Genomic DNA, 69061 nt, shown 5'->3' on the forward strand with positions numbered 1-69061 from the left:
TATTGGTCATTTCAGGGGTCTTCTGCTGTAAATTACCTGAATGTCCACTGTCCATTTTCTAGTGTATTGTTTGTCTTTTTCTTACTGAGTTGTAGACATCTTTTATATGTCCTAGAGTCTAGATGCTAGTTCTTTGTCATACACATCAAAAGACTACATGGAAACAATCAAGTCTGTGAAGCTCAGGGTCACCCATAGTGAGGATCTTCCAGTTTAAATGCCAGGTCTTGCAACTAAGGGAAATATTTCTGGCATATGCTGTGGGTCATTGTTGACTCTACTTGCGTATGTTTGAAAACTGAGGGAAAAATTAAAATGGTAATTCATAGAATGTAGTCCGTATTCTGCTGTTAAGGAAAGAAAATAATGTTTGTGCATCTGGACTATTATATAATAATAATAATTATTATTATTATTAATTATTATTAATATTATTAATATATATTAATAAATATATAATATAATATTATTATTATATATTTAATGAATAATTAACTGTTAAATATTTTCACTTGTAATACATGAGTATCAATCTTATGAGTTAAAACTCTAACTTTATGCTAACATTTTTTAATGTTTATTTTTTGAGGGAGAGAGAGAGAGAGAGCAGGGAACAGGCAGAGAGAGAAAGGAGACACAGAATCTGACGCAGGCTCCAGGCTCTGAGCTGTCAGCACAGAGCCCGCTGGGAGGATCGAACTCACAAACCCTGAGATCATGACCTGAGCTGAAGTTGGACGCTTAACCTAACCGACTGAGCCACCCTGGCACCCATATGTTAACACTTTTTAAAGAGACGAGGCATACATTTCTCTTCAACTGCCATTGGTATTTCCAAGCAAAGAAGTGGTAATCCCACTCTTTTGTTCAACAGAAAGTGACATTGAAGCCCAGTGAGTGGGCATGACTTGCCCAGATCATATTGGCAGGTATTAATCTGATTAGATCCTGTATTCCTAAGCTCCTCGGGTCATGGTGGGGTGCAGCTTGGGGTGCAGCTTGACCTGGGCTTTCTTCTTCCTTCCAACTCATGCTAAATATGCAGTATGTACCCAATAAATGCCCCTTTGTAAAGCCCTTCGTCAGCCTAAGGATAAGGACAGAGGGGAGTGTCTCGACGCTGTAGGGTAAGGGCTGTAGACAGCAGGTGCTGCATAAGTCCTCAGTGTTGGTACAGATAGAACCCAATGCCAATCATTGTTGGGGGCACTGTAAGTGCTTTTTTTTTTTAACGTTTATTTATTTTTGAGACAGAGAGAGATAGAGCATGAACGGGGGAGGGTCAGAGAGAGAGGGAGACACAGAATCTGAAACAGGCTCCAGGCTCTGAGCTGTCAGCACAGAGCCCGACGCTGGGCTTGAACTCACACACCGTAAGATCACGACCTGAGCTGAAGTCGGACGCTTAACCGACTGAGCCACCCAGGCGCCCCTGTAAGTGCTTTTTAAACATGCTCCCAGTGGATGCTCTGTTCTAGCCTCCCAGTTGACAGGGAACACTAACTAGTTGCTGGGTTCTCCCTCAAGGCAGATGTGAGCCCAGTAGGGAATTAAGCAGGCAAATCAGTTCTCAAAGACAAGCTAAGTGCTGACAAGGAATCCCCAGGGGAAGCACAGGCGCCTAATTCGTGCCCCTAGGTGACACAGTAATTATAAACGCTTCTGGCCCGTCTCTGGGGGTGGGTAGGGTTGAAGATTCCTTTAGTTCCCTCACCGGAGGGGGAAGGAGAGATCTCGATTTATTTTCCCATCTGTGAAATGGACTGTGAAGCCGGACTTGCGCTGGTGGGCAGTTTGGCCGGCTCGCGGGAGCAGGCTTTCCTTCTCCCTCCCCCATCTTTCCCATCTCAGCTTCCAAGGGTTAGGAATTTGACGATTTGAAAGTTGGTTCTCGGATCGTCAGAAGACCTCCCGAAGCGAACCTTCAAGGGGCTGCATCAGCACCAAGAGGCCGGAAAGGTGCTGGCGCCAACGTTCCGCGCGCCGACGTCCTCCCGCTCCCGGCCCCTCTCAACCTCCTGCTCCCGGCTCCTCTCAACCTCCCGCTCCTCCTTCCTTCCATCCTCCGGCTCCCCTCCTCCTCCGTCCCCGCCCCTCTCCTGCCCTCTCATTGGCCGAGCTGGCCGGCCAGGCCTCCCCGGATTTAAAGGGCCCGCTCTCCGCGCCGCCCTGGGAACCGCAGCTGGTCCCGGCCTTGCGGCCTGCGGGGGAGGCTGCCCGGAGGAGGCGGCGACGGTGGCGGCGGCGGTGCGTCCCTGGCCCCCAGGACCGCGGCTTCCTTCCTGCCAGGTAAGTCGCCAGCAGGGCGCGTGCGGCTGCCGGGCTCGCATCCTGAGCCGGCCTCCCCGCGCGGGTCTGCAGCGCACGTCCTGGGGCCCCTCTCCATCACCTTTCCCACTCCTCCAATTGCTACATCCCCTACTACCAACTCCACCTCCCTGCAGTCCCCCGGGCCTGGGCAGAGCTTTGTTGGTGGCTGCAAGAGGCCAGGTGGGGGTGAGATGGGGCACGCGGGGGATACAGGACACCCCCCACATCCGTACAAGAAGAGATGCACACGGCTCCCAAGTGTCACAGGATCTCCCTCTCTGCCCTCCACACAGAATGACTCTACCTTAGAAACCAGGGAGCCCCCTGCCCCCATTTGCTATGTGGGCCTAGAATGTACACCATTTAATTACCATCGGACCTGGACTGTTCACAGCAATGGAGAAACACATTCACCACAGGTCATGGGTTGTGTGTGTACACCCAGGGCACGCACGCACACACACACACACACACACACACACACACATTTGGTGGCACAGTCTGATGTACCCGACATTCACACCCTCCCCCAGTCCCCCGGTACCATGTCTCTCCGTGAAGGGCCCCAGACTGAAATCTGAATGTTCAAGTCCATCTTGAACATGATACATCCTGGCTCCTTCTATGTCCCCACTTTGACAGGTCTATCCATCTGTCCATCCATCCGTGGGGGTCAGCAATGGCCACCTTCAGCCGCCAGGAATTTTTCCAGCAGCTGCTGCAGGGCTGTCTCCTGCCCACTGCCCAGCAGGGCCTTGACCAGATCTGGCTGCTCCTTGCCATCTGCCTCGCCTGCCGCCTCCTCTGGAGGCTTGGTAAGTGCTTGCCACACCATGTGCCACCATGCCAGGCCATATCACACATATCCCATTCATCCATACCAAGCCACATCTTACCCTGCTACATCTTTGCCACACCAAGCCATACTCCAACATGTCTAGCCCCTTGCATCCCACCAGCCCAAGTACCATTCCGCCACACCACGTCCTTAATGCTCAGCCACCCCATGCCACACCATGCCAAGCCACATCCTGCCATGGCAAGCCAGGTTTTTCAGTACGCCTGGGTTCTGGGATTCTGGAAAGCTAAGGTTCTTGAGTCTTGGGATCCTGAAATGTCTACATCCCAAGGTTATTAGATTCTGGAATGCTGATGTCACAGAGTTATTGAGTCCCAAAGTATCATGTTGCAGGGCTTGGGCATTCTGACAAACTGAAATTCTCACATTTCAAGGCATCCAAAATGCTGGCATTCTGGATTTCTAAAATCAGGGCATGATGAGATTTCTGGATTGTAGGATTCTGGAATTGTTTCCACAATGATGGCAAGCCTATATCCAAATGATGAGGTTCCAAGTTCCCAGGGTTCCTCTTGGATGCTGAGAATTTTAGAAATCTGAGATTCAGAGATTGTATAATTTCTTTTCTTTATTTTAAGTTTATTTATTTATTTTTTTAGTAATCTCTACACCCAACATAGGGCTCAAACTCATGACCCCGAGATCAAGAGTTGCATGCTTTATTGGCCAAGCCAGCCAGGCACTCCTACTCTGCTTTCTTTCTTGTATTAAAAAATTTTTTTAATGTTTATTTATCTTTGAGAGACAGAGTGCAAGTGGATGAGGGGCAGAGAGAGAGGGAGAAACAGAACTTGAAGCAGGCTCCAGGCTCTGAGCCATCAGCACAGAGCCCAATGTGGGCTCAAACTCACAAGCCGTGAGATTGTGACCTGAGCTGAAGCTGGATGCTTAACCGACTGAGCCACCCAGGCACTCCTTCTTTTTTCTTTTATTTTAAATGGATGTTTTGTTTTTTCCCAGGTTCATCATTTTGAAATATTTCAAAGTTACCGAAAAGTTAAGGTGAAAGAATGTCATGGGCAACCATAATATGCATTTCCAGATTCTCCAAACGTCAACATCTTGACACATTAGCTCTATCTGCCTATCTATCTATCTACCTATGATCTTCCTGAATCATATGAAGAACGTGCTGACACTACACCCAAATCCTTCAATGTGTGTCCCCCAAGAACATCTTCCCCCAACAACTGCACCCTCACCCATCATCTCTCAAGAAATTTAATCTGGATGCAGTAATAGTATCCGACATAAATTGATATTCAAATTTTTCAGAGTTCCCAAAATGTCCTTTATAGATGTTTCTTTTCTTTAGTTTCTTAAACATTAAAAAAATTAATGTTTATTTTATTTTTGAGAGCAGGGGAGGGGCAGAGAGAGAGGGGTGGGGAGACACAGAATCCTAAACAGGCTCCAGGCTCTGAGCTGTCAGCACAGAGCCTGACACAGGGCTCAAACTCATGAACTGCAAGATCATGACCTGAGCTGAAGTCAGCACTTAACCGACTGAGCCACCCTAAACTTTTTTAACAGAGAGAGTGCATGCGCATGAGCTGGGGAAGGGCAGAGGGAGAGGGAGAGAGAGAATCTTAAGCAGGCTCCACACCTAGTGTGGAGCCTGATGTGGGGCTTTATCTCACGAGTTGCAAGATCATGACCTGAGCTGAAATCAAGAATCAGACGCTTAACCAATTGAGCCACCCAGGCACCCCTGTTTCTTTTCTTTAAACCCAGGCCCTACCACCTATCCAGCTCCCCAACACCCAACACCAGCTCTGGGCCTCCTGCAATCTCACCCCATTCCAACCTCTAGGCCTTTGCCCATGCTGTTCCCTCTGCCTGGGTTGCCCTCCCTTCCCTACCAGGCCATTTAACTTCCCTTTTTTTTTTTTAACTTTATTTATATATTTTAAGAGAGACAGACAGACAGCGTGAACAGGGCAGGGGCAGGGGCAGACAGAGAGCGAGAGAGAGAATCCCAAGTCAGCTCTGCACTGTCAGTGCAGAGCCCAATGTGGGGCTCGAACTGATGAAGCGTAAGATCATGACCTGAGCCGAAACCAAGAGTCGGACACTTAACCAACTGAGCCACCCAGGCAGCCCCCAACTTCCCTTTCTTGTTCTCTTTCTCTCTCTCTCACACCTGAAGGGTTGCCATCCTACCTGAAGCATGCAAGCACCGTGGCAGGTGGCTTCTTCAGCCTCTACCACTTCTTCCAGCTGCACATGGTTTGGGTCGTGCTGCTCAGCCTCCTGTGCTACCTCGTGCTGTTCCTCTGCCGACATTCCTCCCATCGTGGCGTCTTCCTCTCCGTCACCATCCTCATCTACCTACTCATGGGGTACGGGTGCGAGTCCTCATCCCCACACCATTGGCAAAAGGGCCAGTGGGGCCCCCCAGGTCACCCCTCGTGAGGTTGATCAGGACGGGGAGGGCATGGGGGTATTCCCGGATGGGGGAGGGGGAATCTGGGAGACGTGTTCTTTCTAAAGGCTGTGCGGGACAGGCTGGGCTTGGGCTCTCCCCACTGGAGGATTATTCCTCCAGGAGATTCTGCAGGCTCGGGGAAGATAAAACCCTCTCCTTTGTGGTCTCCAAGACCATGGGAGTCATGGGCCAAGACCACCTTCTTTCCTCAGTGAGATGCACATGGTGGACACCGTGACATGGCACAAGATGCGAGGTAGGCAGCCCTGGCCCTCTCACCTGCCCCAGCCCTCCTGCTCCACTCCACATCTCCTAATTCCCCAACCCTGTCTTTCCTTCCCCACTTTTCTCCCTCATCCGCCCACCCCAGTGGACACGCAGGCCTCTGATGCCCCTCACATCTGTGTCTCTCTCTCTCCACCATGACTTCCCCCTCCCGTCTGTCTGTCCTATCTCATGTCCATGCCTGACACGTGAGGAAGGGTGTCTGCTGGTCCTGGGCCCACCTGCTCACCTGCCTCTTTGACACTGTGCCCACCTGTCCACACTTGTCCTCCTCTTTTCCTACCACCTCTCACCTGGTGCCCCCCGCCCCATCTCCCCACGCGGACCTGCTCTCTGCCTGCCCACTTGACCACGGGCGCCACACATAGGGGCCCAGATGATCGTGGCCATGAAGGCGGTGTCTCTGGGCTTCGACCTGGACCGGGGCGAGGTGGGTGCAGTGCCCTCGCCCGTGGAGTTCATGGGCTACCTCTACTTCGTGGGCACCATCGTCTTTGGGCCCTGGATATCCTTCCACAGCTACCTACAGGCTGTCCAAGGCCGCCCACTGGTGAGGTCCTGGGTAGACAGGTGGGCAGGGACTGTGGGAGCCACCACGGGGCAGTGTTCATGGAGCCTTGATCCCTACAGAGCCGCCGATGGCTGCAGAAGGTGGCCCGGAGCCTGGCGCTGGCCCTGCTGTGCCTTGTGCTGTCCACCTGTGTGGGCCCCTACCTCTTCCCATACTTCATCCCCCTTGATGGTGACCGCCTCCTTCGCAAGTGAGCACAGCCTTTGAGGCCTCTGCCCCACAGTGAGGGGGTTGGGTAGGGGCCTGGGGTCTCCCCAGCTCTGAGCCTGTCTCTTAATGCTTCTATCTGTCTTCTGTTACTACAGCAAGAAACGCAAAGCCAGGTAAATGAGGGCAGGTGCTGAGGGCGAGCGGGGCTGACCGGGGGGTGGGGGCACAGTCTGTGACCGCTTTGTTCTTTAATCTGAGGCTATCTGACCATCTATCCCGTGACTAGACCTAGACTGAATGCCTGTAGCTCTTGTGTGACCAAGATTGGCTCTGTGACTTTGTATGACTGACATCGTACCACATAACTGGGTCTGGCTATCCATCTGTTCCACTGTTAGGAGCAAGTTATGCAACCACAATGGGGAGCGACAAGTATGTGTTGGTGGGTGATGCTGACCTGTCTGTGACTCTAGCTAGGGGCGTATATGGGTTGTTTGCCTATCAGCCGCTCACTCACTGTGTGAGACTGGTGTTCTGGCTGTCTAGCTGTGCCATTGTCAATGATGAGCTGTGTGCCTGTCTTTGGAGAAGATAAAGCTGGGTTGACTGGAACTCTGGCTGGGGATGGGTCTGGCTGTAGCATGCTGTTTGCCTGTCTGTGATGGATTCCACTGGTGAGTCAGCCTTCTCTGGCTGCCTGGTGTCGTCTAGCTGAGGGATTGTGACTGACCGTGCGCCTGTGCCTGGCTGCAGGACCGTCCATCCACCTGTGGTGTGACTGTAGGATTTAATCCAACTGTTTGATTGTATGACCCTGTCTCCCACTCACTCGCTGCTGATGGTGTCTGATGCTGGCTGAGGCTCCCAAATGTGGAGTGCCTTGCCCAGTGTCACCTAGCTAAGCCGCCAGGCATCATGCGCAGGAATGATTCCAGACCCTACGCTTTTTCCAGGATGCTGTCTGTTTCTCACCGTGTCTGACTGTACAACGGATGGGATGACTGTCTTGAGTGTAGTATCATGTACATGTGCACAGCAGGGTGCTTGGTGGTGTCTGTGCCTAAATAAAGGACTTCGGTGTATCTTATGGTGACTGAGTCAGACTAGGGAGCTATGAGGCTGGGAGTCTGATGGTATTTGTGTCTGGCCACATGGCTGTGTCAGTGTGTAGCGTGGTGAGGTCAAGTCTCCGACAGTGGCTGGGTCTAGATGTCTGGCCTTGTGAGACTGTAGGGCTGTGTCCTATTATAGGGCAGCTCACACATCTGTTTGAGGCACGTGAAACGAACTGACGGTGTGCAGATGCGTGTGACTGTCACAGTGCCCCTCTTCTGCCACCATGTTTCTGTCTTGTCTTGTCTTGTCTGCAAACAACTCAGGCCAGCCTCCAGGGCCTCTCTGACTCTCTTTCCTTTCTTCTCTGCTGCCTTCCTGACCCCTGGGGGCCCTAGGGGCACCATGGTAAGGTGAGTCTACAGAGTGGGGCTGGGGATGCTGACACATGGCGGGGTATCATGCTGGTGCCTAGGAATGATCCCTCTCTCCCCTGCCCCTTTCTCCCCAGGTGGCTGCGAGCCTACGAGAGTGCTGTCTCCTTCCACTTCAGCAACTATTTTGTGGGCTTTCTGTCCGAGGCCACGGCCACGTTGGCAGGGGCTGGCTTCACCGAGGAGAAGGATCACCTGGAATGGTGGGGAGGGCTGGGGGGGGCCCCCTCTCCCACAGGGTGCTGCCTAGAGGAGCCGCAGGGAGGGGGAGGGTGCTCCCAGGGGAGGGAACAGCCAAGACAGAGGTGTGGAGGTCAACTGGCGTGAGACACCACATGAATTTGCATGTCTCTTTTGCCCACAGGGACCTGACGGTGTCCAAGCCACTGAACGTGGAGCTGCCCCGGTCCATGGTGGAAGTTGTTACAAGCTGGAACTTGCCAATGTCTTATTGGCTAAATAACTGTGAGTCACCAAGTCACCACTCCAAGAGTTGAGAGTCCCCAACCCAGGCCCTTCCCCACATTCATATAACAAACATTTACTGAGAACCTATTGTGTGCTAGGCACTGAAGATACTGCAGGGACCAGGGGGGAGAAAAACCAAAATCTCTGCCCCTGTGGCGGTGGCAGTTTTGTGTGGGGAGAGCAGACAGCAAGAGAAAAAAATACATATTTCAAGTGGTGACAAGTACTATGGTAAAAAAAAAATGAAGCAAGTAAAGATAATCTGGGAGTGTTGGCACGAGTGTGTGTGTGTGTGTGTATGTGTGTGTGTGTGTGTGTTGGAGGGGGTTTTGCAATTTTAAATAAATTAGCCAGAGCAAGCCCCCCTGAGGAGGTGACATTTGAGCAAACACCTGAGCAAGGTGAGAGAACAAGCGATGCAAATGTGTGAGGGAGGAGTGTAACAGATGGAAAGCGCAGCCAGTGCAAAGGCCCTGAGGTAGGAGCATACTTGGCACTTGGAGGAACAGGGAGGAAACCTGTGCAGCAGGAGCAGAGTGAGTGAGGGAACCAGTGGAAGGAGGTGAGGTTAGAGAGGTGATAGGGGCCTGGTCCCCTAGGGCTTCACTGACCACAGGAAGGATTTTGGCTTTTTCTCTGAGAAGTGGAGCCAAAGCAGGGGTCTGAGCAGAGGATGGCTGAGGGCTGACTTGGGTCATAACAGGACCCTCTGGCTGCTATGAGAGCAGGTGGGAAGGGGGCAAGGGTGGGAGCAGTAAAGAGGCCATGGCAGCAGCACAAGTGAGCAATGGCGGTAGTGGCAGTGGCCATGGAGAGGAGAGGTCAGATTCTGGAAAAATTCTGAGGGTAAGTCTGACAGGATTTGCTGAGAGTTTAGTTGTGGGAATAGGGGGAGAGCAGAGCAAGGGTGATCCTAGGCTTTTACCCTGAGGAACTAAAAGAGTAGAGTTGACATCAGCTGAACTTGGGGATACCGTGGGAGGAGCAGGTTGGGAGGGAAGATCAGGCGCTAAGTTTGAGGCCATTATAAAGATTTTATCCCGGGAGCTCCAGCAGGTCATGGGTTCCTCACCTTGCCCTACGGCCCCCCCAGGAAGGGCAGAGGGTATCCCAGGAGCCTCTTGACCCGCATCTCCCCCTTGCAGATGTTTTCAAGAATGCTCTTCGTCTGGGGACCTTTTCTGCTGTGCTGGTCACCTATGCAGCCAGTGCCCTCCTGCACGTGAGCAGGGCAGAGCGGGATATTGAGTGGGGGGAGCTGGGCAAGGGTGGCAGCACCTCCTCACTCACTTCATCACCCCCGGGGCCCCCTAGGGTTTCAGCTTCCATTTGGCTGCGGTGCTGCTGTCCCTGGCATTTATCACTTACGTGGAACATGGTAAGCACAGAGCCCAGCCCAGCAGATGGGATGGAAGGTGGGACAGGGCTGGACCACTGTCCCCTGAGGCTAACCTGACCCCCTTATCTCCTGACATCCACCCCAGTCCTCCGGAAGCGCCTGGCTCGGATCCTCAGTGCCTGCGTCTTGTCGAAACGGTGTCCACCAAACTGTTCGCACCAGCATCGCTTGGTGAGGGTTCAGCCCAACACTCCCCCTCAAAATCGTTACAGCTGTCTCCATCTTCTTTCTGTCTCAGGATGCCCAGCTTCCTCTTCTGGCACCTGAGCCATCCCCAGAACCTTGCTTTTATTCACTAGCATCCATTTCTATAACAAACATTTATCAAGCACCTGCTCTATACACACCTGGCATTTGTCCCCTCACTGAACATTTATTGAGTACCTACTGGTATCAGGCACTATTCTAGGCACTGGAGACACAGTGGTGAACAAAACAGACTGAAGTGCCAGCCCTATGGGACAAATATTTTAACAGATGAGACAGTAAATTTTTTAAAAGTCAGTAGAGAATAATAGTTTCTTAGATTGTGATTCATGCCAAGGAGAAAATACATAAGAGAAACGGGAGGGGAAGTATCGAGGAGCATGAGTGGTTTTAATTTTAGATAGGGAGGTGACTTTCGAGCTCTTTAACTGAAGGAGATGAGGAAGAGAAGCATTCCAGGCAAAGTAAACAACCCGTGTAAAGGTTCTGAGATGGGAGAGAGCCTGGAATATTTGAGGAACAACAAGGAGGCTAGTGTGGCTTGAGCAGAGCGAGTGAGGTGGGGAGAGTGGTGGATCTTGTAGGTCATGGTGAGGATTTGTTTTTGTTTTTCATTTGCTTGCAATGAGAAATATGGACAACCTCAGATTTGTGTCTCACCCAGCAACTGACGTTTATCACCCTAAGCCCCCCAACTCAAGTCTCTCCATTCTTCCTCTTCTGCCTGAATATCTCCCCCTGGATGCCTTCAGGCTAAAGTACCCTCATCCTTGGATGAGCTCCCATGGGAAGATCTGAACCATCTTTTTCCTACCCCAGGGCATCCCTGTGCACTAGACATCCTCATTCCCGGGACCCACTGTGCCTTGCATCTCCCTGGGTTCCCCTGCCCAGGTGGGGCTGGGAGACAGCGAGTAGATCCAGCTGCCAAACATATCCATCTGTCCCCCACAGGGCCTGGGGGTGCGAGCCTTAAACCTGCTCTTTGGGGCCCTGGCCATCTTCCATCTGGCCTACCTGGGCTCCCTGTTTGATGTCGATGTGGATGACACCACAGAGGAGCAGGTGAGGTGGGGCCCTGGGCTGGAGGTTACTTAGGGTTGTGCTACCTGCTCATGGGAACCACGAGGACAAAGGTGAAGAGGCCGAGGCATGAGGACCTTGTGTCGTGCATCTCTAGCCTGTGAAGCTTGCGCTCCTCAGTCGCTCTTTCCCAGTGTCCTTCTGGTTGATTCGTATTGTTGGGGCTCTCATTAGGGCGAAGTGTGCAAACTATTTTCCTTATAGAATTGATTTCACAGAGATAAGAGTGCAAAATCCAAGTTTAACTTGTCAAAGAATTAATTATTTCATCATATTTTTGTTTAGGTAGAATTCGCATGGTTTCCTTCTTATTTAATTAAAAAAGTATTTTTACTCAGGTTGAGTGTGCAAAGTCTGGATTCTGCTTTAAGAATGTACATTAAAATGTATATACTATTTTCATTTATGTGGAGTATGCACATTCCAGATTTTACTCCTTTTTAAATGAAAAGCAATTTTAAAAAGACTGTTTCTTCCTATGGCTCTTGCAGGATTCAGGTGTTGCTTCTCTTTTAAATTTTTTATTTTTAATTGAAAATAAAACTTTATTTTATACTTTATTTTATTACTTTATTTTATGCTTTCTGTCATTAAAAGCAAATTTTATTTTTTTATTTTTTTAATATTTATTTATTTTGGGGGCGCCTGGGTGGCTCAGTCGGTTGAGCGTCTGACTTCAGCTCAGCTCATGATCTCATGGCTTGTGAGTTCGAGCTCCGCGTCGGGCTCTGTGCTGACAGCTCGGAGCCTGGAGCCTGCTTCTGATTCTGTGTCTCCCTCTCTCTCTGCCCCAACCCACTCGCATTCTGCCTCTGTCTCTCTCAAAAATAAATAAACATTAAAAAAAACTTTTTTAATGTTTATTTATTTATTTTTGAGAGAGCACAAGCAGGAGAGGCACAGAGAGAGGGGGACAGAGGATCCAAAGTGGGCTCTGCGCTGACAGGCTGACAGGCTGACAGGCTGATAGGCTGACAGCAGCAAACCTGATATGGGGCTCAAACTCATGAACCTCAAGATCATGACCTGAGCCAAAGTCAGATGCTCAACCAACTGAGCCACCCAGTCGCCCCTAAAAACAATTTTTAATTTTTATTAACGTTGGGTGCAAAATCTAGGTTTTGTTCTATTTTTATTTTTTCTTGTTTTATTTTTTAAAGTTTTTAAATTATTTAAGTAATCTCTACACCCAATGTGGGCCTCCAACTCCCAACCCCAATATCAAGAATCGCGTGCTCTTCCAACTGGGCCAGCTAGGCGCCCCTCTTGTTTTATTTTTATTAAAACATTTAAAAATAGTTCATACATATATCACAAGGTTCAAAAACCAAACAGTATTCAAGATAGTCAAGGAAAAGTCTTGCTCCTACTGTCTACCCCCTGCCCTCTTACAAGTAACTACTTTTAGTGGTTTTATTAAAATATCCTTCTAAAATGTAGGCACAAATATAAAAATATATTTTAATTCCCTTTCCCACCCCAAGTTTTGCCCTAAAGTAACTCGTGAATGATACCGTTCTGCGTGTTGCTGTTTTCACATAATTCTTGAAAATCTTCCACAAAAGTACATGGAATGTCCTCATTCATTTGTTTTCCACTGTGAGGATAGGACCCAGTGTAATTTGCCCCTTATCAGTGAACACCCAGGTGATTTCCAGCCCTTTTCCTATTGCAAGTGGTGCTGCAGTAAGTAATACCCTCGTCCCCATGTGGATTCACAGGTATAGACAGAACTATAGGATCTAGCCTTCATAGTTACAATGGAGAAGTTACCTTTTTGCCCTCCCACCAGCATTGTGTGACCATATCTGTCGCCCTGCCAACAGGGTGCCTCTCACACTTCCTGGATATGTTTGCCAGTTTAAGAGGAGGAAGATTATGAGTGAAGCAGAGTATCTTTTCATTTGGTTAAGAGCCATTGGTTTTTTTCCTTAGTGAGAATGACATACTCCTTTGCCAGTTTTTTTTTTCTTTTTGAAAGATTGATTTCTAGGAGCTCCTTGTATATTAAGGAGAGTACAGGTCAGAGAGTGGGACTGCCTTGTCTTGTTCTTAAAATAATTTTTAAAGAAGAAGAAAACATGAAAGAAAAAAAAAACCCTCTTTCATATGTACCCAGTCTCTTCTCTGGGGCCTCACCTAGGGTTACCATGGAGTCACAGAAATGTCCTTGAGCAAAGGATGAGTTTTTTGGAGATCTTTTTTATTCTTGCCGAGTGGGATTGTCACCTCTTTCTCTCCCACAGGGCTACGGCATGGCATACACTGTCCACAAGTGGTCAGAGCTCAGCTGGGCCAGTCACTGGGTCACTTTTGGATGTTGGATCTTCTACCGTCTCATAGGCTGAGGCACATCTGTGGATCCTCAAAGCTCCCTCAAGACCCCTCCTCAGGATGGGGGATGAGGGAAGGCCCTATCTCTAATTCTTGATCCCTCTCCATCCTTAACCCCCCCAACACTCCTACACACACACGCAGACACACACACACACACACACACACGCTCATGTGTGCACACACATACACACACACACACAATTTCCATGCCTGTCTATCCCCACCCCACCACAAGGCGGGAAGGGGGTGGTCCCTGCTGGGGCCTAGGGGTGGAGGATGCTTGGGGAATCAGAGAGGGGGAGATCCAGGGCCTCCCCGCCTTCCTTCTCCCTTTTTATATACAGTTTGTTATTGTCAAATAAAAGTAGGAAAGATACAAAAGGCTCTTTCTTCACTGACCAGTGGGGAATAGAGGTGAGTGAGAAATGGGCACAGCATGGATAAAGGTTTGGAAGCTGGAAATCATGAAGAGGGAGTACATTGTGACTGGTTCGTGGTTAATTTATTATTGTTCACGATTGGATGATGAGCCTGAGGACCGCATAGCTTGATTTGAGTGGGGCCAGGACAGATTGGATAGTTGGATGTGGGCGAGTCCTGATACTTAACTGGCTGGAAAACTGAGGGATCCCTATTCTGATTGGTTGCTCTGACAAGGACAGAGAGGGGGAAAGCAAGACAGATGAAGAGTTCCTGCTTATTGGTCCTTAGGACCGAAGCTTGTGGGTTCCAATTGGAAAGGAAGGTCTGGGTTCTGATTGATTGCGCGGTCTGGGGTGCCTGCTGGCTTACAGTTAGGAAATTCGGATTGGCTCTTCAGAGTTGGCACAGGGAGATTGAGGGTCTCCATTGCAATTGGTCAGCAAGGCTGAGGAGCTTGGGCTTTCACTGCTTCTTCTGACTTGAAGTCGGGAGAGGTAAGAATGACCGCTGAGGAGTTCTGAGCGCTGAGGTAGAGGGCAGAGGCGCAGTGTACAAATGTGATCTGCCTGTCGTATTAAGCGTCCTTGCCGGTTCGGGCGTGAGGATTGAAGATTGCTCCGGGAACCGGTTGCTCTGCCTAAAAAACGAGGGCAAAGGTAAGAGAACACAAAGCAATGCTGATTCAACAGCAGATGAGGAAGATAAACACCAGGTTTCTGATATGATTGATAATGGGATAGGGAAATCGGAGCCAAGACTCACTGCAGACAGGCTTCAGCCCGAAAACGCCCACCAACCTTGGCGAGTCCCACCTTTTCACCCAACTCCTGACTCGGTCTCAACCAACAGCGAAAATGGCACCACGCATGGGGGCAGGGCCGGCGGCACACAGAGAGCTCCTATTGGTTAGGAGCGGCACTGGTCGCCTTCCCAGCCCCTCCATTGGTTAGCTCCGTAAGGCGAGGACGTGTGAGAGGATGGGTCTGAACCAGGGACTTTACTCCGCCAGCGAGCTAGCCTGGAGCCTGAGGGAGACCACTGCGACTGCGACTGCGACTGCGACCGCGTCGCTGGGTGAGTGTCCTCCCCCCCAGTCGGCCACTCCATCCCCTAGCTCCCAACTGCTAAACCGCTGGCCCTCAGCGCCTGCGAGAGACCCTCCCCTTTACACACACTCCCACCGCCCACCAAACGCGCCTGCGCGCGACCCTCTGCTACAGCGCGGTTGTTGGGACAACAGAAGATCTGCTTTCTCATTGGGCAGCTGGCCTACAGGCTTCAAGTTCTAATTGGTGGTCTCTGTATTTGATCCTTTTTTTAATGTTTAGCACCGCGCCCAAGACCCCCGCCTTCCGCTTTCCTCTTTCTTGCAGGTTGGTACCCTTATGCGCGATTTCAAGAGGAGTCTGCCTTTCCATACACTGAACCTGAGGATTGTAGTGCTGATTAGTTTTCTCTCTTCTGTCCTGCAGTTTCCAGGACTACGGGGAGGGAATAGTTTTCTGCTGAACGATGCTAGACCCTGACCCCTGCAATGGGATTCAACCTGATCGCTGGGTCTCCCCAGCCGACTGTGACTCCTGAGGGCGAGGACCACGCCTGGCCCCTGTATCTCCCTTATCAGAGCAAGACCAATGAGAGCTGGAACCTAATCTGGTTCTTGTGTCTGCCCACCAGACTGTGACCAATGAGGGCAGGGGCTAAGCCTGGTTTCTATATCTTCTCTAGCTGACTGTGACCCCCGAGGTCCAGGATCTGACCTGGTTACTGTACCTCCCACATCTTATGGCTCCAGGAGGGCATATAGATTATTTTTAATCCAGTCTTACAGTATATTAACTGATAATTTTAATCCATTTACATTTCTGGTGATAATAAATATTTGAATTTGATTTTATGGTCTCATGCTGTGCTTTCTATTCAAGTTTTTGTCTTTTTTTCTCCTTTATGCTTACAGACATCAACCTACAAAGACATGACCACCAATGCCAGCCCTTTGCACCCATACTGGCCTCGGCACCTGAGGCTGGACAACTTTGTGCCCAATGACTGCCCCACTTGGCATCTCCTGGCTGGCCTCTTCTCTGTCTCTGGAGTCTTGGTTGTGACCACGTGGCTGTTGTCAGGTCGTGCTGCAGTTGTCCCCCTGGGGACTTGGCGGCGACTGTCCCTGTGCTGGTTTGCAGTATGTGGGTTCATTCACCTGGTGATTGAGGGCTGGTTCAGCCTCTACCACGAAGATCTTCTTGAAGACCAAGCTTTCTTGTCCCAACTCTGTGAGTCCTGAGTTCTTTGATGTGCTGTGGGAGGGAATTTTCTGGGCAGGGATTGGCTTAGATATTTATCCAACCACCAAGTCTAACATTATTTTAAAAATTTGTTTACCTTTTTTGTTGGGGATATACTCATATGGGTCAAAAAAAAAAAACATTTAAAGAGGTATGCAATGAAAATCTACCTTCTGTCCACCAAGTGTCCCCAATTATTAACTAATATTTATAATTGAATATGTTTTTTCCAGGGTTTATTTACAAAAAAATTACACACATAAGCCTCAGTTTACCATTTGCAAAAGAGGGATAACAGTAATATCCAAATATATGTAAGTTGCTTAGAACAGTGTTGGCAGACAGTAGATGCCATAACTATCATCATCATCATCGTTTTTTTCCTTTTGTGTAAACAAATGGTAATATACTATAGACACCTCTGACCTTTGCTTTTTTTAACATTTTTAAAAATATTTATTTTTGAGACAGAGAGAGAGAGAGAAGGGGGAGGTGCAGAGAGAGAGGGAGACACAGAAACCAAAGCAGGCTCCAGGCTCTGAGCTGTCAGCACAGAACCTAAAACAGGGCTTGAACTCACAAACCATGAGATCATGACCTGAGCCAAAGTTAGATGCTTACCCGACTGAGCCACCCAGGCGCCCCTGAACTTTGCTTTTTTTTAATGGGGTTACTCCTCATTGGTTCATGAAGAACTTTCAAAGCATAGATGTTACAGAATTATTTGACTTGTCCAAGTCTTTTGCTGTTATAGATAATACTCCTTTTTGGCCTCATGAATAAAACTACTATTCTTCCATAACACTTTGATCTAGCATACACAAGATTGTGTGGAGATCTGTTTTCATTTGTCTTGTAAATATGGCGGAGAAGAATGGTAGATGTGTGTTTAACTTTATGAAAAACTGCCAAACTGTTTTTAAAAATGGCTGCACCATTTTATTTTCCCACCAGCAGTATATGGGAGTTCTATTTCCTCCACGTCCTCGCCAACACTTGGTATGGTCAGGCGTTTCTTCAATTTTAGTCCTAGTGGATGCGAGTGGTATCTCATTACTTTTCCTTAATGACTAATGAAAGTTTGGGCACCTTTCATATATTTATTGACCATTTGGGAATCCGCTTTTGTGAAGAAACTATTATTGTCTCTTGCCTATTTTTATACTGGGTGGTCTGTCTTTTTCTTACTAATTCTCCTCCCACTCTTTTATTCATTAATCTGTTCACCTCTATGCTTGCATGCTCGCTTGCTTGTGTGCTCTCTCTCTCTCTCTCACTCACTCACTCACTCTTACTCACTCATTGGCTACTTTACTCACTCCATCACCTACACTTAACTCCTTTCATTCCACATTTATTGAATACTAGACAATCACAGCATTACTTACTGTTCTATGTCAGGTGTGCATAAATTATCATTATATGTATGTTAACTCTAGAATCCAGACAGCTACCCCATTTCACAAATGAGGAAACTGAGGCATAGAGAGGTTATAAAGCCCAGCTTACATGGGCCCTCATCTCTCACAAGTCTGAGTTCCTTTTCTTGCCTTTATTCTTCATGTATGCCTCTTATTTTCTTCAGGGAAAGAGTATGCCAAGGGAGACAGCCGATATATCCTGTAAGTGTTTGCCTCCATCAAGGGAAACCTGCATTGGTTTGGGGTGGTGATGAGTCAAGGAGCACTAATGGGGTGCCCTGTGGGTAGAGCACAGTGATGCCAGCGTTCTCCAATCCTTTCTCCCACAGGAGTGACAACTTCACGATATGCATGGAAACCATCACAGCTTGCCTATGGGGACCACTCAGCCTGTGGGTTGTGATCGCCTTTCTCCGCCAGCAGCCCCTCCGCTTTGTCTTACAGCTCGTGGTCTCTGTAGGTGAGGAGAGGGCCCACACTGAGTGCTGGAGGGGTTGATGGGGGATCTCCAGACACAGAGGCATTCCTGCAGAGAGGGTCTCTCAACCGTGCCCATCTAGGGCTGAGTCAGACTGACTGACATATTCCTGAGGTTATCGAACAGCCATGACGCCCTCAGTCTGTATTCTCAAGTAGGGAGGGTTCATTTCTCCTCCTCCTTCATCACAAAGTCTCTTGTGAAGGATACATGAGGTGGCCCACCATGGTGGGAAGCCCCTGGATCCTCCAGGATCAGGATTCTGAGCTCCCTTCATCTGACATTCAGTCCTCTTGGGTTCTTACATGGCTAGATTTCTTTAGTTCTGGAATCCTGATCTGTCTTGAATGAAAGCACTTTGAGCTTCCTTAAATTCTGGTGATAATGTACTCTCCTGAGTTCAGAAATGCTCAGCGTCGGATTTCTAGAATTCTCACTTTTGTAATTCCTCAAATTTTTCAGCCATATGATTTCAGAATTCTTAGCTCTCTAGATTTGGGAATCCTGAGCTCTGAGACCTTGAATGATGACTTATAAAATGCCTCAGAATAGCTTTTCCTCTTCACTTTGGTTTCCCTTTCCTCTTCTGCCCCCCACAGGTCAGATCTACGGGGATGTGCTCTATTTCCTGACAGAGCACCGGGACGGATTCCAGCACGGGGAGCTGGGCCATCCACTCTACTTCTGGTTTTACTTTGTCTTCATGAATGCTCTGTGGCTGGTGCTACCTGGAATCCTCGTGCTTGATTCTGTAAAGCAGCTCGCTCATGCCCAGAGCATGCTGGATGCCAAAGCCACAAAAGGCAAGAGCAAGCAGAACTAATATAAGCCAAGCTCAAACACTGGCTGATGAGGAACCCTCCACCAGTCAGAAGAGTCCAGTCCTTACTCCCACAGGTTGGAGGCACAAAATGAATTGATCTGGCAAATGCCTGCTGATGGGTAAGCACCAGAAGGGCCAGAGGCAGAGGCAAGAAAGGAGGTGTGTGGAGCTACTGCCAGGAAGCACTGGGACAAAGGTACAGAGGAACCTAGGCAGTCCATGATGATGGCAGTTTTTAGAATCAGGAAATAAAAGATATGGACCCTAACACTGAGAGATCTTTAATTATTAACCCCAGAGATGCCCTGTGACTGACCCCACAAACCCTTCCATCGCTCATTCATTTCACAGATAACCGTTCTCTCAGCCATAGACCCCCATCATCATCACAGAGACCTCTAATTTATAACCTCACAAACCCCCTATCACTGACCCCACAGCGTCCCTTGATGGCTAATTAGATCCACGAGACACCCATTATCTCTTTGAAGAAGTAATCGTCCACTTACACCCTTGGTATTCTCTCCAGAACACACTTTCTCATCCTTTGCAATATGGACAGGCTGAGAACTTTCCAAATCTCTAAGTTCTTCAATTTATTCAACCTCTTGTCTCCTGATCAGGTACCCTACAGACACCCCATCAATAACTCCACAGATCTTTCCTCACTCACCTCAAACAATCCCCATTACTCACTCCAAAGACCCCACCATCATTCACCCCACAGACTCACCTATTTCTACCCTAAAGATCTCCATCACTCACCCCAGAGACCCCACAAAACTCACACAAGACCCATCACTCACTTCACATAACTTACCCCAACAGACCTCCAGTCGTGCACCCTACAACCCCATGACTGACCCCACAGACCCTCTCACTCTTCCCACAAATTCCCTATCATTTACCCTATAGGGTGTCATTACTTACCCTACAAAGCCCCGTAACTCACCTTGCAGAATTTATCACCTCATACCCCACAGATCCCCAATTACCCCACAGATCTTCCATCACTCACCCCACATCCTGTCATCCTACAAACCACCTATGACGTACCCACAGATACCCCTCTCCCTACAGATCTGCCCCCATCACTTCTCCCACAATTTCTCTCATTAACCTCATAGACCTTGAGTCATAAAACAAACAGGTACTTGAGGAATTTGGGGGAGATGACAAAGGATGAAAAAACTACAAATATCCGTAGACTGGCTCCTGGTGACCTGTGCAGAGCAGGACTTCGGATCAATTCCTGGTTCTACTCAAGCCTACAGTGTAGCTTTTGACAAATGCCTCAACGCTAAAGCCAGACACAGCCCACCTTTTGTCCATTGCACTTACCCTCTGTGCCACTTACTATCCCTTTGACCTTGAGCATGATTCTCCCTGACCTTCAGTGCTCTCATCTGTAAAATTCTAATAATAGTACCTCCCTCATAAGGTTTTTATGCAGATTAAATCAATTACTACATGTAGACTATCTGGAATACACTTTGTATTTGTTGAATGGAAGGATAAATAAACAGATGAAACAGAAAGTTCTCCCCAGGACTATGACAAGGAATTTTTTTTTAATTTTTTTTTAACGTTTATTTATTTTTGAGACAGAGAGAGACAGAGCGTGAACGGGGGAGGGTCAGAGAGAGGGAGACACAGAATCTGAAACAGGCTCCAGGCTCTGAGCTGTCAGCACAGAGCCCAATGTGGGGCTGGAACTCACGGACCGTGAGATCATGACCTGAGCCGAAGTTGGCCACTTAACCGACTGAGCCACCCAGGCGCCCCTGACAAGGAATTTTTTTATCTCCTTGTTTCCAGCAGTATCTTTCCATCCAAGGCCCCCTCCACAACCAAGACAGACATCTGACCACATTATACCCCATTTAAAACCTGTGCATCAGTGCCCTCAGGATTAAACTCCAAAATCCAGGCTAATATTTTGTTCATCCCACCCTATGATAATTTTAATGAGAAGCATACTGAAAGTTTTTTAATTTTTTTTTTATTTTTGAGAGAGAAAGAGAACGAGCAGGGGAGGGGCAGAGAGAGGGAGACAGAATCTGAAGCAGGCTCCAGGCTCTGAGCTGGCTCTCAAAAATTCCCCATTATTTTATACCTTCTAGAAAATTGATTATCTAATATTAATACCAAGGAAACAAAAAGATACCAAAATAAAATTGCAGACTTCCCTAAAAAATTAATGTTAAAGAGTAGCATTCATATAACACTGCAACCATAACTGAGGTCCAGGCATCTTGCAGGACTCCTTTGTTAGAAATTACATTCGTAAATGTATTTTGTCTGTATTTTGTCAAACCATATGGATGTGCAATGAAGTGAGAAGCATGCCTTCATGCATATTGTGATTCGAAGAATCTAAAATATGTTCAATCATTCAGCTGATATTTAGTGGACATACAATGTTATTTAATAACAGGACTGACCTCAACGTGTTGTGAGGATTAAGTAAAACGAAGGCAAACAAAAAACCAGGACCTCCAGAGAGCATAAAAATCGCTTTTTTTTTTTTTTGGTAAGTTATTTATTGAAATACATTATGCAGGCAGAAACTGTAAAAGTCACGCTCCACGAATTTTCACAAAGTAAACTATTCTTAAAAGATTCTGGAAAAAGGATTGTTTTTCCGTTCAGCAGACTCTTTTGAAGCGAGGGCCACAGGCATTTGAAATAGATGACATCATCTGCTATGCAGAAGGGGGAGGCGACTAGGGGCGGGACGCGGGGGTCTTGACGCCAAGCGCAGCAGCTTCCTTTCCCCGCCCACGCCTCTCGCCTGAATGGGTGGTTACTGTAACACAAGTAGTTGAATCCGGAAGTAAAGTGCCCAGACAACCAAACCGCAGACGAGGGGAGGTGGGACCTCAGTAAGCGCCTGCGCACTGGCTGAAGTGAGGCAATACACTCGGCTTTGGGGGCGGGATACCTGGCAACGGCATCCTATGCGCATGCGTAGAGGCCGTCTCCACACTGTGCCAGGTGGGAGGGGCAGTGGGGGGGGCAGGGTCGCACGGCGCCCTCTGCGCCTGCGCTCAGGCGCAAGGTGGGGCCGCGGGCGCCTGCACTCTAGAGTGTTCACGAGAGTAGGGGGCAACGGTCAACCGTCGCCCTGAGACGGGTGGCGGCGGGATGGCGTCGGCCTCAGGATCCTCGGACTTGGTCGGCTCTGGAGCGCCCCCACCTGGTGGGGGAGCCCAGGCGGCGTCGGCTGAGGAGGAGGAGCGAGAGGTGGTACGGGTCCGAGTCAAGGTGAGGCTGACAGCTGGTCGGCCAGCCCGACTGGGGTGTCCACAGGAGGGGAAGGCGGTGACTGCCCTAGGTTGGAGGGCGGGACCCAAGATCTGGGGTGTTACCTGAGGGGCGAGGCTTGAGGGCGGAATGACAGTGGTGGGGACGGGGGTGGGGCGGGGGGGAGGCAGGACCTGGGAGTGCTGGGCAGGGCCTGAGAAAATGGAGGGGTAGGGGCCTCAGAAATGGATGGGTGGAGATTATGGGTAGAGGGGAGGGGCTCTAGAGCTGGGGGAGGGGCCCTAATAGTTAAGAAGTGAGGCCCTGAGGAATGAGGGGGAGCTGCTGGTGTCTGAAAAGGAGGTGCTGAAGTCAGTTAACATATGTGTTAAGACTACACTTTTCTTGCGTGTCCCCACCCTGGATGAGCTGACACGCTTGTCGGTAAGACAAACAGCTAAATAAATGAGATGCTTTGGACACTGGTGAACGCCATGAGGAAATAACGAAAAAGCCTCTGAACTAGGGAGTTACTTTAGCCAAGGTTGTACCGGGAAGTCCCTACAGAGATATTGAAGAAGCAGAGACCCAAATAAAAAAGGAATCAGCTATGTGCATACCGGAGGAAGAATGGAAGCAGAGAGAACAGCAAGGGCAAAGGCTGGGAGGTGGGGATGAGCTTGGTATGTTCCCTTAGGTTCCCATATTTCTGGAGCGAGAGGGCAAGGTCAAGAGTGGGTAGGGGGGTAAAGCAAAGAATTAAAAGAGGGGCAGATTGTGAAGGGCCTCTGGCATGTATTCCAAGAAAGCTGTTGCGATAGTTCCAGCAAGTGGTGATAGTGGCTGGGACTAGGGTGGTGGCATTGGTGTTGATGAGAAGAAGGTAGATTCTGGAAAGAAGTAAACAGATCACCTCAGGGTAATACAGGAAGCTCTAAGGTAGAGGTTTGGGAATTCAGAAGAGTTGATACCTGAGCTGTGAGTGAGCCAGTTGAAGAAAGCAGGAAGGACTTTCCAGATAGGGGAATCAGCACAAGCAAAGTCCTGGAGCCAGGATGTATTCAAAGTAACTTCCAGCCATTTGGTAGTACCAGAGTGTGAAGTTCAAAAAAGCTGTCTGAAGAGAGGCTGGCTAGGGTCCTATAGACCCGCCTTCTGGGGACCCTCAGATTGCCTTTGAAGAGATTTAAGCAGGGGAGTATTGTCGATAGATGTGCCAAATTGGTGCAGCATGGAGTATTGATTTAATGGAGGCCAGACTTGGGGCGCCTGGGTGGCGCAGTCGGTTAAGCGTCCGACTTCAGCCAGGTCACGATCTCGTGGGTCCATGAGTTCGAGCCCTGCATCAGGCTCTGGGCTGATGGCTCAGAGCCTGGAGCCTGGAGCCTGTTTCCGATTCTGTGTCTCCCTCTCTCTCTGCTCCTCCCCCGTTCATGCTCTGTCTCTCTCTGTCCCAAAAATAAATAAACGTTGAAAAAAAAAATGGAGGCCAGACTGGACATGGTGATCCTGACAACCATTGGGGGGACACAGAGGAAGGATTGGGTGGGGGCGCCTGGGTGGCTCAGTTGGTTAAGCATCCAACTTCGGCTCAGTTCATGATCTCGTGGTTCGCGAGTTCGAGCCCCTCATTGGGCTGTCTGCCGTCAGCACAGAGCCCGCTTCGGATCCTCTGTACCCGTCTCTTTCTGCCCACCCCTCTCTCTCAAAAATAAATAAACATTTTTTAAAAAAGAAGGATTGGGTGTCTGGACTATTGCAGTAGCCTCGTCCTCACTAGACTGCTGCTTTCTCCCTTGCCTCCAACAGTCTGTTCCTCCAAGAGCATCCAGAGGATCCTGTTAAATCCTAAGTCAGATCACATCCTTCCTCTGCACAGGACCCTCCAAGGCAAAAACCAAAGCCCTCACCATGGCCCAGAACATCTGCCTCCATCTGCCCCTCCCCCAACTTGTATGACCTTGCCTCCTATCCCTCACTCCACTTCATCGTGGTGATGTAGACCCTGGTGGCCTACCCTGTGTCTTCTCTCCCCAGAAGTGTGAGAACTTCTTGCCACCCGAGTTCCGCTCTTTCGCTGTCGACCCCCAGATCACCTCGCTCGATGTCTTACAGCACATCCTCATCCGAGCCTTTGACTTAAATGGGTGAGTTATGGGATGCTGGGGGACCAACCATTAGGCCACCCACCTCAACAGTGGTTGTTTGGCTTTTAAGTTGTTGTTTGGTAGGGATTTTGTTTGTTTGTTTTATTATTACAAACACTCCCCCAGTGAACTGCCACTTTTGCCTATCTGGGAATATTTGGGGAAATGTACTCAGGATAAATTCCTAGCAGTAGTATTTCTGGGTTAGAGGGTGTATGCTTTTTAAAAATTCAATGGATGTTTCCAAAATGCTCTCCAGACAGGTTTTTTTTTTTTTTTTTTTTTACTGATTTACAATCTCACCAGCAGCATATAAAATGCCTGTTTTCCTCAAAAACATTGGTTGCTAGGAAACATTGGAAAATTTGCCAACCTGATACATGAAAAGTGGTGTCTCTTGGGGACAGGTGTAATGTGATGGTTATTTTGTTGTGGTTGTTATTTTGGAGGAATACGTGCACATGGTAGCAAATTCAAAGAGTACAAAAGTGTTGAATACCTAGGCTGTGTCCATGGTTACCTTAGTTATCACACAACATACTTCATTGCATGGTTGCACAAGTGTAAGTGAAGAACAAATTCTTAGTTGTTGTTTGACTTTTTTGCATAAACATTTTTTGTTGTGAAAAATAAACATACAGATTGCTTTATTTTTTATGCAGTAGAAAGGCTGCTTTCTTCCCACCTCTTTCCCTGAACTACCCTGTTACCCTCCCTAGAGGGGACCAATATTCTTTTTCAGTGTGCCCTCTAGATTCAAGCAGGTGTGTATCTGCTTCTGGGTTTGTGTAACAAAGTAGAGATAATCAATCTGATCTCAAGCTGCCCACAGTCTTTGGCACAGTACCCAACACTTGATAGTTGTTCAGCATTGTCTCGGTCTTCCCTGGCATCTTGTGGAAACTGTCCCTGGGGGCACTGGGGCACTTGAGAGCTGCCATACTTCCTCTATCCAGGAAGAAGAACTTTGGCATCAGCTACCTAGGCCGGGATCGGCTCGGGCAGGAAACTTACCTCTCACTCCTGTCTGACTGGGACCTCAGCACAGCCTTCGCCACAGCCTCCAAACCTTACCTGCAGCTGCGTGTAGACATTCGGCCCACTGAGGACAGTGAGTATCTGGCACCCTGGGGGCACTGCTCTGGGACCCACCCTTTCCCTAAAGGATGACTCCACCCCTTACAGTACAGTCCCTCACAGTGGGCTTGGAAACAAGGTATATTAGGTCCAAATGCTGATTTGGCCACTAGGCCTCAATTTCTTTATCTGTAAAGTAGAAAAAATGGTATCTTAGGGCCATCGTGAGGATTAAACAGGGAAAATCATGGAACACTGCATGGTTGCGTAGTGAAAGCTCAAAAAATATTACCTCTAACAACCATAATTATATTATATTTACTGTTATATAACCTAGTGATATAGGTTATAATTATATAATGCAGTATAACAATAGAGGTGTAGTATTGTATGTTTCCGTTATAATAACACATAAATATAACAATACTGATTATAATAATGATGGTTGTATTTATTCATTCATCCTGACTCATACTCATTTGTTTGCACACTTGCTCACTCATTCATCATTGCCTTGATCTCTCAGCCACTTCATCTCTTCTTATATTTGTTCCCTGATTCTTGCCTGTGTTGGTTCCTGGGAGCACACAGATAAATTAAGACAGGGACCCAAAAACTTAATTACAAACCATATATTGGATGCTAATATTGTATCAATATTAAATGTCCTGGGTATGGTAATGGTATCGTGGCTGCCAAAGGAAAATGTCCTTGGTAAAAACACCGTTAACTATTAAGAGATAAAGTGTCATGATGTCTGTCAATAATTCAGCAAAAAAAAAAAAAAAAAAGTATCTATATGGAGAGAGCGAGATGAAGCAAATGTGGCAAAAATGTGAACAGGGGAGCTAGATGAAGGGCATATAGGTGTTCAATGTATTCATCTTTCTAACTTTATTGTAGATTGAAATTTTTTTAATAAAAAGTTGTGGAGTGGAAGCCTCAGAAAATTCACATGCCCATTTGGGATGACCAAGGTATTACTAACGTCATACTAACACAAATAGCTAACATGTGTCAAACACTTAGGACCATTCTACACCCATAATATTCATTAGATTGTCAAAACAATCCTACAGGGTAGGCATGATGGTTATCCCTATGTTATAGATGAGGCTCAGAGAAGGGATAGGACTTGTACATGTCACACAGACAGTAAGTGGAGGAGCAGGATTTGAACCCAGGTGGTGGCTAAACTAGCTCCAGAGTCCTTGTTCTTAACCATTTGATTCTGTGAAATTATGGGCTTGTTAAGATTGGCAGCCTTGAAAAGAAGAGAGGCAGAGAGAGAGAGAAAAAAACTAGAGTCAGAGAGAAAGATAATGACAGAGATGGGCAGAGAGACAAATGGAAAAAGGTAGCCAGAGACAAGAACTTCTTTTATTTTTATTTATTTTTATCTTTAATTTAAATACAAGTTAGTTAACATATAGTGTAATAATGATTTCAGGAATAGAATTTGGTGATTCATCACTTACATATAACACCCAGTGCCCATCCCAACAAGCACCTTCCTGAATACCCATCACCCATTTTAGTCCATCCCCCCATTCACCTTCCCTCCAGCAACCCTCAGTTTATTCTCTGTATTTAAGAGTCTCTTAAGGTTTGTGTCCCTCTCTGTTTTTATCTTATTTTTGCTTCCCTTCCCTTATGTTCATCTGTTTTGTTTCTTAAATTCCACATATGAGTGAATTCATATGATATCTTTCTCTGACTGATTTTGCTTAGCATAATACACTCTAGTTCCATCCACATTGTTGCAAATGGCAAGATTTCATTCGTTTTGACCACTGAGTAATATTCTATGGTGTGTTGTGTGTGTGTGTGTGTGTATACATATATGTATGTGTATGTATATACATGTGTGTATATATACATATATATACACACATACCACATCTTCTTTATCCATTTATCAGTCAGTGGACATTTGGGCTCTTTCCATACTTTGGCTTTGTCAATAGTGCTGCTATAAACATTGGGGTGCATGTGCCCCTTCAAATCAGCACTCCTATATCCTTTGGATAAATACCTAGTAGGGCCATTGCTGGGTCATAGGGTAGTTCTATTTTTAATTTTTTGAGGAACCGCCATACTGTTTTCCAGAGTGGTTGCACCAGTTTGCATTCCCACTAGCAGTGCAAAAGGGTTAGCCTTTCTCCACATCCTCGCCAACATCTGTTGTTGACTGAGTTGTTAATATTAGCCATTGTGACAGGTGTGAGGTGGTATCTCGTTGTGGTTTTGATTTGTATTCCCCTGATGATGAGTGATGTTGAGCATCTTTTCATGTGTCTGTTAGCCATCTGGATATCCTTTTTTTTTTTTAACGTTTTTTTGTCCTTGAGAGACTGAGAGAGACACAGCACCAGCAGGGGAGGGGCAGAGAGAGAGGGAGACACAGAATCCAAAGCAGGCTCCAGGCTCTGAGCTGTCAGCACAGAGCCTGACAGGGGCTTCAATCCGTGAACCATGAGATCATGACCTAAGCCAAAGTCTGACGCTTAACCAGCTGAGTCACCCAAGCGCCCCCATCTGGATGTCTTCTTTGGAAAAGTGTCTATTCATGTCTTTTGCCCATTTCTTCACTGGATTATTTGTTTTTTGGGTGTTGAGTTTGATAAATTCTTTATAGATTTTGGATACTAACCCTTTATCTGATGTTGTTTGCAAATATCTTCTCCCATTCCATCGGTTGCCTTTTAGTTTTGCTGATTGTTTCCTTTGCTGTGCAGAAGCTTTTTATCTTGATGAGATCCCAATAGTTCATTTTTGCTTTTGTTTCCCTTGACTCTGGACACATGTCAGGTAAGAAGTTGCTGCGGCCAAGGTCAAAGGGGCTGTTGCCTGTTTTCTATAGGATTTTGATGGCTTCCTGTCTTACATTTAGGTCTTTCATCCATTTTGAGTTTATTTTTGTGTATGGTGTAAGAAAGTGGTCCAGGTTCATTCTTCTGCATGTTGCTGCTGTCCAGTTTTCCTAACACCATTTGCTGAAGAGACTGTCTTTTTCTCTTTTATTTTTTTTATGTTTTATTTATTTTTGAGAGGGAGCAGAGAGAAAGGGAGACACAGAATCCGAAGCAGGTTCCAGGCTCTGAGCTATCAGCACAGAACCTGATGCGGGGCTCCGACTCACCAACTGTGAGATCGTGACCTGAGCCGAACTGGGATGCTTAACCAACTGAGCCAGCAGGTGCCCCCAAGAGACTATCTTTTTTCCTGGATATTCTTTCCTGCTTTATCAAAGATTAGTTGGCCATACGTTTGTGGGTCCATTTCTAGGTTGCAGTGATCTATGTGTCTGTTTTTGTGCCAGTACCATACTGTCTTGATGATTACAGCTTGATAATATAATTTGGAGTCTTGAATTGTGATGCCTCCAGCTTTGGTTTTCTTTTTCAGGATTGCTTTGGCTTTTTGGGGGTCTTTTCTGATTCCTTAGAAATTTTGGGATTGTTTATTCTAGCTCTGTGAAGAATGCTGGTGTTATTTTGATAGGGTTTGCATTGAGTATGTATATTGCTTTGAGTAGTATTGACATTTTAACAATATTTGTTTTTCTAATCCATGAACATGGAATGGTTTTCTATTTTTTTGTGTCTTCTTCAATTTCTTTCATAAGCTTTCTATAGTTCTCAGTGTATAGATTTTTCACCTCTTTGTTTAAGGTTCTTCTTGGGTATTTCATGGTTTTTGGTGCAGTTGTAAATGGGATTGATTCCTTGATTTTTGTTTCTGCTGCTTCATTATTGGTGTATAGAAATGCAACCAATTTCTGTACATTGATTTTATGTCCTGCGACTTTGCTGAATTCATGAATCAGCTCTAGCAGTTTTTTGGTGGAGTCATTTGGGTTTTCCACATAGAGTATCACGTTGTCTGCGAAGAGTGAAAGTTTGACTTCCTCCTTGCTGATTTGGATGCCTTTTATTTCTTTGTGTTTTCTGATTGCTGAGGCTAGGATTTCCAACACTATGTTGAATAACAGTGGAGATATATATATGCACACACACACCTGTATGATTTCTGAGTATCTCCTCTTTGGAACATCTTCCCCATCCACAAGCTTATACAAATATTCTCCTACATTTTATTCTTATATGCTTATTATTTTCTTTAAAATTTTTTTTAATGTTTATTCATTTTTGAGAGAGAGAGAGACACAGCACGAGCAGGGGAGGGGCAGAGAGAGAGGGAGACACAGAATCTGAAGCAGGCTCTAGCCTCTGAGCTGTTAGCACAGAGCCCAACACAGGGCTTGAACCTATGAACCGTGAGATCATGATCTGAGCTGAAGTCATGCAACCAACTGAGCCACCCAGGTGCCCCTGCTCATTATTTTCATTTTTTGCATATAAATCTCTACTCTGTGAACACTGTGGTAAGTACACTTAGCTCTTAAAAAATGCCAGATAAACAGTTAATTATGCCAGTATCATTTATTAAAGATACACCTTTTTTACACTGATTTGAAATGACACTTTTATCATACACTGAATTCTCATGTGTACTTGGATTTATTTCTGGGCTTTCTATCACATTCTACTAACTGGCTCCATTTTTATATTGCTGTGCTAACACCATATTTTTATCACATTGGTTTTGTGGTTAATTTTGATAAGGCAAGCATTGCCATCTTCCCACTGTGCTTTTTTTTGGCTCTTCTTTTTCTTAACTATTCTTAAAAAATGTGAATTCTTTCATATGATCCTTAAAATAATTGTATCCAATTCCAGGAAAAACCCTGTTAGGCTTCTGATTGGCATTGCACAGAATTTGTATATTAATTCAGGGTTTGGGAAGTTTGACAAGTTTATAAGAAAATGTAGTACGCATACCATATATTATGTAATACCACAAGCAGAGCCTGGAACAGCACCCCATAATGAAACACTTGGATGCTTCTTCAGGGAAATGTGTGCGCATTCCCACTTAGTAGATTACATAAAGACTATATATAGTCTCATGGCAGTTCAGATCAGGCTTTACCACGGGATAAGTTTGTGCTCATAGAAATCCTTTGCTCATTCTATTAATGGGTTCTTTCTTTCTTTTTTTGGTCAATATAGGATATCTCTCTCTTTTCCTGTAATATGTTTGGTCTTGAACAGTGCTTTTTCTGACATTCACATGGCTGCACTTCCTTTCTGTTTGTTAGTGTTTACCACATATACCTTTAGATTTCTTCAATTTTCAGCCTTCCTCTATCATTTAGTTTCAGGTATGTCTCTCATAGAAACCCCATAGCAGGATTTATGCTTTTTTTACACAATTGACAGTGAAATCTTTTCCCCTCCAGTCTCTCCCACCCTCACAGGCCCTTGAAATGGAAGCTTTGGGACACTTTTAATTCTTATTTTTCCTCTTTTCCCTAACTTTTAACCTCTGGGTTTCGGTTAGTTAGTAATTTCTTTTTATAATTTTTTTTATGTTTTATTTTATATTTGAGAGAGAGACAGAGTGCGAGCAGGGGAGCGGCAGAGAGATGGAGACAAAATTTGAAGCAGGCTCCAGGCTCTGAGCTGTCAGCACAGAGCCCGAGACGGACTCGAACCCATGAACCATGAATGAGATCATGACCTGAGCTGAAGTCAGATGCTCAACCAAGTGAGCCACCTAGGCGCCCCAGTAATTTCTTTTTAAATTCTAGGCTATCATTATATTTTCTTTATAGTAGGTCACTTGTGTCCCAGGAATCCTAATGTAACACTTAATATTACAAACTCCCAATCATTGCGATGGGGTTCTTGAGTGAACGGCTAAAAATTCGTGAGACGTCTTTAGTGCAAAAAGGGGATTTTGCTAAAGCACAGGGACAGGACCCATGGGCAGAAAGAGCTGCGCTGGGGTTGTGAGAAGTGACTGACTATACACTTTTAAGTTAATGGGAGTTAGGGATAGTGTAAGTCTCTAAGGAATTTGAAAGTAAAGCTTTTAGGACCTTGAGGGGCTAGCTGCTGTTAACATAAGGTTACTTTTAGTCTTTAATTCGACAAAAACATGAAGGAAGTAAGGCATCCATGAGTTCCTTGGACAGGGTCACCCTGCATGTTTCAGATATCTATCAGTGGGCTGCAAGCTGTAAGGAGATTTAATTGAAGCTACATTTTCTATTGCCTTTGTTTCCCTCATCAGTGGTATCTTTGTCATTTCACGTTTCACTATACATATTAAAAACTTGTGGCCTGTCACTATTTACTCTCCCTTTTGCCTTCCCCCACTTTGATCCCCTGAAGTTATTCAGTAGTCATTTGCTTAGAGAACTTCTTATTCTCCAATAAGGTGCACAGGTTACATGTACTCCTCTGACCAAAAATGTCTTTCTTTGGCCTTGATTGATATGTGCTGTCTTGCCTGGGTGGGGGGCCCATGCATCTCAAGCGTTTCTTCTCAGCGCTCCATGGGTGCCACAGGCCACTGTCTTCTTGCTTCCAGAGTTGAGGAACAGAACTATTTGCATCTTAGTCCTCCAGGTATCTCTACTTTTTTTACCCAAATCGTCAAGCTTGAGCTCTGCACCTTGAAGGGGTTCGTCTGTTTTGTCTTACATTAAAAAAAAATGTTTATTTATTTTGAGAGAGAGAGTGAACGAACAGAGAAGGGGTAGTGAGGGGGGCAAAGAGAGAATCCCAAGCAGGCTCTGTGCTGCCAGCGCATAGCCCGATGCTGGGGCTCGAACCCACGAACCATGAGATCATGACCTAAACTGAAACCAAGAGTCGGATGCTTAACTGACTGAGCCACCCAGGTGCCCCTTGTTTTTCTTTTTCTTTCTTTTTTTTTAATATTTGGTCTTTCAGATCATTGGTTTGACCTTCATCATTTTACCTGTTAAGTGTTTTCATGCCTTGGAAAGACCACTCTGGCAGCTGTTGGGAGAGAGTGGAGAGGAACAAAGAGGGAGTTTCAGGTGAGAGATGTGGTGGTTCAGGCTACAAAGCCAAGATGAGAGAAGAGGTGGAATTTAAGTATGTTCTGCGGGCAGAAGCCACAGGACTTACTGACAGTTTGGCCCTGGGAGTTGAGAGTGGGAGGCTGCAGGGATGTCTCTCAGGTTTCTGGCTCAAGCAGATGAACAGATAGAGACACTGTCTATTCACATGAGGAGCAGAGGAGGAGGTCGTGTCGCAAGTGGATCTTGGGTTCTCTTTTTGGATCCCTTAGGTTTTCAGTGCTCTATGAGACATCCAGGGAGAGGCAGTGACATCCAAATAGGGCCTCGAGTTTGCTCCTCCCTCAGCTGTGTGGCAGAAGGCACAGTGGACTCCATGGACATGCTGCTTAGGGACAGCATTTGCCTGCAAATTACAATGGCTTAAACAAACCAAAGTTGATTTGCTTCATATTGTAGAGTTTGATATTGTATCAAGTATTGTAAGATTTCATATTGTAGAGTTTATAGAGTTTGACATTGCTGTTGTGAGTTTAGCAGCTCTGTGGTTCCAGGGCTGACATCTCTTAAGTTTCTCAAACTTCCCTTCATGTGGCCACTGCCACTTCAGCCACCACATCACATTTGTGGTAGGAAGACAGGATGTGAGGGGAAGTAAAGAAGAGAGGAAAGAGACAAATTTCTATTGATATTCCAAGGGTCAAAACTGGAGAGAGCCAGTATAGCGCTATTTCCTCTAAGACACAAATACTTTCTCTAAAATCTGTCTGGGCTCTGGAGTCCGGTAAACAAGATTCAGATCTAGCCGTACCGTTTCCTGGCTGTCAAGTCTTGGCCAATTACCATTCCAACCTTTTTTGTCACCATCTACAAAATGAGAATGATCATGGTAATCTCTACCGATTGTGGGGTGAAGGCTACTGTGAATAGACGATTAAGAGTTTGGGGGCACCCGGGTGGCTCAGTTGGTTAAACGTCCGCCTTGGGCCCAGGTCATGATCTTGCAGTTTGTGAGTTTGAGCCCCGCATCCGGCTCTGTGCTGACAGCTCAGAGCCTGGAGCCTGCTTCAGATTCTGTGTCTTCCTATCTTTCTCTCTCTCCTCCTCCCATGCTCGCTCACTCACTCTCCCTCTCAAAAATAACTAAACATTTTTTAAAAAGAGTTTGGGCTCTTGGGGTACCTGAGTGGCTCAGTTAGTTAGGGGTCTGACTCTTGATTTTGGCTCAGGTCATGATCTCACGTTTGTGGGTTCGAGCCCCATGACAGGCTCTGCACTGGCAGAGCAGAGCCTGCTTGGGATTCTCTGTCTCTCTGTCTCTCTTTCTCTCTCCCTCTCTCCGCCCCCCCCTTGCTCACGTGCTCTCTCTCAAAATAAATAAATAAGCATTTAAAAAAAAAACAGTTTGGGCTCTTGAGCTTTGGGCCTGGGCTTCAAATTTCAGTTCTTTCACTCACTAGCTGTGAGGCCTTGGGTAACTATCTTCTATTGATTGTGCCTGTTCCCTCATAGAAAGAATCATGATAATAATGGTGCCTAACTTAGAGACTATGGATGTGAATGTTAAATGAGTCAATATTTGCAAAGGGCTCAGAATACTTCCTGGCACTTAGCACCATGGAACTGGTAATGTTATCTAGTGTTCTTATTATTTCTATTAAACTTAAGCCCTTGTCACAGTGCCTGGCACACAGTAAGTGCTCAATAACTATGACTTCATACATTAAAATATTGCTTAGAGTCTACCCAGCCATTTTGTGAGACCGTTACCACAAAAGAATTATTCATGGTTTAATTTTCGCCTGATTTGGATGACATGGGAAGAGAAGGTGGGAGTCATTCATTGCCCCGTGGGTAGCCTGGCTGTAGTAGGAGAGGAACCCAGCCCTGCGGTCTGGGACTCTGACCCCCATTCTCATATTGTGTCATTCTGTGTGCCTAGGCCCGCTGCTGGAAGACTGGGACATAATCAGCCCCAAGGATGTCATTGGTTCTGATGTGCTGCTGGCTGAGAAACGGTCATCGCTGACGACAGCTGCCCTGCCCTTCACGCAGTCTATCCTCTCTCAGGTGGTTTCAGGGACCCCTGTGGCCAGCTGTAGCTGGCGCCCCAGACTCTGAGCATGCTGTTTGGCACCTGCCCAGCTGACAGGTGGCCTTTCCCCCTCCTTCCTTCACAGGTGGGCCGCACCTTGTCTAAGGTCCAACAGGTGCTTAGCTGGTCATATGGGGAAGATGTCAAGCCCTTCAAGCCACCCCTGAGCGATGCTGAGTTTCACACATACCTGAACCACGAGGGCCAGCTCTCCCGCCCCGAGGAGTTACGCCTGCGGATCTATCACGGTGGTGTTGAACCCTCCCTGCGAAAGGTGAGCCGCCTCGGTCACTCATCAGATCCATCACTCATGCAGTCGTGAACAACACATGAGACACATGCAGCGGACCACGCCATCATGGGATGGCATGGACATGTTCCAGAGCAGCAAGCTCTCCTTCAGGAGGGCTAGAGGCAGAGGTGGGAAGGCAGACTTTTCTGAAGGAAGACAAAGGCCCCAAGGCCACAGGGTGGATGGTATTGGATATACACTGGGATGTGGTGGCTCGTTTGTAGAACCTCAGCCTTATCCCTTTTGTCCCTGGCCAGGTGGTGTGGCGGTACCTGTTGAATGTGTACCCAGATGGGCTGACAGGCCGCGAGCGGATGGACTACATGAAACGCAAGAGTCGCGAGTATGAACAGCTCAAGAGCGAGTGGGCACAGCGAGCAAGCCCTGAGGACTTGGAATTCATCCGCAGCACAGTCCTCAAGGATGTGCTGCGTACGGACCGGGCCCACCCCTACTATGCGGGGCCTGAGGATGGCCCGCACCTGCGGGCACTGCACGACTTGCTCACCACCTATGCCGTTACCCACCCACAGGTGTCCTACTGCCAGGGCATGAGCGACCTTGCCTCGCCCATCCTCGCCGTCATGGACCATGAAGGCCATGCCTTCGTCTGCTTTTGTGGCATCATGAAGCGCCTGGCCGCGAACTTCCATCCTGACGGCCGAGCCATGGCCACCAAGTTCGCCCACCTTAAGCTGCTGCTGCGACACGCTGACCCTGACTTTTATCAGTACCTACAAGAAGCTGGTGCTGATGACCTGTTCTTCTGTTACCGCTGGTTGTTGCTTGAACTGAAGCGTGAGTTCGCCTTTGATGATGCCCTCCGCATGCTTGAGGTCACCTGGAGTTCGCTGCCACCTGATCCTCCTGAACATGAAGTAGAGCTCGTCGGACCCCCCAGTCAAGTGGCAGACACTGGCTTCAGTGGCCACAGGGGAAGGCCCATGCGACAGAGGCACATGCTGAGGCCTGCTGGTGGAGGAAGCAGTGCTTTTGAAGATGCTGTTGACCACTTGGTCACGACCAGCCAGGGGCCTGGTGGTGGGGGGCGTCTCCTGAGACAAGCCAGTCTGGATGACCTTCAGCAACTCAGGGATAACACGGGCTCCAGGAGGGACCCTCGGGTCCAGCTGCCCCACCCAGCTGCCCTTATCAGCTCTAAGTCCCTCTCCGAGCCCTTATTGAACTCCTCAGACCCACTGCTCTCCTCCTCTTCCCACCCTGATTCCCCATCCTCCTCATCTCCACCATCCACCCAAGAGGCCTCTCCTGCTGGTGATGTGGCTGCAGGATCCCCCTTGATGCCAGAGTTGGGCTCCCCACAAGAACCTGGGAAGTCCCTGCCACCCCCACCCCCACTGGGCCTGCCCCCACCCCAGGAGTTTGGTCGGGGGAACCCATTCATGCTCTTCCTCTGCCTCGCCATCCTGCTGGAGCACCGCGACCACATCATGCGCAACGGGCTAGATTACAATGAGCTGGCCATGCACTTTGACCGCCTCGTGCGAAAACACCACCTGGGGCGTGTCCTTCGCCGGGCCAAGTCTCTCTTCGCTGATTACCTGCAGTCAGAGGTGTGGGACTCAGAGGAGGGGGCCGAGGCCACAGCCCCATCTTGATCAGGTTGCTTGCAGCCTACCATCAGCCCCACCTGGTCTCTGTTCTTTGCCATGAGGGCCTACACATAAGACGCCACCTCCCTGCCTGTCAGCCCTTGACCTGTTGGAGTGCAGGGTCCTCTCTCCCCAGGTCTGAGAGTATGGGACTATGCTTTGGCACTGCCCTGTGGAGGCCACGGCCTCTTTTCTCAGTTTATGTTGTTTCATTTTTAACAACTATACTTTGCACACATGAACGTTGCTGTGGTCTTGTGTATTTCTCCGCCCTCTCCCTGGTTTTTGTTATAGATGGAGTCCCCAGGGGCTCTTAACCTGATGGAGCTGAAATAACTTCACTTGGTGGAGGGTGGTTCCTGCTCCCCCAGTGGCAGGAGAGTGGGTGCTGAGGCTTGGTTCTCAAAGGAGAGCCCAGGTCAAGGACTGCCTGGAGATGGCCTGAGGCTGTTTTGTGGTACATCTGTCTGCCTGGGAGCGACTGGATTATGGCTGTGAATGTATGTTTTCAGGACAGGCCCCAAATGAGGGATGAGAGAGTTAGTTCCTGACTCCAAAAGGGCAAGACTCATCACACAGACTGGACGGTATAGGCTACTTAGAAATGTTGGGCCAGCCACTTCTGCCATTCCACATGTCACCATCTCTAGGATCCAGACCCTCCCCTGTGAGTCTTACTGCTGGCAGTCCTGGGCAGGGGGCTGAGGCTATTCTTGTCACTTGCTTTGGGACCAGCCTGAGGGACTGTGGCCTTGCCATGCCTCGGGCTCTAAGCCCTAAATTGGGTTTCCAGCTCACGAGGGCCTGTCTTAACAAGTTAGCAATAGAAACCACTCCTCAGCTTTCTCTCTCCCACTTCTGTTGGCACACAAATCAAGCACTGATAAAACTCAGGCCCTAAAAGAAGTCACCCACTTATTTGAGAAGATAATGATCAAAAGAAGGCCCTTTCCCCCACTTACTTTCTCAGAAGGTGGATTCTTCTGTAGGCCAGTTGCTGTCCTCCCCAAAGGACATGGCAAATGATAGGTTAGGCAACTGGGTTCCTTCAGGTCCTGGCCAGAAGTTGCTGCACTAGGCTGAGATGAGAGGCATTGGGGCAGCCATCCTCTCATCTGTCTCCCTCAAGAATGCCATATAAAGCTGGAGATCACCCTTAAAAGGTTCCCATCATGACCCGGTATTTGGAGGGGAAGCTGACCATTACTCTGATGAGGGCTCAGGCACCGGAAAAACAGGACAAGACCATTCTGTGTCTAGGGTACTCCCAAGTGCAGATAAGGTGCTCAGACATATGCCATCCAAGGGCTATCCAAGATTGAGCATCTGGCCCTCTGAGGACCTGAAATGTCCCCTTTGTCAGTCACCAGCTGATACCCTTTGGGTGCATTCTGTGAGTAATGAGCTCAGATATTTGAGGGGTCAAACAAGTCAATTTTGTGTATAGAAGCTTGGGACCTCTGAGGGTCAGAGAGGTCCTTTCTGTGAATAGGCAGCTCGGATACCCTGAACGGCAGAAACCTCTATTAGTCCCTGAGGACACTTGGGGTTTCTCGTCCCTGCCAAGGTGGCAAACAGCACAAGCCACTGACTCCCTTGCCTGAAAGCAACCCTGGAGTAACTAGAGGGAAACATGAGTTCCAGAAACCACAGCACAGCTATGAAGACCTATGGGAAAATGGAAGGCTGTCTCTAAATGGACTATGTTTTGAGTGGCGATGGCTGCAGGCAGCAAATATGGGATAGGTTTAAATTCTGGCTCTTACCTCTCCCCCATGTTGTGTTGGGAAGGCTCTTATATGCCCCTCATTGCAGACATCATCCAAACCACTTACAGTTGACTGGGGAGCTACCATCAGGGCAGCAAGAACCCTGTTGAGGGGAAGAAATGAGCAGCCAGAGGCAATCACCCCTCCACCCGCCCCCCTTCAGACACCAGGGCTGGTGGTGACACCTAGGGAGATGGGCTCCTCTTGGGGTTTAAAGATGAAACCTCTCAGAGGAATTGTCAAGTGGTGTGCTAGAAGGGACACCACTTGACTCACTCCAGGTGACTGAGCAGAGTTGAATCTGGCCTTCAGCCTTCCCTCAATATGCTGTATATGCCAGAACAGCCACTTACATCAGGAGAACGCGAGCTCACCACCAAAGCAACTAGACACCAGGGTAGCATAACTGCCTCCAGAGAACAATAAACTGGATGTATTTGTTAGCCATTGACATATAACAAATTACCCCCAAAACTTCACAGCTTAAAACAAACATTTATTTTCTCATTTTCTGAGTGTCCGGAATCTGGGAGCCACTCAGCTGGGTGGTTTTGACTCAGGGTCTCATTTGAGGCTTCAGTCAAATTGTCAGCCCAAACTGCAGTCAGCCGAATGCGTGACATGGCTGGATGACCCACTTCCAATGTAGCCCACTCACGAGGCTGTGGCAGGGGGCTTCAGTCTTTCACCACCTGAGCTTCTCCATGCAGCTCCTCACAACACGTGGGCAAGAGACCACGACCAAGACAGAACTGTAGTGGCTACTATAACCTAACCTCAGAAATGACATACCATCACTTCTGCTGTATTTTCTTGGTCACTCAGACCAACCCTGGTACAACATTGGAGGGAACTACACAGGATGTGAATACCATCAGGCAGGGATCACTGGGGGCTATATTAGAGGCTGGCTACCATACTGGATGACATATAATATCTGAAGCAGAAGTACTGGGACAGACATGAAGAATTTTAAGTACAATAAATAAGAGACAATATTAGAATATAAAACCAGAACAAGTGGGGCGCCTGGGGGGCTCAGTTGGTTAAGCATCCGACCTTAGGCTCAGGTCATGATCTCTGGGTTCATGGGTTCAAGCCCCATGTCCAGCTCTGTGCTGACATCTCAGAGCCTGGAACCTGCTTCGGATTCTGTGTTTCCATCTCTCTCTGCCCCTCCTCTGCTCATGCGCTCTCTCTCTCTCTCTCTCTCTCTCTCTCTCAAATTTTTTAAATTTTTTAAAAGAAAAAATAAAACCAGAACAAGTGATATAAAAAGGACCCAAAGAAAATATTAGGTATGAGTATGATAGGAAAAAAGGAACAGAAAAATACTGTAAATGGAGAATATGAAATGGGATGTCAGAAGTTTTAATATAATAGCAATAACACAAATATTTAGAACACAGACACTCATTGGATTAAAAAAAAAAAAGGTCCAACAACATACACAAAGATTAAGAAATGTTGAAAATGAAAGGATGAAGAAAGGATACGGCAGACTAATAACCCAAAGAAAGCTGGGATAACCATCCCAATAGCTAACAATACAATTTAAGATCACAAAAGAGAAGGACATAGACTGATTGACAAGGAAGATACGTCTACCACAAACACATATACTCCTAAAGAGTGCTGAACAATACATTTTTAAGCTCAATATATAATCATTACATATATATAAAACACATTCCTTTTCTTTCTTTTTTTAAAATATTCATTTATTTTTGGGAGAGCCCAAGCAGGGAAGGGGCAGAGAGAAGGGGACAGAGGATCTGAAGCAGGCTGTGAGCCCGATATGGGGCTTGAGATCATGACCTGAGCTGAAGTCGGATGCTCAACCGACTGAGCCACCCAGGTGCCCCTATAAAAACACATTCCTGTATAACCCACCACTTAACAAACGGAGAAGACTCCTTTTATGCTTATACTTAACAATTACAAAAATAGACCACGATAGGGCACAAAGAAAAGTTCAATGAGTTCAAAAGTATCAATATTAAGCATTATCTCTGACCATAATACAATAAAGTTAGAAACATCAAAAAGCTAAAAAAAAAAAAAAGCCCCCAGTTTTGGAAACAAACATTATTAAATAACCCTTGGATGAAAGAAGAAATCATAAAGAAACCTTAGAAATGTTTACAGGGGCTCCGGAGTGGCTTAGTCAGTTAAGCATCTGAGTCTGGATTTCAGCTCATCATGTCATGATCTCACAGTTGTGAGATGGAGCCCTTGTTGGGCTCTGCACTGGGCATGGAGCTTGCTTAAGATTCTCTCTCTCCCTCTGCCCCTCCCCACCCCCCCGCGTGCCCACACTCTTTCTCTCAAAAAAAAAAAATTACAACTAGGGGCACCTGGCTGGCTCAGTCAGTAGAGCATGAAACTCTTGATCTTGGCATTGAGAGTTCAAGCCCCACGTTGGGCGTAGAGCTTACTTAAAAATATAAATAAATAAAATGTTAAAAAAGAAATATTTACAGCTAAATAATATAACACTACCCGAAAAAAAGAATTGTAGCACACAGCAAAATCAGTTAATAAGAGAAACCTATAGCTTTCAATACTTTTATCAGGAAAGAGAAGTTGAAAAATATACACTTTAAGTCCAATAAAATGATTACTTGTGGGAGGAAGAGAACAACAGTTGGGTGCAGGATTAAAAGAATAAATAAAATGAGGGGTTTGCATGGAACAACAAGGAGGATGTGTCATGAACTGTAAGAATATGATCAGAGATCAGACACTTTGAAAGGCAAACAAGTACTTCTTTTTTCATGGGGGCTCAGATTCTCTGAGGGCTATCTAAGGCCATTATATATGTGGACAATGTGAAATCTATTCATATCCATCCCGGGCATAGGAGGTCTGGATATGGCAAAAGCCAGACAAGTCCATTTTGTGGATGTGTACCATACCGTAATCTGAAAGTTAACAAATCTAGTCTGTGTTGGGAGGGCTGACCCTCAGAAGGGGTTCATTCTATGGATAAGAAATTTAGTTTCTGAGAGCAGACTAACCCGGTCCTCCTTGATGCAGAGCTCAGACACCCTGAAGGCTGGAAAAGACCAAATCATGAGCAGTGAGCTCAGCCTCTGCTTTAGATAATTCCACTGTGTACTGTGAAAGTCCTTTCTGTGGATCAAGGGCTCGGGAACCCTGAGTGATAGCAAAAATGGTTCTGTGGATTGGGATTTATTCCCTCTGAAGATTGGAGCATCCTGTTTTGTAGAAGGTATCGCAGGCAGTCTACTGCCAGGGAAATCAAGAGACTGGCTTCAGGAAGCTGTCAGATAAGGAGGAGGGCTCAAGTCAGAAATGAGAAGTAATGACGCCAGGAAAAAGGATCCCACGACAGGCAGCTAGCTGTTGGGTACAAAGAAGTAAAAATAGGGATCAGGATTAGACACTGAGAAATCGCAGGGTCTGACGTTAAGGACTGTGAAGGGTTAGAACGGCAGGGACAGTGAGGGATAAAACATCGGGCCCTTCAGGTATATGAGAGGACTGAGAGGTGAAGGAAGTTATCTGAAGATGGTAATTATGTCGTCAGGGCCCTTCAGGAAGACGATTGAGATGGCGAGGACACGTCGGAACCAAGGGGGAAAATCAGGTCAAGGATAGCGAGGGTGATGTCACGGACGGAAAGGGGTATAAGCGAAAGGTCCGAGCGCAAAAGGGATGGAGACCGCTGGACCAGTGAAGGGATGTGGACCGCAGGGCGCATCAATTACAGGAAGCTTGCCTCCAAGCCCGGAAGCGTGCTGAGGATATTGGTCCGTTTGCTCTGCCGTACCTTCCTCCCACCCCTTTCCACACCCCCTTACCCTTCGCAACCCCCCCTTTACCCCGCCCTTGCTGGCTTCAGCCAATGAACATGCACGCTCGTGCGCGCGGGGGACGTTCCGTGACGTACTCGCTACGTAGGCTTTATCAAGCGTCTTCCCGCGCGGCAGTCTTCCCAGTCTCTCTTCTTCGTGGCGGTAGCTGTTCTTCTGGTCTGTTTGCTTAACTTGCAGGTAAGCGGTGCATGTCTTGCGGGCTACCTGCTCCTCGCCTCACTGATGTTTGCTGTGCCGGCTAGGAGCGAGGTGCACGAGTGGGGAGAGCAGCGGCTTCTGACACGTAGGCTTGGGCTTCTCCCGAGTGGGCGGGTCCCGTGCTCAGGAGTGAAACTTTGCTGTTGGTGGGAGGCTGGTGTGCTATATCCGAGTGCGAGGAATGCTGGGAGGGGTTGGCGACGTCTGTGGCGGCAGTGGCCGCGCGACAGTCAAGTTTGTGGGCTCCTCTTCCCCCACGTGACCGGCGCCATCTTGTTCTCCGGGCACTGAGGGAACGCGGGGATGTTGTGGGCCTGCGCAACGGGACAAAATGACGGGCGTGGTGGTGGAGGGTGGTCTGGGCATGCGCGAAGGCGGCCCGCAAATGGCCGCTTGCCTGGTCCAATACCGCGGATTCCCGCCTTTTCTGCTCGTGTTCTCTCTCTAGTTGCCTCTTGTTTACTGTCTACTTTTTATTGCCCCCTTTTTTTCCCCGTTCTTTCTTATTTTCAGTTTTTTTCTTCCCATGTCCACGGTTTCTCCCACCTTTTTTTCATATTCCCCGTAGTACCCGAATTGACTGCCATGTCTTCTGAAGAAGGGAAGCTTTTCGTGGGAGGGCTCAATTTCAACACTGATGAGCAGGCTCTGGAAGACCACTTCAGCAGCTTCGGTCCTATTTCTGAAGGTGAGACATGAGCCAGATGCGTGATGAGTGGGGTATTTGTGAAAGTCTTGGGAGCCTTGCATTTCAAGAAATATAAGAAAAATCAGGACCCTAGGCTTTTACATTTTGCTTTTCCTGTTGCTAGGCCTAAGGTGTAGTTTTACAGGAATTCCATAGTTTTCAATTGAAGATTGGTGGGAGATGTACATTGTCTACCCGATGGTCTTTTGTCGCTTTCATTTCTTTTTACCCACATTCTCTCTCCTTTCCCCCAGTGGTCGTTGTCAAAGACCGGGAGACTCAGCGATCCCGGGGTTTTGGTTTCATCACCTTCACCAACCCAGAGCATGCCTCAGATGCCATGAGAGCCATGAATGGAGAGGTGAGGCCTCCTGCCTGCATAGGGGCCCTGCCCCCATCTGCCACTTCCAGCATTCTTTCTGTTTTTCCTTCTGTGTCTGCTAGGGGCAGCGCGGCCACCAAACCCCGCAGTGCCCACTCACAGGAGCGTGACTGCCTTCTGTTCTAGGGGGTGGAGGGCAGCGGCAGACAGAGCCGGGCTGCCTGGGAGGCGACGACTGGTCCTGCATGAGGCCGAGAAGCCACCTGTGGATGGTTGACCTGCCCTGGGCTTAGGTAGTAGAGTCTGCAGACCTGCGGGCCTGGCCCGGAGAGGACCTCGTGAGTCTTCTGGGATGGACTCTGAAGTCTCAAACCAAGAGAGGTGTCTGTCTAGCCCTAATAGTGGGGCAGCTTATAGGAGTGGGGAGGAGAACTCGGCCTGAGTTCAGTCAAGATGTAAGTAGTAGCAGGGGGAACACGGTGGATTCAGGTCATTTTGTGGGGTTCTATAGCTCCTGATAAAGCCATTGTGGTCAAAGGAGCTTGTTCTGGAACATGGCACCCAGAACCTGGTGCCCAGCAGGAGTTTCTGGGCTCTTTTGCCCACCTGCCCTACCCATTCTTCCCTTACCACTGTCCTGTCTGACCACCAATCCATCCTCCTTGTGTCTCCCCACACCTAGTCTCTGGATGGTCGCCAGATCCGTGTGGATCACGCGGGCAAGTCGGCCAGGGGAGCTAGAGGGGGTGCCTTTGGGGCCCATGGGCGTGGTCGCGGCTACTCTAGAGGTAGGTGCAGTGGTAAGTTTGGGTATGGGAGGGAGCCACTTGTTAGTGACCTCTGTCTGGACAACTGCCTTTTAACTTTTTCTTGATCTGCTGTAGGTGGTGGGGACCAGGGCTATGGGAGTGGCAGATACGACAGTCGACCTGGAGGATATGGGTATGGATATGGATATGGATATGGAAGGTCCAGAGACTATGGTGGCAGGTGGGTAGCCAAGGGACTGGGGTACTCTGGTGGCACTGCTTCCTTCTTAAGAGCTCAGCTGCCTGAGAGTTCATACGTGCCCATTTTAATGTTAACTAGCATTTGTTTCTACAAAATGCAATGAAAGTATAAATGTGAAATTTAACACGTTCTGGGTTCTGTATAGCGCATTAATTGTAAGATGGCGTAGACATAATGTACATAACACGTATCATTTGTTAGTTGTGTATATTGCATTTATGCTGTAAGTATCCTACACGTAATTATGTGATTTCTGTACAGTATTCATGTGCTTGAATATATCCCATTTTACACACTGAAGCGTATGTTATAATACGTCAAAAAATGACAGGATATGTAAATAAGTACGATTGTTAATATCAAGGTGTATATAATACATTCTTGTTAATGCTGACGTGTGTTTTTTCCCAGAAGCCAGGGCGGTTATGACCGCTACTCAGGAGGAAATTACAGAGACAATTATGACAACTGAGATGAGGCATGTGCACCTAATGTAGGTGAGGCTTATATGTTGCCACTGAGCAGACCTCTGTCCACCAGCCCTGTCCTGTTTGTTCACTCCCCTTCTGCCTGCACATTCTTCACCTGTCCCACCTGACACCATTCCTAGGCCTCTTTGTTCTCAGGTGCCTTGTCAGGGCTAGTCTGCTGGGGGTGGGGCGTGTCTAAAAACTTGTCTCCCCTATAATCTACACTTGCTGGGCATGGAGGAGATGAAGCGGTATTGCTGTTGTCCAGCCTTCAGCACTCCTTGTCAACCCTGGGAGGTGAGCATGTTTGCCTGTGCCTTCCCAACATTACAATTCTCCCCCTTCTTACTGTTCTCAGATACACAAGGAATAAAACTTCTGATCCAGGATCATCCTTCCAAATGGCTGTATTTATAAAGATTTTTGGAGCTGCACTGAAAAATCTGTTTAGTACATCAACTTCTATTTTTGAATTGAGCTCCCAAGGTAGCTTGTTACAAAGACCTTTTAGAAAGTTCCATATGTCTTTTAAAGTTTTTCCTCCCATTTAAAGACAAGTCTTGGGACATTTGTAGAGTCTGAGTATTTTTCTTTTTACCAGTTTTTTAGTTTGGGCTCTCAGGATTATGGGCTATGGCAAAAAATGTTTGGTCACTTTTTTTTTTTCCAAATGATGTGCATTTAGGGACATTTAAAAAACCTGTATACGATGTTTATCGTGATTAGGAAGCAATTTCTAAATGCAGCTGCAAGAACATGATTAGAGGTGATTTGGGGTTTTTTTGTTTTTATTCAAGGTCACCACCCTGATACACAGAAGTTTCTTAGAACTTGTGAATGTCCTTTTCTTTAATACTGGAAGAAAAAATACTCTTGTGTTTCACTTAGCATTTAGGATGTCTTTCACAGAGCTGATTAAAAAGTTGAAATGTGAAAACAAACTGATACTGATAGTGCTTTTTCTTTGTTCAACCTAGTTTTCAAACTTAGGAGATCAAGAGGGGAGGCTTTCAGGAAGGAATTTAGTTGGGGGGTAAGCAGTGGTTGCCAAAAGAGTCTCTTGAGTTTGGTTGGGATATATATACATGAAGTGTGGGGGTGGGTCCCTGAGATGACCTCTTCCCATTGTTTTGAATACTGTCAGCTTGGGAATCAGACTGCTTGGGTTTGCATCTCCCTAGTTTCTCTGAGCATCAGGTGGGTGCCATCACAGGATTGTTCTGAGAATTAAAGCATCAGATGGGATTTAAACATTGGCATAAACAGCATTTCCGGTTTCTTTGAAATGTTGAAAGTTTATTTTGAGAGCACAGGGGTGGGCAGAGAGGGCGAGAATCCCAAGCAGGCTCTGCTGTCAGCGAAGAGGCGGACACGGGGCTCAAACTCATGAATCTGGAGATCATAACCTCAGCCAAAATCCAGAGTTGATGCCTAACCCACTGAGCTACCCAGGTGCCCCAGTCTGGTCTGCTTTTGTACCTTAGCTCGTCTTCATTCCTCAGTCCTGATTCCAGTGAGTCTGTGGCTTCCACCTGGCTGATAGAAAGCCAAGTACCACCAGATTGTAGGTTCCAGAACATCATGAACGGCCTTATTCCCTCATTTCTGCAGAGTGTTAGTGAACTCTGTGTGTTCCCTCAAAAGTCCTATGTTAAAATTCTCCCCTCCCCAATATGATGGTATTCAGAGGTGAGGCCCTTGGGTGGTTAAGATTAGGTGTGGTCATAAAGGGTGGTGCCTTCCCTCTTCCGTTCTCAGCCATGTGAGGATACAAGAAGAGGGCTTTCACCATAGCTAAACCGAGTTGGTACCCTGAACTCAGACTTCAGCCTCCAGAACTGCGTTTATAAACCACCCAGTCTGGTATTGTTACAGCACCCTGACAGACTATGGGTCCCTGTATTGGAGTCCCAGTAGTGGAAGCCTCCTGGTCCCAGCTAGTTGGGACAGGCCTCAAGGACCATTTCACCCAAGCACTTGTGAATCTTCTTTGGCAGGTGGAGAACTTCTCAGAGCTGTCTAGCCCACTGAGCCAGGACCAGGTAAAGGCATGGCTACCACCACCACTTGGATATTGGGTATTTGAGGAGAGATTCTGTGCTGGGTCTTTGGAGGGCTAAGGTAGTGGAGGCTGGCAGGAAGAATACCACTACTGCCTTGTAGATAGGCTACAGCAGGGGGCACCTCTGCTCCCTGCCTGTCAGGAAGTAAAACGTCCTCACCCTTGTCCCAAGACAGGATCCCATAACCTACCACAAAGTTACTGCAAGAAAGGGATCTAAGTGAAGCCCATGAAGACCATAGCTTCCTACACCTAAAAAACTTCGGTTGACCTGATCTGTTCTGATGTTAGAAGGTACCTTAACAGGGGTGTCTTGGCTAGCTCCAGTCTGTACAGCATGTGACTCAATCTTGGGGTTGTGAGTTCAAGCCCCACATTGGGCATAGAGCTTACTTAAAACAGAAGGTGCCTTGTAATCAAGCCCAGGGAGGCCCAGTCTCTTGCTGTTTATTTGCTCTAAAGAAAAAGGCTTAAGAGGACTCCTGTTGGTTTTCTTTGTAATTGCCAATCCAAATTCCCAGGTAATGGGATGCAGACCTATCAGTCAGTCCTCTGCTTTCAGTTTGACCAGAAGTTACCTAGTGTTCTCTAGTGTGCAAGTTCCTCAAGAACCCATGGAGACCAGAAACTCGGATGCAGAGGTGACTTGGAAACCTCTGTCCTAAGGCCTGTGAAGGCCAAGTAAGTCCCTGGCTTGCAAATATTTCAAGCCTTGGATCTTGCCTATACCCCAAATTTTGATACAAACCTCTACTTTAGACACCCTGCCTCCTTACCCCTTCCAAGAATAAATCCAAGGCCCTGCTCTTCCCACTCCATGTGGGCTAAAAGCTGTTTTCAGATCTTGCTTCACAGTTTAAATTTCTCTGCCTCAGGCTCAACAGGTGTAAAATGGGAAATGATAATGCCCACTTCATGGACTTTTAGAACATGGCAAATGACTGATAGTACACCCACACCCATGCCCCATGCACTCTGGATTTGGGGGTGTAGGAAATTTTTTGTTTATTTTGAGAGCAGGGGAGGGACAGGGAGGGAGGGAGACACAGAATCTGAAGAAGGCTCCAAGCTCAGCTGTCAGCACAGAGCCCGATGTGAGGCTCGAACCCACCAACCGTGAGATCATGACCTGAACCAAAGTCAGTTGCTTAACCAACTGAGCCACCCAGGCGCCCCATACCGATGAACTCTTAAAACCTCTCTCCTCGCCTCGTGGCGCCTGGGGGCCTCAGTCGGTTAAGCGTCCAACTTCGGTTCAAGGCATGATCTCGCAGTTTGTGAGTTCAAGTCCCACATCGGGCTCTGTGCCGGCAGCTCAGAGCCTGGAGCCTGCTTTGGATTCTTTGTCTCTGTCTGCCCATCCCCTGCTTGTGATTGCTTTCTCTCTCTCAGAAATAATAAATGAATCAACTTAAAAAAAAACTCTCTCCTGGCCTATAAAATGGAGATAATAAAGGTAGCCCATTAAATGAGTTAAGATACAGGAAGCACCTAGAACAGTGGTAGTTAGATGTGGTCAATAAATGTTAGCATTTGTTGAGTGTGACAGGTAATAGAAGGGACGTAGCAATTTTACAGTTTGAGCAGTTTTTGAAGGATGTGCAAGAAAGACAATGGCTGGAACCTAACCTGATAGAGGAAGAACAACAAGAGGCAAAGTTGCAGAGGAAGTCTGAGAGCAGCTAGGAGCCATTGTGGGTTTCAGTGTGGACCTACCAGCGCAGGAGGTCAAAGAGACAGGAGTGGAAATGGACTTGAGACTTGCTGTTGGGGATGTACAGAGAAAGGAGAAGAACGGAGCACTCCGTCAACACTGCCGGCTGGTTACCAGGGGTTGGTGGTCTCCAGTATCCAGGATAAGAAAATTAATCCAGTTCGACTTCTTGCCTGAGTCCAAATGCTAGTTCTCATGTCTTCAACTTCTGTAACCACAGACGGTAAACCCCTCCAGGGTGCACTTCCCTCATCTTCAAAGTGGCGCTAAATGTCACACCTTTCTCATTGGGGTGGTTGTGACAGTTACAGAAGATGGATGTAGTCAGAGCCTGGTAAGTTCAGGCTGTCCCCAAAACCTGGCTGGGGTGCCTTGACATTTTGAAAAGCAATGAGATGTAGTTCGGTGTATTAACAGAACAAACAAGAAGAAGCAAGGCCAGGGACTATTTACCTGTATTGCCGAGGACTGAGGTACCTAAACCCAGGGTCCAGTCTCTTCCAAGCCCATGATCTGGCCACAAATCCTTCACCAAGTAAATGGAATTGAGATCTTAAGAGCATAAGGACCCCGTTTCTAGTCCTGTGAAGTGATTTCTACCTCCTCTCTGAGTCATTCACCAGCTTCACCGGCCTTATCTGCACATTCAGCCTCCAGAGCTGTGTGTATCTGGCTCCTTTTCATTCAGGTTCTAGCTTAAACTTATTTCCCATCCCTCCTCCTTTCCCCCAACAGCTCAGCAACACTAACCAAACTCTGACTTTTTAAAAAAAAAATTTTAACATTCATTTTTTTGAGAGAGACAGTGCAAGCAGGGGAAGGACAGAAAGGGAAACACAGGATCCGAAACAGGCTCCAGACTCTGAGCTGTCAGCAAAGAGCCCGACGCAGGGCTCGAACTCACAAATGGTGGACTCATGACCTGAGCCGAAGTCGGACGCTTAACTGATTGAGCCACCCAGGCACCCCTAGGTGTGCTGTTTTGACAGGGCACATGCACCCCCATGTTTATAGCAGCACTATCAACAATAGCCAAAGTATGGAAAGAGCCCAAATGTCCATCGATGGATGAATGGATAAAGAAAATGTGGCATATATATGTGTATATATATATATATATATATATATATATATACACACACACACACACACACACACACAATGGAGTATTATTCGGTGATCAAAAAGAATGAAATCTTGCCATTTGCAACAACATGAATGGAACTAGAGTGTATTATGTTAAGTGAAAAGTCAGAGAAGGACAGACATATGATTTCACTCACAGGTGGGATTTAAGAGAACAAAACAGATGGACATAGGGGAGGGGAAGGAAACATAATATAAAAACAGAGAGGGAGACAAACCATAAGAGACTCTTAAATACAAAGAACAAACTGAGGGCTGCTGGTGGGGTGTTGGGTGGGGGGATGGGCTGAATGGGTGATCGGCATTAAAGAGGGCGCTTGTTGGGATGAGCACTGGGTGTCCTATGTGAGGGATGAATCACTGGATTCTATTCCTGAAATCATTATTACGCTGTATGTTAACTAACTTGGATTTAAATTAAAAAACAAGTTAAATTAGATTAAAATATATGAATGAATGAATGAATAAATGAGTAAATAAATAAATAAATAAACAACGACTTGCAACCATGCCACACCCGTGCCCTTACACAGGCTCCCAGGGCCACATGTGTACCCACATCCATTTCCACCCCGCCGTATGCACCTGTTTACTCACATTTGCACACGCTTGGCCGCCCAGGGTATACGTGCCCAGACCCTAGACACATAAGCCTGGGCCACTGGGCTCCCCTGCACCTGTGTGCTCATACATAGCCATGCATGTGCACCCTCGGGTACACGTGTACACACCTAGACACAGACACTCAGGCGTGCATCCGTGGCCATAGGGGTTTGAACTGGAATCTCATGCACAAGCATGTCCTCATGCCTATGCACAATTGCTTTTCACAAACACCCTTGTCAGGATACAGGCCCGTTTGTATCTGCTGGGCTTTTCTGCACCCTAGCATCTCCTGTAGCCAAAGCAGCACAGCTTTAACGCACACACGTACCACATACGCATACACGTATGGAAGCATTATAAATATGCACACAGAGGCATAAGTGCACCATGCACATACGCGCATAACGTTACACATGCTGATACACACACGCACCCAGACACACATCCATGCAGGCACGCACACACCCAATTGCCCTTTGAGCCTCTCATTCACCAGCCCAGCCCAGCTGGTAATCGGTCCCAGGTCCTGCATCTGGCAGAAGTTTCACATGAGATGTGACCCACGATTCACTCCAGCTTTCCCCAGCCCCTGTCACCTAGAGAGACTCCAACGTTAGTCCCGTCCGTTGGGCTCCCACCAGGCTTGAGATCACACCATCACGGCTACTCTCCCGAAGCAAGGCATTGATGGCTCTAAAACTGCACATGTGTTCTGTGGGAGAACAGTCTGGCATGATCCAGTTTTGGGTGGGGCTTTAGAGGGAGACTTGGGGCAGTTCTGAGATCTCCCAAACCATTCTTACGCATACTGCAGCATGGCCCAGGATGTTGTGTGGACACAGCTCCTGGAAACTGATCCACGAGAGTGCTGTGGATTTCATCCCTGGGCTTCCCCCGGGGCTGTACATCCCCTCTCTGAGCTCCAGTGGCCCCTTCATACCTAGACAAGGAAGATATGTCACATTTTTCTTCTTTCACTTGAACACTGCTGCCCTCGCATGTGGCCAAGATGAGTCTTCTGAGGTCAGATCCGAAACTGAGAAGCAATGTATTGGTTTGCTTGGGCCGCCATAACAAAATACCACAGACTGGGTGGCTTAAACAACAGACATTTATTTCCTCATAGTTCTGGAGGCTGGAAAATCCAAGGTCAAGGTGCCATCGGGGTTGGTTCTGGTGAGGCTTCTCTTCCTGGCTTGTAGACGGCAACCTTCTAGCTTTGACCTCACATGGTCTTTCCTCTGTGCCCGTGTGTGCAGAAAAAGTGCCTGGGGATTTCTTTCACTTCCCTTATAAGGCCACCAGCCCTATAAGATTAGGGCCCCCCTTATGACCCCATTTAATCTTTATTACCTCTTTAAAAGCCTGATCTTCAAATATAGTCATGTTGGGGGTTAGGGCCCCAACATATGAATTTTTTTTTTGGTACAGGGGGCACAATTCAGGTCCTGATAGTCAACAAAACACTATGTTGAGTTGCAGCAGTATGACCACGGCTCCTTCTTTTCCTCGGGTGCATTCCTGAGACAGGTCTGTGCAGAAACCACGTGGCGATGAGGCACAATCACAGCACCCCTCCCCTTTTTAAAGATTTTCTTTAAATTCCAGTTAGTTAACATACGGTTTAATAATAGTTTCAGGTGTACAATATAGTGATTCAACACTTCCACACAACACCCAGTGCTCATCACAAGTGCCCTTTAAAAAATATCTTTATTTATTTTTTAAGTGATCTGTGTCTGACGTGGGGCTTGAATTCATGGCCCTGAGATCAAGAGTCACATGCTCTACTGACTGAGCCAGCCAGGTATCCCACGAGTGCCCTCTTTATAGACAAAGAATTCTCTATTGCTTGCAAAATATTGCATGTGAGAAGTTACATTTATTGAGGTATACTTTATTATTATTATTCAAAAATTTTTTTAATATTTATTTTTGAGAGAGAAAGAGAGACAGAGCGTGAGTGGGGGAGGGGCAGAGAGAGAGAGGGAGAGACAGAATCTGAAGCAGGCTCCAGGCTCTGAGATGTTAGCACAGAGCCCAATGCGGGGCTCGAACTCATGAACTGCGAGATCAAAACATGAGCTGAAATTGGGTGCTTAACCGACTGAACCAGGCACCCCATATTATTTTTATTTGAGAGAGAGAGAGAGAGAGAGAGAGAGTGAGTGCATGAGCAGGGGAGAGGGGCACAGGGGGTAAAGAGAGAATATTTTTTAATGTTTATTTATTTATTTTGAGAGAGGGGCAGAAAGGGAGAGAGAGAGAGAGAGAGAGAGAGAGAGAGAGAGAGAATCCCAAGCAGGCTCCACACCACCAGAACAGAGCCCAATTTGGGGCTCAGACTCATGAACTGCAAGATCATGACTTGAGCCAAAACCAAGAGTTGGACACTTAACCGACTGAGCCACCCAAGTGCCAAGAGAGAGAGAGGGAGAAAGAGAGAGAGAGAGAGAGAGAGAGAGAGAGAGAGAGAATTTTTTTATATTTTTAGCATTTTTATATTTATTCACAATAGTAAGTTTTTGCATTTTACCAACACTTTAGTGAAATTCTTAAAGATTCTAAGAGATTTTCACTGGCCAATTATATCATTTTTTTGATTAAAAATAATAATTCCTCTCCTCCTTCCACTACTTAGGTCTCTTATTTCTATTTCATATCTTATGAGTTTGCCAGAATATTCAGAAAATGTTATATAATATTTGAGATGGGACATCCTTTACTTTTCTTGCTTGAAAACTGTAATGGAAATGCCTTTGGTGTTTCACCATCAAACATAATGTTGGTTCTTGGCTAAAGAGAGAAACTGCTTATTCAAATTGAGGAATTATCTTTGGTCAAAACTTAAAATAATTTTTACAAAATTAATAAATACTGAAAAAATTAGTGAGCATCGAGTGTTGAACTTACAAGTATTCTTTAAAGCAATTGGAAGAGACTGAAACATATTTTTAATATAACTTGAGGGTGTCCAATTGGATTAAAATCTTTCACCACATGTAGGAAATTGCTCTTTTTCTCTTCGTTTAAGCGTAATAATTCAAGTACATGCTTTTGAATATTATGCTCATTCAATTATTTTTGAGTTTCTGTCACACATATTTTTCCCCTGTAGGTTATAATACATCAAATTTGATTAATGCAGAAAGCTCTGACAGATATTTTAGTGAGTTAATTTGTACCTCTTAAATGTTTGAAATTTATATAGTTAGTTGACATCCTGGCTAAGGCAATAAAATACTGAGAAATACAAATACAAGCTTGTTCTTAGTCAACGTATGTTTTTTTTGTATCAGCACCATAAAATTCCACACCTATAAATTTTGTTCTTATGCTGTAATCTTATTGGAAGTAAAAATTGTCATAATATGGATTTCTCTGAGTTAAAAAGTAACAACCTAAAGACCCAGTTTTGCTTGATTTGCTTAGCTTTTCTGGTTTCACCTTTAGAGAAGATCCTTACGATAAATCTCTGTTTTGGTATCTGCATTTGAAGATTGGCCTCTAATCAGTTTTCTGGAAAACGTGTAGATTCTCTCTAGTCTTTAATTCATTGATTCACAGCACTTATCGAACACCTGCTATGTGCTCTACATGCTTGAGATAATTCATGAATAAAACAGAGATCCCCATCCTAGAGAAGTGTACATGCCCACAGACAATAAACAGGAAATATGCACATGAATTACGTGGTATGTTAGATTCAACATGTTATATGATAAGGAGTTAGGGGCAGAGAGGAAGTGTAGATTGTGGTATAAAAAAAGTTGAGAGAGAGAGAGAGAGAGAGAGAGAGAGAGAGAGAGAGAGAGAGAATCTCAAGCAGGCTCCATGGTCAGTGCAGAGCCCAATGTGGGGCTGGACCCCACGACCCTGGGACATGACCTGAACCAAAACAAGAGTTGGACACTCAACTGACTGAGCCACCCAGGCGCCCTAATTGAGGTATATTTTACATGCAGTAAAATTTCCCCTTTGTACCATACCGTTCTCTGAGGCTTTGCAAACAAAAATGGTCAGCTGACTGGCACCACTCCTAGTGTTACAGGAGGGTGGGAGAGACGCTGGTCCTTGTCTGTCACAGAGTCAAAGAATGAATTTCACGGACAACAGAGAGCCAGCAGAGCCATAGAGTTTATTGAAAGCAAGTATAAAGCTCTCAAGAGTGACAGGGGTCCCAACCGGGCAGCCGCTGAGGATTTCTGTCCCTGGCTTTTTATTGGGACCTTATCAGAAAGTCAGTGAGACTCCACGCATGGCACCTAGCCCAGGCGAGTCCAGAACACTTTTGTCCTTTTTTTTCCCCCTTCAAACCCCACTGCTTCCTCAGCCTCCCACCTGTAGCTGCAGCCTGCTTCCCTGAAGGTCCCTTATCTCCCCCTGCCTAATGTAACCCTTTCCCTACTCGTTTCTCCCCCCTGGAATAGGGTCCCTAACTGCCATTAGAGAACAGGGATGATGACTGCTCTGGCTTCTTCAAGCTGACAAGGGACAGTGTGGGGGTACAGCAGTCAGAGTCTACTCAAGGGTATGTCGGGTGGCCCACGGTGTGGATCAACAGGAAGGCTGGCAGGCAGGAGGCGGCACAAACAATGGCAGACTCAAAGAGGAAAACACAAACTAAAGATTACAGTGACCACCAAGATGGCACCTCTAAGATGTCCCCAGTTCCCAAACCGGTCAAACAATCCAGGAGAGACCCTAACTTTGCCTAATTGTGTCCAAATGTCATCTATCAGCTGTGAGATTACGGGAATTATTGGTCATCTTGAAACAACACATGTCAGGGAATCTCTCACCACCCAGGCGATGGAGGAGCAGTAAGTGATCAGTGGTGGCTCGATTTTCCAAGAGTCTGGCCCTAACTTCGTTTCATTCTTGATTTAAAGCATCTAATGCTTGTGAGGTGTCATTTGGTGTTCTGCTGAGCAAGCAGACAGTTTGCTCTATTTTGCAGTGTAAAACTTTTCCAAAAGCCGGGAGTCCTACCAGGAGAAAGAGCCAAGACAGCCATTTACCATTATTACTTTGCAAATTTGTAGGTAAACCGAACCCGGCCTAAAAATTTGTTTTATAAAGCACAGCTTTTATTACGTCTTGCACCTTTTCTGTCTTGCAGGGGAAGGCCTCTACTCAATTAGTAAAAGTATCAACCCGTACCAACAGATGTTGGGACCTCTTTGACCTTGGCATGTGAGTGAAATCTAATTGTCAGTCTTCCCTGGATAGCCTCCAGGTCCTTGATTGCCTGGGAGAGCAAGTCTGTGGTTGAGAAGATTGCTTCTAGGACAGACTTCACAGGCCGCTACTACTTGCCGAACTGTCCTTGACAAATTTTTCCCAGTAAACATAAACATCCTTTGGGCCATTTGATAAGTTTTATCCCTCCCTAAATGAAAGGCCTGATGCAGTGCTTTAATGCTCTTCCAGCTCTGGGAGCTCGGTATTAGTAATTGCCCGGCTCTGTTTGTAACCATCCCGAGGGCCGGAGACAGTATCTAGGAGTCAGCCCCAGTTCATTTCCTTGGGAGAGTAGGTGGGATTGAGTCTCCTTTAATAATTGATACAGCGGGTGAGCTATTTTCCTGAACCCTGGTATCCACAGCCTCCAATATCCAGTAATTCCCCCAAACTCACACGATTTTCTGTCCTGGAGTTAGTAGCACTATAGTCGCTAATTCAGTTATAATGTCCCTTCCTAGCAAGGGAGTAAGGCTCTCTGGCATTATCAAGAAAGAATGAGAGAAAGTTAGTTTTCACTGTATGCAGCCCAGGGGCTGAGAGAAAAATTTAGACATAAGTGTTCTGGAAATGACTCTAATCAGTATACCGTGTCTGTATAGTTGGCCTGGAGTGGAAAGGAAGACTGAAAAGGTGGCTCCGTATCAAGAAGGAAACGAACCAGCTTTTTAGTTACCTGACTTTTCCAGAGTTACCCGAGGGTCTGGGCTTCCAATAGACAGTTGGCTCCCGAAGCCACCTTGAAGAGTCCCAGAACCCATCAGTCCCTTTCAGGGACACTGGTTATCTGAGCCCTTGCAGATAGAGGTCCCCGAGGGCATTCAGACCTCCAGTGATTGTCTCCACACAAGGGGCATGGCTTACAGGGCTTTGACTTCTGTTGTCCCTTCTGAGGGCAGTCTCGTTTCCAGTGTCCCGACTGGCCACATAAGTGGCATTTGGTGCCAGGACCTCAGGAAGTTTGGTCTGACATAGAGTGTAAGGCCTCAGATTTTTCTTTCCTTTTTTTTTTAATGTTTATTTACTTTTGAGAGAGAGGGAGACAGAATGCAAGGTGGGGGGGGGCGGGCAAAGAGAGAGGGAGACACAGAATCCGAAGCAGGCTCCAGGCTGTCAGCACAGAGCCCGATGTGGGGCTCAAACCCACAAACCATGAGATCATGATCTGAGCCAAAGTCGGACACTTAACCCACTGAGCCACCCAGGTGCCCCCGGCCTCAGATTTTTCTTTTTCTTTTTTTAATGTTTGTTTATTTTTGAGAGACAGAGAGAGACAGCATGAGCAGGAGAGGGGCAGAGAGAGAGAGGGAGACCCAGAATATGAAACAGGCACCAGGCTCTGAGCTGTCAGCACAGAGCCCAATGTGGGGCTCAAACTCATGAGCCGTGAGATCATGACCTGAGCCAAAGTTGGTCTCTCAACCGGCTGGGCCACCCAGGTGCCCCCAGATTTTTCTTAAGCCTCCTTTTCCGTTTTGGTTTTTTTTTTTTTTTTAATTTTGATCTTGGGTGTAACCTACCCGATTGGCAGCTTGTAAGAGCTCCTCCAAGGTCCCTTCCAGGCCAACAGCCAATTTTTGCATGTCCTCTGAATATCTAGGGCTGATTGAGTGACAAATTTGTCCTTCAAAATCATCTCAGACTTAGGGGTGTCAGGGCAGATAGCCATATATTTAATGAGAGCCTCCCTCTACCTCTCCAGGAAGGCCATCAGGCTCTCATTTTGTGTTTGTAAAATAGTGACTAATTTAGCATAATTTTAGAGCTTAATGTTAGACCTCCTTAATTTCTCTAAAGCACAAGCTTAGAAGTGGTGGCACTACCATTTCTTTTTTTTTTTAATCTTATTTTGTTTTCTTAATTTACATCCAAATTAGTTAGCATCTAGTGCAACAATGACTTCAGGAGTAGATTCCTTAATGCCCCTACCTATTTAGCCCATCCCCCCCTCCCACAACCCCTCCAGTAACCCTGTTTGTTCTCAATATTTATGAGTCTCGTATGGTTTGTCCCCCTCCCTCTTTTGTTAATTTTGCTTCCCTTCCCTTATGTTCATCTGTTTTGCATCTTAAAGTCCTCATATGAGTGAAGTCATATGATATTTGTCTTTCTCTGACTAATTTCACTTAGCATAATACCCTCTAGTTCCATCCAGGTTGTTGCAAATGGCAAGATTTCATTCTTTTTGATTGCCGAGTAATGCTCCATTGTATATATACACCACATCTTCTTTATCCGTTCATCCATCAATGGACATTTGGGCTCTTTCCATACTTTGGCTATTGTTGATAGTGCTGCTATAAACATTGGGGTGCATGTGCCCCTTTGAAACAGCATCCCTGTATCCTGCGGATAAATGCCTAGTAGTGCCGTTGCTGGGTCGTAGGGTAGTTCTATTTTTAGTTTTTTGAGGAACCTCCATACTGTTTTCCAGAGTGGCTACACCAGTTTGCACTCCCACCAGCAGTGCAAAAGAGATCCTCTTTCTCCGTATCCTCACCAACATCTGTTGTGGCCTGAGTTGTTAGTTAGCCATTCTGACAGATGTGAGGTCATAACTCATTGTGGTTTTGATTTGTGTTTCCCTGATGATGAGTGATGTTGAGCATTTTTTTCATGTGTCGGTTGGCCATCTGGATGTCTTCTTTGGAAAAGTGTCTATTCATGTCTTTTGCCCATTTCTTCACTGGAGTATTTGTTTTTTGGGTGTTGAGTTTGATATGTTCTTTATAGATTTTGGATACTAACCCTTTATCTGATATGTCATTTGCAAATATCTTCTCCTATTCCATCAGTTGCCTTTTAGTTTGGCTGATTGTTTCCTTCACTGTGCAGAAGCTTTTTATTTTGATGAGGTCCCAGTAGTTCATTTTTGCTTTTGTTTCCCTTGCCTCCAGAGACATGTTGAGTAAGAAGTTGCTGCAGCCACGGTCAAAGAGGTTTTTGCCTGCTTTCTCCTCGAGGATTTTGATGGCTTCCTGTCTTACATTTACGTCTTTCATCCATTTTGAGTTTATTTTTGTGCATGGTGTAAGAAAGTGGTCCAGGTTCATTTTTACACATGTCACTGTCCAGTTTTCCCAGCACCACTTGCTGAAGAGACTATCTTTATTCCATTGGATATTCTTTCCTGCTTTGTCAAAGATTAGTTGCCCATATGCTTGTGTGTGTCCATTTCTGAGTTCTCTATTCTGTTCCATTGATCTGAGCGTCTGTTTTTGTGCCATGGCACTACCATTTCTTTAAAAACATTTTTTTTAACGTGTATTTATTTTTGAGAGAGAGTGAGAGTGGGGAAGGGGCAGAGAGAGAGGGAGACACAGAACCTGAAACAGGCTCCAGGCTCTGAGCTGTCAGCACAGAGCCTGATGCGGGGCTTGAACTCACAATGGTGAGATCATGACCAAGGCTGAAGTGAGATGTTTAACCAACTGAGTCACCCAGGTGCCCCGGCACTACCATTTCTTAATGGGATGGTCATAGTCCCAATTAGGATCTTGGGATGAAACTCCCTGGGCCCCAGTGGGAAACTGGAAGTTCCCTATAGGGCATCCAGCCCCAAGATCATTAATGAGTTGTTTGTGGTTCTTTTCAGAGCTTATGGATCAAAATTATCCCAGCTTTTTAGAATGCATCCCAAAGGAGTGTTGGCCTGGTTGGGGAATTACCCATCTAAGGAAAAAGGAGGAAGAAGTGTCCCTTATCTTAATTTTCCATAGCTGGCCAGTAGAAACCTCATCTCCTGGCCCTGCATTTTGGCTGGTTATTCAACTGGCAGCCAAAAGCTTTGTCAGTCTCATGAGGTGCTGGGAGCAGTCGCTCTTATCCAGGCTTGACCCTGCCTCTGAGAGCTGACCTTGTCTTCCCTGATTTCTCCTATCCCTCTATTTTTTCATCTGCAGGACGTTGAGGGTATCGACTATGCCCAAGCAAGACTTCCCTAGTTGTAGAAGGATGCACTAATTTCATTTTGGCCCAACAGTAATCCTCTTTACAACTATGTTTTAAAAGGCTGGTGAAAACCATTTTCTGAAAGGATAAAGTTGGCCATCAAGGGGGCTAAAACTGCCAAAGTTGAGGTCTATTCCCTTGCCTTTTTCAGCAATGCCCACATAAATATGTTTCAGCCATGTGGCTATCTGTTTTTTAGTATCTGGGTTGTTACAAATTGGCATACACTGGGCTAAGTGTGGCAAAATGGCTCCTATGTATTCCAGTGAAAGTCTTTTATATATCATAGTCATGTATTCCTTATATGGCACATGCATCCATTCCTTTGCTAAACAGAAACAACACAAATGTGGAGCATTTGGAGGCTGGCAGCATGGACATCGTCAAGGGCTCCCCAGCCTTTGGATCACAGGACAATTTCAGGGGCAATTCAAGGGCAATTTCAAGGGCAATTTCAACCAAGGCTTGCGTAAAACACTCAAGTGCATGCTGCCCTGCACTTTTGGTTAAAATCATATTTTTTCCGTCTTTTTGGGCAGAAAAAGTCTTTTTTTACCTCTTTCTTTTATCAAAAATATACCAACAACCCACGAAAACTTTGCCTTTTTACCAGAAAGTAAAGCAGAATTTTAATCTTATACTAGTGCTCTTGTAAAATCCATTTATTTTAACCTTAGTCCATCCTGACCACATATAAAATTCCTTTGCTTTCAGATTTTGACCCAAGCCCTTTTTCTCCAAACAACCAGACTCATTTAGGACAAAATTACTTTCTTTTACTTTGAACAAAAAGGTATTCCCATTCCATATATCTTTCTTACATATCTCCTACTTTTCTACCTACAGAATTACTTTCATTATTTTTATTAGTCTTAATTATACTTAGCAGAATTTTAACTCTTAGAAACCTTAGTCTCCAGTGAAAACTAAGTAGTAACCAACTGTTAACTCTGTGCTACATCAGAATTTTTTTTTAGATGGCAAATTATGAATCCATTAAGCATAAAGCATGTTTTTTAAACAGATTTAAATATGCTTAGGTACTTTTTTTTTTGCCATAAGAAGCCAAAAACATAAACCTATGCTTAAGCAATTCTTTAGCATTCCATTCTATTTGGAAAAGACCTAGATGTCCAATGAATTCAATGCCATTTATTATGCAAGTAAAACTTTAAAATTTTAGGTTACCAAAGACCCTGAAAGTTATCTTAAGAATTACCCTTGAAAATATTGAGACAGACAAAATTAACCATTATTTTAAGTCAACTTTTTGCTAACAAATTGCAACAGAGACAACATGAACTTATTTAACCTTTAGCAAACCTAGGTAGAATAAGTTTCATATTTAATGCTGATAACTTAATTAAACCAATAAACTTAAATTAGTTTAAATGCCAAATACGTCCCACCCACGTCCATTTAAAAGTCAATTTGTTCCCCATTATTAGTTTTTACCTGGGACACCAATGGGAAATCTGAAGTGGGCAGTCCAAGGGAGTGTTCTTTGCTCCTTGACCTTGAGGGTAGGAGGAGGAGCCTATGGTGCCTGAGGCACTGAGGATGGTATTGGAATCAGTTATGCAGGCTGCACCCAAGGTGGTGCAGAAGGAGGAGGAGGGGGAGAGGAAGGCAGAAGAGGCCAGATTTGACCTAAAGCCTGAAGGCAAATAAAAGCCCAGAGGGTAGAGAGAGAGAGGTCTCCTGGTCTTAAAGCCTATCCACTCAAACAGATGAGCAGACACCAGGTTGTTTTCCACCAAAGAGTGGAATTAGGCAGTCCATGTTAGGCTAGAGAAGACAGGGAACTTCCCCGAAACAAAACGATTTTCGGCAGATGTTTAGGAACATTCCTTAAAGTCTCCATCCTGAGGTAGACCAACCAGAGACAGTTGGCCCTAATCATCATAGTCATTGACCCAGGAAATGGATGAGGGAGAAGCCCCCACATACAGTTAGAGTAACCAGAGTGTATTAGGAGAAACAGTGAGAGAGAGATAGAGTATTAGAGTCCCCTTCGTTAGGGATGGCCTGTGTTTTTCTCCAGCAACCTGAGTTAGGTTTTGGAACACTTCTGTATATTGATCAGGATTGTCTGCAAATTTGCCCATGTCCTTTTTGTTTGCTTAAAATCTTGCAAGGAAAATGGAACCTTCATGGGGCCAAATTCACCATTAGGCATTTCGGTCAATGGATACATTGAATGTGCCTTCCTTTTTTTTTTTTTAATTTTTTAAAAAATTGTTTACTTATTTAAATATATTTTATCATTCAGTTAGCTAACATACAGTGTATACAGTGCTCTTGGCTTTAGGTGTAGATTCCCATTATTCATCGCTTACATACAACACTCAGTGCTCATCCCAACAAGTGTTCTCCTCAATGCCCATCATCCATTTTCCCCTCTTCCCCGCCTCCCCCCCCCCCAACCTGCCATCAACCCTCAGTTTGTTCTCTGTATTTAAGAGTCTCTTATGGTTTGCCTCCCTCTTTGTTTGAAAGTCTTTTTTCTCCCTTCCCTTCCTCCATGGTCTTCTGTTAAGTTTCTTAAGTTCCACATATGACTGAAAACATATATATGACTTTCTCTGACTGACTTATTTCACTTAGCATAATACCCTCCAGGTCCAACCACGTTGTTGCAAATGGTAGGATTTCATTCTTTCTCATTGCCAAGTAGTATTCCATTGTATATATAAACCACATTTTCTTTATTCATTCATCAGTTGATGGACATTTGGGCTCTTTCCATAATTTGTTGAAAGTGCTGCTATAAAAATTGGAGTACATGTGCCCTATTAATCAGCATGCCTGTATTGTTTGGATAAATTCCCAGTAGTGCTATTGGTGTATTGTAGGGTAATTCTATTTTTAATTTTTTATATGAAATTTATTGTCAAATTGGTTTCCATATAACACCCAGTGCTCTTCCTAACAGGTGCCCTCCTCAATGCCCATCACCCACCCTCCCCACCCTCCCGCTCCCAATCAACCCTCAGTTTATTCTCAGTTTTTAAGAGTCTCTTATGGTTTGGCTCCCTCCCTCTCTAACTTTTTTTTCCTTCCCCTCCCCATGGTCTTCTGTTAACTTTCTCAGGATCCACATAAGAGTGAAAACATACGGTATCTGTCTTTCTCTGTATGACTTACTACTTACTGTCCACTCTCACCGCTGTTGTTTAACATAGTGTTGGAAGTTCTAGCATCAGCAATCAGACAACAAAAGGAAATCAAAGGCATCAAAATTGGCAAAGATTAAGTCAAGCTTTCACTGTTTTCAGATGACATGATATTATACATGGAAAACCTGACAGACTCCACCAAAAGTCTGCTAGAACTGATACATGAATTCAGCAAAGTCGCAAGATACAAAATTAATGCACAGAAATCAGTTGCATTCTTATACACTAATAATGAAGCAACAGAAAGACAAATAAAGAAACTGATCCCATTCACAATTGCACCAAGAATCATCAAATACCTAGGAATAAACCTAACCAAAGATGTAAAAGATCTGCATGCTGAAAACTATAGAAAGCTTATGAAGGAAATTGAAGAAGATACAAAGAAATGGAAAAACATTCCGTGCTCATGAATTGGAAGAAGAAATATTGTTAAAATCTCAATGCTACCCAAAGCAATCTACACATTCAATGCAATCCCAATCAAAATTGCACCAGCATTCTTCTCGAAGCTAGAACAAGCAATCCTAAAATTTGTATGGAACCACAAAAGACCCCGAATAGCCAAAGTAATATTGAAGAAGACGACCACAGTGGGAGGCATCACAATCCCAGACTTTAGCCTCTACTACAAAGCTGTAATCATCAAGACAGCATGGTATTGGCACAAAAACAGACATATAGACCAATGGAATAGAATAGAGACTCCAGAACTGGACCCACAAACGTATGGCCAACTCATCTTTGACAAAGCAGGAAAGAACATCCAATGGAAAAAAGACAGTCTCTTTAACAAATGGTGCTGGGAGAACTGGACAGCAACATGCAGAAGATTGAAACTAGACCACTTTCTCACACCATTCACAAAAATAAACTCAAAATGGATAAAGGACCTGAATGTGAGACAGGAAACCATCAAAACCCTAGAGGAGAAAGCAGGAAAAAAACCTCTGACCTCAGCCGTAGCAATTTCTCACTCGACACATATCTAAAGGCAAGGGAATTAAAAGCAAAAATGAACTATTGGAACCTCATGAAGATAAAAAGCTTCCGCACTGCAAAGGAAACAACCAACAAAACTAAAAGGCAACTGATGGAATGGGAAAAGATATTTGCAAATGACATATCAGACAAAGGGCTAGTCTCCAAAATCTATAAAGAACACACCAAACTCCACACCCGAAAAACAAATAATCCAGTGAAGAAATGGGCAGAAAACATGAATAGACACTTCTCTAAAGAAGACATCCGGATGGCCAACAGGCACATGAAAAGATGCTCAACGTCACTTCTCATCAGGGAAATACAAATAAAAACCACACTGAGATACCACCCCACGCCAGTCAGAGTGGCTAAAATGAACAAATCAGGAGACTATAGATGCTGGAGAGGATGTGGAGAAACGGGAACCCTCTTGCACTGTTGGTGGGAATGCAAACTTGTGCAGCCGCTCTGGAAAACAGTGTGGAGGTTCCTCAAGAAATTAAAAACAGATCTACCCTATGACCCAGCAATAGCACTGCTAGGAATTTACCCAAGTGATACAGGAGTGCTGATGCATAGGGGCACTTGTACCCCTATGTTTATAGCAGCACTTTCAACAATGTCCACCAACTGATGAATGGGTAAATAAAGTGTGGTTTATATACACAATGGAATAGTACTTGGCAATGAGAAAGAATGAAATATGGCCATTTGTAGCAACGTGGATGGAACTGGAGAGTGTTATGCTAAGTGAATGTGCCTTCCTTTCAGGGGGAGGATTTCTCATCCCTGCCAATCCTGGATAAGGAAGACATGAAGGTCTAACAGGTGGCTTTTCCTGAGAAGAGGCCTCAGCAGGCAAGTCTGCAAGTACTTGCCCTTCTGGGCTCCTTACAGGGGCCCAGAGGTTGGCGCCTAACTTACAGGTCTTACATAAGGAACTTCTGACCATTCGCCCTCTCTTCTACGATATAGATCTAACTGTAAGATAGTACTGTACTGAATACTTCCCTCAGGAGGCCAGGATTCTCCATCCCCCAGGCCATATTGAGGCCAAGCCTGGGAACAAAAAAAAACTTCATGCTCTCCCTTTCGAGCATTTGTGGATCAAATCTTTCCCAACTTCTCAGAACACATTCCAGAGGAGTTCCCCATTGCAGAGGGTTTGTGACCCATCTGGCCATCCGGGTAGGAGTCAAGAACCTCAAGAATCTCCATACCTATTATATTAGAGAGTGACTATGAAGCATCCCAGCATATCAGCTCTCCCCTTTAGAATCAAGGCGTCCCTGACCCGCCCTCCCCAAGGTGAGAGGATGGCCTCGAACCCTGGGTCTAAGAAGGATTGGACGAGCGGGGTAGCCATTGTGACCCGCTGCTTTAGCCCCCACCCAACCCTGCCTTCCTTCCTCTGGATCCTTCTAAATGTCTTAAGGATTTTGGCGAGCTTAGTGATTCAAGGTTTGTTATCTGTAAAGCTTATGGGTGCGAGCAAACAGCTGGGGTGGTTACGGGGAGGCATGTGCTGCGTACAGAGGAGGCTTCCCCGGGCCGTGACCCCCAGGGCCGGTCTCCATCCTTTTACGTGTCTCGGGTGCCCAATGGGAGCCACAGGGCAGGTTCAGAGTGCTGGATCGCCAGTCCTTATGTGTGCCCCTGGATGAACCTTTCCCATAACCGAGAGGGTCTCTGATGACCTCCGTCTTTGGAGGCCCCTTGACAGGGCCCTCATTTCGCGGTCGTACCAATTTGCTTGCACCCCCAACCCATGGAATCTAGTCCACACAGTCATTATTTCCTCACCTCCCCCCCCCCAAGCATCTTTCCTTCCTATATGCCTCACATCCTATCAGCAGATGGGTCCCGATTGTTAAGGTTCCCGCTGGTGCTGCCCACAAAGAAGGCACTAATGGTAGATCTCTCGTCCCATTCTTAATGTTCAACACCAAGGGAATACAAAACACTTGACGATAGTAAGCTGCTTCTAGCTTGTCATGAGGGGAAATGACCCAAATGTTGTCTGCTCGCATTCAAGCCTAGAGCACTGACCACACGGAAGACTGAGTCATATCTGACAATAAAACATTTGTCTCCCCAAACAACAGAAAAACGGAAAAGATCTCTCTGCTTCCTCGAGACTCTCACGAGGACACTTTCAAAGGGGAGGTCCTGACAGCTACACAAACAGCATTTCCTCCCTACGTGACAAAATCAGTAGGGCCCCCTATGAAACTGCTGCACCCAAGAGATCCCCAGGTGTTTGGTGGAGAACGAGCCACGGTTATAACGAGGGATTCCAGATCCTGAGACGAGCCCCTAATTGCTGGAGCATGTTGATCATCGGGGTTGGAGAGGTTTTAGAAGACATTTAAGAAGGACAGGGGAAGGAAGACTAAGCCGAGAGCAGAAAGGGGAAATGGTTAGGGTTAGGCCAACGTTCCCTTTTCACAGGGGGGATTGACCAACCTTTACCCAGAAGCCTGAGACTCGAGACTGGCGGCCACACGACCTGCTTTTAACTGGCCGACAGGTGCCTGGTTTTGAGAGTCTTGGTAAGGAGATCCTGCATTCAGAAAAGGAAAAAGAGTCCATTGTTACTCACCCTCTGGCGGTCCCAGGGTCTCGGCACCAAAATGTTACTGGAGGGTGGGAGGGACACTGGTCCTTGTCTCACGGAATCGAAGGATGAATCTCACAGATGGATGACAACAGAGAGCGAGCAGAGCCATAGAGTTTATTGAGGGAAAGTACAAAGCTCTCAAGAGCGAGAGGGGTCCTGACTAGGTAACCGCTGGGGATTTCTGTCCTGGCTTTTTACTGGGAACTTATTAGAAAGTTTGTGAGACTCCAAACATGGAGCTAGCCCTAGCGGGATGGGAACACATTTATCTCATCCTCTTCTTCCCCAAACTCCGCTGCCACTGCCGCTGTGTCAGCCTCCCACTTGTAGCTGCATTCTGCCTCTGAAGGCCCCTTTTCTTTCCCTGCCCTATGTATCCCTTTTCCTATTCACCCAGACCCTCCTTTGCCCACCCAGGGACCTGCCTGCCATTCATGCAGATAAATCCTGCAAATTTATAAGTCCCAGCATACTGAAAGTGCCTTCTGTCACCAGCTTGTTCAAAACCCCTTTTTAATCCAGTGAGGGTGTGTACACCTTTTAAAAGCAAAATTTGAAAGAAAAAAAAAAACACAAAGCACACAACAAATGCAACAGGTGGCTGTGGTGGTTAATTCACATTATTTCTGTACCAGAACTACCTCTGGCAAGTGGATCCATTGTTGGGAAAAGGTTCTAAGACAACTAACATTAGTCAACATTTAGTGGGTATTTTCTATTTTCCAGATGCTAGTGCAAGCCAGCTAACTCATTTAGTCCTCACAATAACCCTATGAGACAGGTTGTTTTTTTTTCAGATGAGGATACTGAGTCACAAAGGGTTTGAATGACTTGCCCAAAGACCACAGCTCCTGGTCAGCAGACCTGGCAGCAGCGGCCAGGTTACACCACCTTCTGAAAGTACTGTAGTACTTCTCAGAATACCAGCAAACGTTCCTGCAACAGATGTTGTGAACACTTTCTATGCATTAATAACGAATTCCTTCTTACACCAACCCTGTCATTAGGTTGTTTTATCTAATATCTTAATCGCCTTATAGCGATGAAGTTTTACAAATAATTTTTGAATGGCGCCTGGGTGGCTCAGTTGGTTAAGCATCCAGCTCTTGATTTTGACTCAGGTCATGATCCCATGGTTTGTGAGATCAAGCCCTGCATCAGGCTCTGCATTGACAGTGTGGAGTCTGCTTGGGATTCTCTCCCTGTCCCTCCCCCACTCGTTTTCTCTTTTTCTGTCCTAATAAGTAAACTTAAAAAAATAATTTTTGAGGGGCGCCTGGGTGGCTTAGTCGGTTGGGCATCTGACTTCAGCTCGGGTCATGATCTCATGGTCGGTGGGTCCGAGCCCCACAATGGGCTCTGTGCTGACAGCTCAGAGACTGGAATCTGCTTCAGATTCTGTGTCTCCCTGTCTCTCTGCCCCTCCCCCCACTTGTACTCTGTCTCTGTCTCAAAAATAAACATTAAAAAATTAAAAAATAATAATTTTGAAACTTTTTGACATATAAAAACTGCAACAAAAGAATCAATTCCAGTAGTAAGACAGTAAATCTTGCTGGCATCTCTGACTTTCCTGTACTTTTTCCCCCCACCATGTTTCTTTGGAGGCTGAGTGGTGGTACAAAGGGGTGGGGCTCAGTCCAAGGAGGATCAAGGTGCAAACGGGAAAGGCAGTGATCATAGCATCCTTTATAGCAAGAAAAAAATTTGGAAATAAAGCCAATGCTGGTCACAAATAGGAGACTAGTTCAATAAAATGAACTTGAACTCCCTGGGCTTCAGCTTTCCTCATCTGTAAAATGGGGATAGTAATGGGTCCCACAACATTCAGTTTTTAGGATTAAATGGATTAATACTTGTAAATCACCATGTTTCCATCACATTATCCAATAAGTGTTAGTGGTTACATGTTTATGCAGTAAAATAGTTTATTCTTTACCAACCATCAAATAGAAGGGTATTTAACATCCTGAAAAGACACCCATAGATTAGTTACATGGACAAGGGAGGTGCTGTATCGATACAAAACAGAGTGGTCTATTTTTGTTAGAACACACAAAAGGCAATACGTGTTTTGGATGTGCTCCTTATTTCAGGTGGCTTTAAAACTGTTCAGATTATTGTATTTGTGCAATAAATACAAAAAATAGTGCAAAAGTGAAAAAAGTTTTTGAGAATTCTAGCAGTGGATGGATGTTAAGATCCAATAGGAAGGTACTATGTATTTCAATTTTGTAAATTCTGTTAATCCTAACCACATTAAGATGAATAGAGGGGCACCTGACAGACTCAGTCAGTGGTAGAGCTAGTGACTCCATCTCGGGGTGGTGAGTTCGAGCCCCACGTTGGACATAGAGGTTACTTTAAAAAAATTTTTTTAACGTTTATTTATTATTGAGAAACAGAGAGACAGAGCATGAGCGTGGGAGGGGCAGAGAGAAGGGGAGACACAGAATCTGAAGCAGGCTCCAGCCTCTGAGCTGTCAGCACAAAGCCCGACGGGGGCGGAGGGCCTCGAACTCACAGACCGTGAGATTGCGACCTGAGCCCAAGTCGAAGGCTTAACCGACTGAGCCGCCTAGGCGCCCCTATAGAGGTTCCTTTTTTTAAAAAAGGTGAATAATTAAGAGTTGCAGCTTCCTGTTATGAGTTGAAATAAGGATGGTTCAGATAGTCTCCTGGGATCCAAATTTTGTTGTGCCTTAAGTACATTAAGTAATGTCTTCTGTCTTTGAAGGCTCAGACCCAGACGAAGTTTCCTGGGACTATCCAAGCCCACTCCCCAATCCCCACTACAGAACAGACTACTCATCCCAGGGTTGTCTGGAGGCCTATCAGTCACTTTAAGAACTGAAGAACATCCTAGGAGT

The 69061-nt window shown here is 46.3% G+C and overlaps 4 protein-coding genes across 12 annotated transcripts; all 4 read left to right on the forward strand.

Annotated features, from left to right (window-relative positions):
* Nucleotides 1-2041: 2041 nt before the first annotated feature.
* Nucleotides 2042-13630, forward strand: PORCN (porcupine O-acyltransferase). 3 transcript variants are annotated; one of them, XM_027053909.2, is made up of 15 exons: nucleotides 2042-2289; nucleotides 2953-3125; nucleotides 5319-5511; nucleotides 5810-5853; nucleotides 6251-6432; nucleotides 6513-6643; nucleotides 6759-6776; nucleotides 8055-8069; nucleotides 8168-8293; nucleotides 8455-8555; nucleotides 9704-9780; nucleotides 9873-9936; nucleotides 10043-10128; nucleotides 11119-11229; nucleotides 13494-13630. In XM_027053909.2, the coding sequence occupies exons 2-15, from the start codon at nucleotides 2990-2992 to the stop codon at nucleotides 13593-13595; spliced, it is 1386 nt and encodes a 461-aa protein (XP_026909710.1). In that variant the 5' UTR covers nucleotides 2042-2289; nucleotides 2953-2989; the 3' UTR covers nucleotides 13596-13630. The 3 variants fall into 3 exon arrangements, with proteins under 3 accessions (XP_026909710.1, XP_026909712.1, XP_026909713.1); XM_027053911.2 differs by lacking the exon at nucleotides 8055-8069; XM_027053912.2 differs by lacking the exons at nucleotides 6759-6776; nucleotides 8055-8069 and having other exon boundaries at nucleotides 2051-2289.
* A 1311-nt stretch (nucleotides 13631-14941) lies between these two features.
* EBP (EBP cholestenol delta-isomerase) lies at nucleotides 14942-20559 on the forward strand. 3 transcript variants are annotated; one of them, XM_027053915.2, is made up of 6 exons: nucleotides 14966-15081; nucleotides 15336-15380; nucleotides 15965-16283; nucleotides 17881-17917; nucleotides 18046-18176; nucleotides 18794-20559. In XM_027053915.2, exons 3-6 carry the CDS (start codon nucleotides 15983-15985, stop codon nucleotides 19015-19017), a joined length of 693 nt encoding a protein of 230 aa, XP_026909716.2. In that variant the 5' UTR covers nucleotides 14966-15081; nucleotides 15336-15380; nucleotides 15965-15982; the 3' UTR covers nucleotides 19018-20559. The 3 variants fall into 3 exon arrangements, with proteins under 3 accessions (XP_026909715.2, XP_026909716.2, XP_053058254.1); XM_027053914.2 differs by lacking the exon at nucleotides 15336-15380 and having other exon boundaries at nucleotides 14942-15081; XM_053202279.1 differs by lacking the exon at nucleotides 15336-15380 and having other exon boundaries at nucleotides 14975-15077; nucleotides 15967-16283.
* Nucleotides 20560-22039: 1480 nt separating this feature from the next.
* Nucleotides 22040-36627, forward strand: TBC1D25 (TBC1 domain family member 25). Of its 2 annotated transcripts, XM_027054041.2 has the most exons (6): nucleotides 22040-22284; nucleotides 24301-24410; nucleotides 25367-25521; nucleotides 34328-34455; nucleotides 34566-34754; nucleotides 35030-36627. In XM_027054041.2, the coding sequence occupies exons 1-6, from the start codon at nucleotides 22165-22167 to the stop codon at nucleotides 36389-36391; spliced, it is 2064 nt and encodes a 687-aa protein (XP_026909842.1). In that variant the 5' UTR covers nucleotides 22040-22164; the 3' UTR covers nucleotides 36392-36627. The 2 variants fall into 2 exon arrangements, with proteins under 2 accessions (XP_026909842.1, XP_026909843.1); XM_027054042.2 differs by lacking the exons at nucleotides 22040-22284; nucleotides 24301-24410 and adding an exon at nucleotides 32294-32403 and having other exon boundaries at nucleotides 25506-25521.
* Nucleotides 36628-42011: 5384 nt separating this feature from the next.
* RBM3 (RNA binding motif protein 3) lies at nucleotides 42012-45630 on the forward strand. 4 transcript variants are annotated; one of them, XM_015087957.3, is made up of 7 exons: nucleotides 42012-42173; nucleotides 42763-42882; nucleotides 43137-43243; nucleotides 43887-43992; nucleotides 44089-44194; nucleotides 44627-44712; nucleotides 45044-45630. In XM_015087957.3, exons 2-6 carry the CDS (start codon nucleotides 42780-42782, stop codon nucleotides 44685-44687), a joined length of 483 nt encoding a protein of 160 aa, XP_014943443.2. In that variant the 5' UTR covers nucleotides 42012-42173; nucleotides 42763-42779; the 3' UTR covers nucleotides 44688-44712; nucleotides 45044-45630. The 4 variants fall into 4 exon arrangements, with proteins under 4 accessions (XP_014943443.2, XP_026909844.1, XP_026909845.1 ...); XM_027054043.2 differs by having other exon boundaries at nucleotides 44627-44708; XM_027054044.2 differs by having other exon boundaries at nucleotides 44630-44712.
* Nucleotides 45631-69061: the final 23431 nt, after the last annotated feature.

The sequence above is a fragment of the Acinonyx jubatus genome, chromosome X (assembly GCF_027475565.1).
Source record: "Acinonyx jubatus isolate Ajub_Pintada_27869175 chromosome X, VMU_Ajub_asm_v1.0, whole genome shotgun sequence".
Taxonomy (NCBI): Eukaryota; Metazoa; Chordata; class Mammalia; order Carnivora; family Felidae; genus Acinonyx; species Acinonyx jubatus.

Excerpts from the sequence above, each read along its gene's own strand:
- EBP (XM_027053914.2), top strand. The coding sequence starts at position 15,983 with ATGACCACCAATGCCAGCCCTTTGCACCCATACTGGCCTCGGCACCTG. Across the intron at positions 16,284-17,880 it reads AGCTTTCTTGTCCCAACTCT|GGAAAGAGTATGCCAAGGGA; the intron begins GTGAGTCCTGAG and ends TATTTTCTTCAG. Across the intron at positions 18,177-18,793 it reads ACAGCTCGTGGTCTCTGTAG|GTCAGATCTACGGGGATGTG; the intron begins GTGAGGAGAGGG and ends TGCCCCCCACAG.
- RBM3 (XM_015087957.3), top strand. The coding sequence starts at position 42,780 with ATGTCTTCTGAAGAAGGGAAGCTTTTCGTGGGAGGGCTCAATTTCAAC. Across the intron at positions 42,883-43,136 it reads CTTCGGTCCTATTTCTGAAG|TGGTCGTTGTCAAAGACCGG; the intron begins GTGAGACATGAG and ends CCTTTCCCCCAG. Across the intron at positions 44,195-44,626 it reads TCCAGAGACTATGGTGGCAG|AAGCCAGGGCGGTTATGACC; the intron begins GTGGGTAGCCAA and ends GTTTTTTCCCAG.
- TBC1D25 (XM_027054041.2), top strand. The coding sequence starts at position 22,165 with ATGGCGTCGGCCTCAGGATCCTCGGACTTGGTCGGCTCTGGAGCGCCC. Across the intron at positions 22,285-24,300 it reads TGGTACGGGTCCGAGTCAAG|AAGTGTGAGAACTTCTTGCC; the intron begins GTGAGGCTGACA and ends TTCTCTCCCCAG. Across the intron at positions 34,755-35,029 it reads TTGAACCCTCCCTGCGAAAG|GTGGTGTGGCGGTACCTGTT; the intron begins GTGAGCCGCCTC and ends GTCCCTGGCCAG.
- PORCN (XM_027053909.2), top strand. The coding sequence starts at position 2,990 with ATGGCCACCTTCAGCCGCCAGGAATTTTTCCAGCAGCTGCTGCAGGGC. Across the intron at positions 5,512-5,809 it reads CTCATCTACCTACTCATGGG|TGAGATGCACATGGTGGACA; the intron begins GTACGGGTGCGA and ends TTCTTTCCTCAG. Across the intron at positions 8,556-9,703 it reads GTCTTATTGGCTAAATAACT|ATGTTTTCAAGAATGCTCTT; the intron begins GTGAGTCACCAA and ends TCCCCCTTGCAG.